Source organism: Mya arenaria, chromosome 10 (assembly GCF_026914265.1).
Source record: "Mya arenaria isolate MELC-2E11 chromosome 10, ASM2691426v1".
Taxonomy (NCBI): domain Eukaryota; kingdom Metazoa; phylum Mollusca; class Bivalvia; order Myida; family Myidae; genus Mya; species Mya arenaria.
The window spans coordinates 25,209,334-25,281,422 of NC_069131.1; the positions used below are offsets into that span (position 1 = coordinate 25,209,334).

The 72,089-nt window shown below is 33.6% G+C and overlaps 5 protein-coding genes across 8 annotated transcripts in view; all 5 read left to right on the forward strand.

Annotated features, from left to right (window-relative positions):
* The window catches only part of LOC128206199 (multiple epidermal growth factor-like domains protein 10), an 18,039-nt gene extending 5,463 nt beyond the window's left edge, over positions 1 to 12,576 (forward strand). Inside the window, exons 3-21 of one of the 4 annotated variants that reach the window (XM_052908505.1) lie at positions 1 to 1,328; positions 1,553 to 1,685; positions 2,406 to 2,455; positions 2,675 to 2,806; positions 3,086 to 3,396; positions 4,019 to 4,106; positions 4,302 to 4,366; positions 4,610 to 4,646; positions 5,232 to 5,335; positions 5,523 to 5,648; positions 6,821 to 6,969; positions 7,425 to 7,560; positions 8,619 to 8,750; positions 9,057 to 9,156; positions 9,441 to 9,514; positions 9,800 to 10,045; positions 10,206 to 10,354; positions 11,188 to 11,323; positions 11,585 to 12,576. The exon at positions 1 to 1,328 is cut by the window's left edge and continues 520 nt beyond it. In XM_052908505.1, the coding sequence (XP_052764465.1) occupies positions 1 to 1,328; positions 1,553 to 1,685; positions 2,406 to 2,455; positions 2,675 to 2,806; positions 3,086 to 3,396; positions 4,019 to 4,106; positions 4,302 to 4,366; positions 4,610 to 4,646; positions 5,232 to 5,335; positions 5,523 to 5,648; positions 6,821 to 6,969; positions 7,425 to 7,560; positions 8,619 to 8,750; positions 9,057 to 9,156; positions 9,441 to 9,514; positions 9,800 to 10,045; positions 10,206 to 10,354; positions 11,188 to 11,323; positions 11,585 to 11,659 (3,571 nt within the window). In that variant the 3' untranslated portion in view covers positions 11,660 to 12,576. The remainder of the gene's footprint in view (positions 1,329 to 1,552; positions 1,686 to 2,405; positions 2,456 to 2,674; positions 2,807 to 3,085; positions 3,397 to 4,018; positions 4,107 to 4,301; positions 4,367 to 4,609; positions 4,647 to 5,231; positions 5,336 to 5,522; positions 5,649 to 6,820; positions 6,970 to 7,424; positions 7,561 to 8,618; positions 8,751 to 9,056; positions 9,157 to 9,440; positions 9,515 to 9,799; positions 10,046 to 10,205; positions 10,355 to 11,187; positions 11,324 to 11,584) is intronic. The other 3 variants (XM_052908509.1, XM_052908506.1, XM_052908508.1) reach the window with 3 other exon arrangements.
* Positions 12,577 to 26,816: 14,240 nt separating this feature from the next.
* LOC128204510 (receptor-type tyrosine-protein phosphatase kappa-like) lies at positions 26,817 to 31,330 on the forward strand. Its single transcript, XM_052905924.1, has 8 exons — positions 26,817 to 27,149; positions 27,768 to 27,855; positions 28,051 to 28,115; positions 28,359 to 28,395; positions 28,981 to 29,084; positions 29,272 to 29,397; positions 30,567 to 30,715; positions 31,171 to 31,330. The coding sequence occupies exons 1-8, from the start codon at positions 26,817 to 26,819 to the stop codon at positions 31,328 to 31,330; spliced, it is 1,062 nt and encodes a 353-aa protein (XP_052761884.1).
* Positions 31,331 to 31,427: 97 nt separating this feature from the next.
* LOC128205738 (receptor-type tyrosine-protein phosphatase alpha-like) lies at positions 31,428 to 34,916 on the forward strand. The gene is made up of 6 exons (XM_052907652.1): positions 31,428 to 31,497; positions 31,781 to 31,854; positions 32,140 to 32,385; positions 32,546 to 32,694; positions 33,527 to 33,662; positions 33,925 to 34,916. The coding sequence occupies exons 2-6, from the start codon at positions 31,843 to 31,845 to the stop codon at positions 33,997 to 33,999; spliced, it is 618 nt and encodes a 205-aa protein (XP_052763612.1). The 5' UTR covers positions 31,428 to 31,497; positions 31,781 to 31,842; the 3' UTR covers positions 34,000 to 34,916.
* Positions 34,917 to 46,659: 11,743 nt separating this feature from the next.
* On the forward strand, positions 46,660 to 54,565 carry LOC128204511 (receptor-type tyrosine-protein phosphatase mu-like). The gene is made up of 11 exons (XM_052905925.1): positions 46,660 to 46,705; positions 47,219 to 47,493; positions 47,720 to 47,807; positions 48,627 to 48,730; positions 49,629 to 49,777; positions 50,341 to 50,476; positions 52,060 to 52,191; positions 53,199 to 53,444; positions 53,605 to 53,753; positions 54,029 to 54,164; positions 54,491 to 54,565. The coding sequence occupies exons 1-11, from the start codon at positions 46,660 to 46,662 to the stop codon at positions 54,563 to 54,565; spliced, it is 1,536 nt and encodes a 511-aa protein (XP_052761885.1).
* Positions 54,566 to 71,913: 17,348 nt separating this feature from the next.
* LOC128205737 (uncharacterized) overlaps positions 71,914 to 72,089 on the forward strand; it is a 4,422-nt gene continuing 4,246 nt past the window's right edge. The window contains exon 1 of the mRNA XM_052907651.1: positions 71,914 to 72,089. This exon is cut by the window's right edge and continues 219 nt beyond it. The gene's annotated coding sequence lies outside the window, so the exon portion shown is untranslated.

The following is a 72,089-nucleotide window of genomic DNA, read 5'->3' on the forward strand; positions in this document are numbered from 1 at the left end:
TAGATGTATTGACGGCAAATATGGAAGTCAGTGTAAGAATGATTGTCCTGTAAATTGTCTATCGTGCGAATCTGCCACTAATTGTACTTCATGTACAGACGGATTTAAGGGTATCACGTGCTCGACGAAGACGGAATGCCCAGAGTATTGTTTCAATAATACAGTTTGTTTAAGCACTGGAAAATGTGAATCATGTAAAGACGGATTATATGGCGAATATTGCAATATGACCTGTTCACAAAACTGCAGGAATGGGTACTGCTATCAAGACGGATCTTGTAAAGCAGGTTGTGTTAATGGCTCAGGGTGTGAACAAAGGATTTGCCCACCGAACTGTAACTGTGATACCAGCAACAACTGTATAGAATGTTATAGTAATTATTTTGGGCCTTCATGTTCTCTTACCTGTAGTTCATGTAAAGATAATATTTGTCCTGTACATCGTTTAAATGCAGGAAAATGTGACGAATGTGCTGCCGGGACGTATGGTAATCTCTGTAATGAAACTTGTCCGGAAAATTGTTTACATGATAGCTGCGACCAAGAGAGAGGGACTTGTAACTGCGAAAACGATTACAAGTTTCAAAATGGTACATGTGTGCATAGTATATGCCCAGCTAACTGTTCCACATGTACTTCGTTACATAATTGTAATTCCTGTGTTGCTGAGTATTATCATGGAAATACCTGTGAGTACGAATGTAACAACTGCAGGTCAGGAACAACCTGTAGGAAGAGTGATGGATACTGTCAGGGTGAATGTGCAGACGGTTTAGGTGGTAATAATTGTGGTACTCCTTGCAATGATGGATGTTCTAACTGTACACGTAACCAAACTTCTGAATGTTTGTCATGTCAAACTGGACATCATGGCTATGATGGATCATACTTCACATGCAGTAACACTTGCAATAATACATGTGCGAATAATTCTTGTCACGCTTTGAACGGTCAATGTGACCAAGGATGTGTAGATGGATATTCGGGACCGTTTTGTAACGTTTCGTGTCCAACTAATTGCAAATCGTGCCACCAATACAACGGCAAATGTAATTTATGTTCATATGAGTATTGGGGCGAATACTGCTTGAAAAATTGCAGCGAAAACTGTATGCATATAAACGAGTCCTTGTCAACCTGTGACATTACATCTGGTGAATGCAAATACGGATGCCAATATGGGACTCACGGCTCACACTGCAATATTAAATGTGACCAAAAGTGTATCGCTTCTGAAACTGGGGTTCGTGAGTGCAGCCATACAGACGGTCAGTGTACACAAGGATGCATTACTGGGTATAAGCAGGGAAATACAGGATGCATTGATGGTACAAATACATACACATATCAGCATATTAATATGTATGTACGTAAATTCATACGCTTTATAAAAGTGATGCAAAAACTAATTTATTAATTTTTTTCTTTCGTAATGGTATGCCAGAAAGGGTTATATTTTACCAGCATATAAATTCATATGCATTCAGACGAACTTCTGCTTGTGTAATCTTTTAAGAAATGGTCGCATTTGTTTAGACAATATCTGTTTTAGTTATCAAATGTTCCGTAGCATCCGTCAGTGCTGGCACATCTGGAGCAGTTATAGGTGGCGCTGTTGGTGGAGTTGTCGCTCTTCTTTCAATTGCACTTGTCATCGGAGCTTTCATCTTAATAAGGCGGTCAAGGTATGCTAATAAAACATTCGTCAAATTTATTTAACTTGTGACTCTCTTATTCAAAATCAATACATACACATGTTTAACAAACATAAATTTGAGTTATAAACCTTTAACTACTTACTAAGTTATACATTTATGAAAATATAATAACTAATAACCATACATTTCATAGCTTTAAACGCAAAATATTAAATGATTGGTGAGTGCTTAAAGATTTACTGTGATCTACTACTGTTCCATCAGGTAGAAATACCGTATTTTCTGCACCTTTCTTTAAAATTCAACTTGGTATCCTCCATTGTTTTCAACATTTATTCATCCTTTTTTATATATCAAAACAATTGTATTACTTGTGGTAAATATTACTCGGGAGTAAGAGTGCATCTTCAAGTAGCCTCTTTTAATGATAGTGATATAACGCAATCTTAACATTAATTTATAATTGGAATTGCTACCTTATTGCAAGTCTATATAACACGTAATTAGATATTCAAACTATGCATTACTTCGTTGATTTTCCTCCACACTGAATTTGATTAATGTGGTTTCAGCTACACCCCGTATATATATATATATATATATATATATATATATATATATATATATATATATATATATAGATAGATATATAGATAGATAGATATATATATATTTATTTCTAAAACTATTGAACTATAAAGTTTCGCATTAAGTATGTTTTAACTATTTGTACACAACTTTTTCTAGAAGAAGAAAAGACAGCACCGATAATCCAAAGACAGACGGCTATGAAGCAGGTATTTTCTTTGATTTTATATTTAAACTATTTATACAATTATAGTTATTTTATGAGATATCGTTTATGTATATATTTATAATCCGACTTTGGTTTTATACAGAAATGAACAAACGATACGGAATTACAAATTGTATATTGCATTAAAATGATTTGTTTTACATTTATTTTACTCAAGTAAAAGATTAAAACCCATGTATTTAATCATTCTTATATTCAGATTTGGTTATTTCCAAAGAGGAAAATGAGGCAGTCTTTCAAAACGCAACTGCTTCTACCAGTATTTATCATGTAATTAACGATACGACCGAAAACGGTAAACCTGGAAATGGTTTTGAAAACAATCCTACAGGTCAGTAAGCAAATTGGATAAGTTTTTAATAATTTTATATTAAACATTGATTTAAGGGGAAAAGTGTGGGTATATTCAATCAGTTTTGTTTACATTAAACTTTGATTTAAGGGAAAGATTGTGCGTTTTGAAACTTTTGACCATTTAAAAACGTAGATAACTTGTCTCAATGAAAATGAATTCACAATTATGACCAACAAAAGTTGATAAAACAAAACTTAACGGCTGAGTTATATGTGTTTGTTCCGTCTCAAGCAATGATAATAACCATTTTATTAGAATCGAATCCATTGAAAGCTGCTAGGGATGAAAACAACGCAGATCGTTCATCGGACTGCCAAGACAAAATTGTGATAACAAAGGCGTCAACAGGGCAATCAAAGACAAAAAAGCTAAGAAACTCAGCAGGAAGATCAGAACAGTTGGAAAACAGCGTGGAAGGTCAAACACCTATTAAAGATGCGTCGAATGACATAACACATAACAAAGACACCGGTGATGTGTACTACAATATGAATAAGGTTGCCGTCAAACACTTGGGATTATTCGTGGCTACAAAGGACAAAGCATATTTTCTCGAAGAGTTTAAGGTATAACACTGTGCTTCACACATTCAAATTTACATATAGATGGTGATTCAAAAACTTCGATATTCTTTGTTTTATGCATGTTCAGATTTAAAAAAAACCCACCACACATCCCCGACTAATTTATTATCTTAAATTAAACTGACACTCTTATTCAAAAATCAATACATACACAAGTATAACGAACATACATTTTGAGTGATAAACCTTTAACTACTTACTAAATAATGCATTTATGGAAAATATTTATTACTGATAACGAGATTGTAACAGTGTATTTAATAGCTGAAAACGCAAAAATATTAAATGATTGGTGAATGCTTAAATATTTACTGTGATCTACTATAGTCACATAAGGTAGAAATACCGTGTTTTCTGAACCTTTCTTTCAAATTAAACTCGATATCCTACATCAGAATCACTGTTTTCAACTTTTATTAATCTTTTATTCATCTTTTTGGAATATTAAAACAAAAGTTTTAATTGTGGTAAATCTTACGTGGGAATAAGAGTGCATCTTTAACTATTTTCAAGCACAAAATTTAGCATCATTATAACTTGCTTCGGCAGATTTGATATTGAGTATTATACATTATCATTTACAAGCGATTGAACCTAATTTCAGAAACTTCCTGAAGGTTTGGTAAAACCCCATCAAGATGCAATGAGGCCAGAAAATCGTCCCAGAAATAGATATCAAGGCATTTACCCATGTGAGCTTTATGTAGAATGTGCTATATAAACCGTTTAATGGGTACGAGGCTATCTTGTCCCTAAGAAATAACGTTACGTGTCTTTTACATTTACATTATCATTTTCATAAATATATGCAACGTTCGCTGCTGAAATATTTGGCTTATTTATTGAATAACCTTAATTGATTTATACAAATATGTCCAAAAATGCAGATGACGACACCAGAGTGAAATTGACGGGTGGAGATACAGATTTTATCAACGCAAGTTTTGTAGACGTAAGTGACATACTTGATATGCTTTTCGTAAGTATCGCTGAAAGTCGTATCATTTTAAAATAATAAAAAGGAAAGAAAGCTTAAAGATGTAAAGGAGTTTCGTGCCAAGCAAACTGATTATAATAATAACATTGTTTTGATAGTGTTGTGACATTTTGAACTTAGCTTGTTGCCTAAAGTACATATTATGATTGTTAAAACTTTGTCTTGTTTTACTAAAATTATTCGCGCATTTGTTCACAGGGATACAGGCAGGAAAATGCATACATTGCATCACAAGGTGAGTTTACCGACTAGTTATTTGTTTTTAAAGATGCACTATTACTCCCAAATGAGATTTAACACATGTAATTCAATTGTTTTAATATACCAAAAAGGATGAACAAATGTCGAAAACAATTGTGCTTATGAAGGATACCGGGTTTACTTTGAAAGAAATGTGCAGAACACACGGTATTGCTACCTTATAAAACGATAGTAGATCGCTGTAAATCTTTTAGCATTCACCAATCATTTAATTTTTTTTTGCATTTTCAGCTATTAAATACACTGTTATAATATTGTTATCAGTAATAAATATTTTTCATCAATGCATTAGTTAGTAAGTAGTTACAGGTTTATCACTCAAAATTGTGATATGTATTGATTTTTAATAAAAGTGTCACTTTAAACGTGCACAATTTAATTTTAAAAATATTTTGCATTCATACACAATGTAATTTTTTGATACTACATTTTGACATGATAATTACTTACTGCACAAAACGTAAATTAATTTTAGTTTAATGGCATTCTCAGATTATTAATTACATGTGATTGTAGTTCTGCATTGCTTTATCTTAACATATCCATGGTTTAATATCAGGTCCAACAGAGAAGACAATGCAGGACTACTCGGTGTTTTGGCGGATGATCTGGCAACAAAAAGTTGGCAAGATCGTTATGCTCACAAATTTAGTTGAAGACGGGGTATGTTTTTGAATTTTATATATTGTTGCTGTTGGTGCGATTTTCTTGTTTCCGAGAAACAACACTTGATATCTGAAACATATGAAACAAGTTGAAGGCGAATGGAATTAGAGTGCACACTATGAGTTTTAACTTAATTGTATCTTGATTTATTTCATGTTATATGTTTTGTATGGTTTATTCAAAGAAACCAAAATGCGACCAATATTGGCCGGATCATGGAACCACCAAACAGTATGGAGAGATACACGTGACGTGTTTAACTGAAGACATGTACGCCGACTTCTTGATGTTAACTTTTTCAGTGAAAATGGTACGTGCCACGTCATGTTTGTTTACATATTGTTAAACATAAGCGATTAGAGTTAAATCTTTAACAATCCCTTCATTTTCTAATATTTATGGGAAAAGGTACAGAAACAAGCTCAGTACCAAAAAGTTTAAATATAAATATTTATGCAAAAAGCTACAGAAACAAGCTCAGTAGCAAAAAAGTTTAAACATAAACCCGGTTTGATGGCACTGCGTAAACGCCAAAGACATAAAACATAGAATCACAAACAAGAAACATGGAAGAACAGCACAAAACTCCACAAGCAGCACAGTGCATACATACTATATATAAAAAAACTAGGTATGTTTATCAAGGAATGTTAGGTTCCGCCTTGGAACGGTCAGTAAAATGTAAATTTACTGGGGGTTTAAACCAGTTTGTGTTCACAACCTCACTCTTATCCCAACAATCCCGAATAAAGTAATAAAGGAGATGGTTGAAAGTCATCAAATTCAATGTGCTTTTTAAACATTTGCCTTTCTAGTTTTTGCCAAAGTCTTGTGCAAAATAGGACTTCTTTAGTTTTCTATGCATATTTAAAAATATAGGTGTGTTTATCAAGATTTGTTAGGTACCGCCTTGGAACGGTCAGTAAAATGTAAATTTACGGGGGGGGGGGTTTAAACCAGTTAAGTGCACAAACCTCACTCACTCTTATCCCAACAATCCTAAATAAAGATAAAACGCAAAAGGTAAATCTTATCAAAGTACAACATGTACGCTTTAACTTGAGGAAACTTAACAATAAATCAAATATTAATAAACTTATAGGTCAACCCCAAGTATTTCTATGATTAGAGATCCCAATTCTATCTGGAGATGGAGGATTACAATTCAGAGCACCCAATGCAAAAACGTTTCAAAGATACGATGCAGTCATTGTTTGGAACTATGAACCTCAAACGCAGTCTGCCTTATAAACCGACTGAAAAAGAAACACAAACATTTATTGATAATCGATATTTTGATATTTAAGTGTTTTAAATATCTTTGTCTTGTCTTTAAGGACTAACTTTTGATTAAGCTGTTACTTAATAAAGAACATTTTTATTGTACCTAGAGTTTTTATTGCACAATTAACACAAGATAAAATGCTATATATGTGTTTTTGAATTCATTATCATCGATAAAACGTTCCTATTTGTTCCTAGGATAAAGAGGACAGGGCGGTACAACATCTTCATTTCACCAGCTGGCCAGACAAAGGGGTTCCCGATGATGTAACTTCCCTGGTAGATTTCCGTCACAGGGTTCTACAAACAAAATCTCCACTTGATGGACCTACTCTCGTTCACTGCAGGTATGGCTCTTTTAACACTGAAACATCGAAGACACACCAACATGCATCTAGCGCAGGGTATGGGGAGTAAAAATATGTTTAATAACTAGCATTCATAGATCTGAATAGCGATACTCTATCAAGTATATACTAAACATAAACTAAGCATTTCTTTAAGTGTTAGTTTGCCAATATTTCGTAACCTCTTGAAAAACCCAAAGCAAATAATTCGCTGGTGTTTTCTCTCGTGAAAAATAGAATTGTGTGCGTGATCAGTGAAATTATTCCGATCCTAATCACAAACAAGCAAGAACCCTTTATACAATAAAAATACTTGCTTTACTGCAGACCGCCATGCTGATTCCTCTAACGGAATCAATATTCGCAATCCTTTTGATTGCAACATTGTCGCCCACTTAATCAATGATATATTGTTTGACGAATGGTAAAGATAGCAAAGTCATGTTTGATTACAGTGCTGGCGTTGGCAGGACGGGAACTTACATAGCGATGGACGTGCTGACAAGAGAGGGTGAAGCGGAAGGATCCGTTGACATTCATGGCTGTGTCAACACCCTAAGACATCGTCGTACGCGTATGGTCCAAACCGCTGTAAGACCGCCAACGTTTCTCTAATAATAATATAGAATATCGTTTTCTGAAGATACAAAATCTTAACATATGAAGCTTTATATCAGAAACGCTAGAATTGTATATACATTTACATACTTACATAAATAGCAAATATCAGAAATAAGCTTAATTAATATTCATCACCAACTTTACCTTGTTTCCGGTGAATATCTTGTCTTAATACGCCTAAAAAGATATTAAAAGGATATACAAATACGTGATTATTATTACATATAACCATTACATATTTTTCTGTATAACACAATCATGGGTTATTAATACTATGTTTTATTACGGGTAGTTGTCATCGACTCCAGTGGATTTATGCAGATTCGGATTCACGTGGCTATTTCCCTTTTATTACATACATTACTGATAAAACCACTTGAAAGACACATGTTTTGTATTAAGTGTTATTTTAATGACGCAATATTCTAATGACTTAATTCTAATATCGTACAAAGATACTTGTAATGACATGACGTCAGCAGAGTAGAATACGACTGCACTACACTGGAGTGCATGGAGGACAGACTACCGTATTTTGCGTTTTGATATTTGTGTGGATTAATAAATTGTATATAATAAAACTATCTATCCGCTCTATTTTATGCTTAATTGACAATGTTCCAGCACGTATCACGTTTTTTTTCTCATGTGTTTTCTAAATGACATCGTCACAGTATTTATTTTACTTATAAATGCTATTAAAACGATTTGGATCATTTCTTGCCGTAACTTTGTCGGGTTATATGTACATTTCTGCAATGGGAAATGGCATTGCAATTTCACTTAGTGGTATTCCAGTCATCTTAAGTGCAGGTTAAACAGGTAGATGTTTCCTTATTACCTGAAAAAGCATGTGATAAAAGGTATCTTACAATTGCCATCATGCAATACACTCGTCAATGGTTCGGTTTTAAACACCTTTCTAAAACTCGTTAATAAAAATAATAATTATTACATAACGACAGATCGTTTATATACAAAACAGACCAAACATTAATTTTATTGTATTATAACTCCGTGTACTTCAGGACCAGTATGCTTTTCTGCACCATGCAATTGTCCACACGTTGACGTTAGACAGTACTCCCGTGACAACGGAGGGGTTTACAGCCTACTTGTCGGATTCGGAGAACGAACAGAGGCAAATCAAACAGTTCAAGGTTGAGTGAATTTGACATTGTAGAAATCGTAACAACTTAACGTCAATCAGATCATCATCAAAACGTTCCTGAACCTCACTATGTTTAGTCCTAAGGGTATCTACCTACAACCCGTTATTTCCTGAAAAGAAGACGTTATTAACGTTTTGACTTTGACAATATTTGTCTTAATGAAATTAGTATTATATTTCATGTTTGAAAATGTCAATTCATGCTAAAAAAGTATATATAGAAGAACGTCAATTGTATAATAAGAAATTAGATATACAGAAATTCATTATCCGAAACTAATTTTATTTTGAAAAGCAACTTGAAGATATCACGGAAAGATCTGAACAGGAGCGACTAGCATCTGAGAGAAACGCAGCCTTAACTAATTCCAACAGGAAGGGCACTGACATTCCAGGTTATACTTATTCGGGGCCCTCTATAATTTTCATTTTTTAGCGAAACTTTCCTACCTTGTGTAACTTTCCTTAACAGAAAACGATTATATCAACTACCTTCTACGTTTATCGCATATGCATTTCCGAACATTTTCCACTAAGTTACAGTGTAACTTAAGCTGCTATGTAAATACGTTTTAAGCACTGTTGAATTGTTTGCAAATGTTCTTTAAGCACTTTTACTTTCTGATTTGCTAGAATACATAGATAAAAATGCATATTTATGAGTGCCTCTTTTTCGTAGGTAACTTATACAGACCGAGACTGCATTTAGGTAAAGAACCGGGGCAGGATTATATCAACGCCATGTATGTAAATGTAAGTTGGACAGAAAAACTATATTAAACGTAACTTATATCATACATGAATTTTTCATACAATAGCAATTTGATGATTTTGCTGAGCGCTTAACATTAAAAAGGAAGTGAACTAAGATATTAAGGAACTATGAACCAAGGAATACATAATATTTTGTAATTTTTTGATCATGTGTCCAAATAAAACATAGTTTATATCCGATATAAAATTTATCAATAGGCTTTATATATTATATCTGTTATAGACTAATTTTTCACTTTTGTGTATTACAATACGTCGTTTCAGAGCTACAAACAAAGGAAAAAATTTGTTCTCGCTATGACCCCGCTTGATGAGACTGTGGCTGACTTTCTTTGCCTCACAATACAAGAAACAGCCGCCTGCATTGTCGATATGGAGAATGACAGTTCCCTGTACATTCCCGATGTTGGCACGCAAGCAAAATTCGGTTCATACACAGTAGACAATCTTCGAGAGAAGTCAACATCGTACAGTGTCAACCGGGTACTTAGAATAAGCTACAACGGCCGGGTAAGAGCTATCTTCCAAAGAACATAATGCCATATAATTGAAAAGCAGCAGTAAATACCTGAATCACTTTTAGATTCATTGTTTTGACATTTTCAAAGGGCTTCGTAAAGGCACTAGTAAACCAAAGTCAACTAAATACCCTGCATTATTATGCTTGCAGGGAGGACCTAAGGAGCATACGGTGTCACACTACGAATATACGGGATGGCCAGACAATGCAGAAGTTCCCGAGTCTGCTAAAAACTTCTTGCATCTTGTTAAGGAAGTAGAAACAAAGTCCGCATCTGGATCTGTCATTGCGCACTGCAAGTAAGTATTTGAAACCATATTTTAAATGTTCACATCCATTTCTTATTTTGTCGCTAACATGTTCAATACAAAGGAGAAACCTGTTAAAAACTGTTAAGGAATTCTTAATCATCCAAGATGAAGGTAGGGAACGAGTTTTATTAGCATCCCTATTTTCCCCGGATATTGCAAAGGATGGGTTAGGAAAGCGTCAGCGTGTACCGGTCGGTACCTTACATACTCTTTTAAAGTAGGCCATCATATAACCGGAGTGCAATGCAGGGCCATTCGAAACTCCTCGGCCATTTTTTTCCAAAACAACCTCGGACATATGCCGGTACATCTGTTGAAGTAGTTCGTATATGTTTTAATTATATCATAAATTAAATGTAGTGTTTTAAAGTTGTATTTATTGATCTAAGTTTAAATTGATTGCCAGTAAAGAGTATTATTGCAAACATAATTAAGATTCCCAACAGTTAAGTCATTAAGTTTATCTCCTAAATAAGATTACTACGCGATCTATTTGCAACGGACTTAAACGTACCACTTTTTGAGTATGTAAACCGCCAAATACATCCGAGGTTGTTATCGATAAAAATGGCCGAGGAGCTCCGAATGATGCAGGGCCAGTATCTAAGTAATTTATTGAATACGACACCAGGCCTAGAAGGCTAAATAAAATAGTATATCAAAGACAAACATAAAATTATATTGAAACGGTGGAAGACAAAGTAATTATTTGTTTCTTTGAAGCATTCATTCATATATGAGGAGGTTATTGTAGAGGTCTAAACGACTTTTGCGTTACACAAATTCACAGTGAGTTCATTGAAGGTTTACCTATTTTGTAGGACTGGAGGCGGACGCTGCGGCATGTTTGCAGCTGTTTGGACTATTCTGGAGAAGACTGGCATTGAACATGAAGTATCGATATTTAATACAGTTCGCCAGCTGCGGGCAAGGCGACCAAATGCCTTATGCACTAGTGTGAGTGATATTTGATAATTAATGTATCTATCTGTATTTGTAATCTATAGTAGTACGAGCTATAAGCCTTTATATATTTGTAAGAATCTCATGTGCCACTTTATAGGGATTGATATATATTCTTTTCTTCGCCTTGAAATAAAAAAAAGATATTATCTTATGATTTCTTTCAATTTTATAATAGGTTTAAACATAACTTAGTTCGATCTTAGTGTTAGCTATATATGCTGAACTCGTGTTTCTTTGTACTCTTATTTGCAGGAGCAGTACTCATTTTGTTACGAATGTGTTCGCGAGTATCTTCAAACATTCGACATCTACTCCAACTTCTCGTAGCAACTTGAAATCACAAAACTTGTATAAAAATACCTATAATCATTCTACATATACGTACATAAAGCTGAATGACTCTATAAGTGATTTTGTATTGATTGTGTTCATGAATATCTACATCAATTCTACATATACTTACATGAATCTGGGTGACACCATATGTGCTCTTGCCTCGGGTGCGTCTATAGCTATATACAGTCATTCTACATATAAGTACATGAATCTGTTGACTCCACATGTGCTCTTGTATCGGACGCCTTCATGATTATCTACAGTCATTTTACATATCCATACATGAAGCTAGATAACTTCACACGTGCTCTTGTTTTTAGTGTTTATGAATATCAACAGTCTATCTACATATACGTACATGAACATGGATGACGCTTCGCGCGCTCTTGTATCGAGTGTACTCATGAATATCTGCAATAATTTGGCCCTTCTAGCAATTTTGTTACACAAACACGAACTCTAACCTTGTGCGATTTTTTTATATGGCTGAGTGTTATTATATTATAATATGTATATACAAATAATGGATGTAGTGTGAACAAGTAAAGCAAAATATTGTATTGTCATCATTTTATCTTTGCATATTTATTGCAATGCTTTTACACATGTATATCCGTTGTTGATACATTTCTTCATGCTGTGGTACAACCTATTTATTGATTATTTATAAAGGTTAACAATATAATGTTTGTTGAGCAGTATATAATGGTAAAGCCATGAATTTGATATTTTTTGATAACTGTTATTTACATCTTAAATATTGTAATCTTCGTTTCTTCTGATATCGTCTGAAAGCTTAAAGCACAATAATGCAGTAAAAAGGCGTATACATATATATTACCTAATGTTTTGTACACCTTAGTACTATACACCTATGTATACAATATGTAATAAAATGTTGAAAAAAACAACAAAGAGTTTGTTTTTTCTGGAGAGCAAGGGTCATGAGTTGGATCTCAACAATATGTTAACAGCTGTTATGAAATAGAGAGTGCAGGCGTATATGGAATACAATTGTCTGAAATTGCTTGATTTGTGTATTTTATAATGTTTGTATCTTTGCTTAAGGTATAAGTCGTGTAATACGCACTTTTATAAAAGCTTAAACCATGCATATAGTTATAATCATGGTACACAATTGGGTTTTAATCCAATTTTAAAGAATATTTACCATAAATTAAAACAGTTATTTGTGTTTTGTATTTTCCCCCTCTCCCTAACCAGTTAACAGAAAAATAAATTTAAATGTAAAATATTAAAAAAGAAATGGGGAAAACATAATCTCGATTGAACTTGTGACTTTTCGAAACACGACATTTTTTCCAATGTTTAAAAATATAAACCGGTTTGATCAAACTCATAAAAAATGTTAAGTCTACTGAAAATTGGTGCTGTTGTAACAACGCAAAATACATAAGGACCAAAAGTCGATTATCACGTCGTCATGCATAGGAAAAGTAGACTGAGATACATTAATTGTATTAATTTAAATAGTATACAAACGGTTCGTGTATACAATATTATATATTATTTTAAATGTTTTGATAAATAGTTTTTTTTCTTGAACAATATGTAATTTTAAGCTTATTTAGCTACGTTCACCATTTCCTATTTATGAAAAGTTTATCAATTATGTACATGAAACGTTGATTAACACGCTTGATAGGTTCATGTTTTTCCCGACATCACACGTTTTGTTGTACGAGTATACTGTCCGAAAATAGCGTTAGATAATATCCCTCGTGCGTCCCCGTATCAATTGGAGCCACGGCATTGCCGTCCTGAATCTCTATTCCCGGAATGGTATGTTGCAGATTTTGCCGTCAATGGATTTAAAGAAGAGTTATCCTTCTCTCGTTCAAACGTTTTATTTGTCTCCCTGCATAGCAAATACCAGTCTGTTTAGACTAGTTATGTCCTCATTAACGAAGATGTTTGTACCCTTTAGCTCTTTTCTACTCCTTAGTTAAAGTAACACATATAGCAACCATACATTATGAGTGAGTACTACATAATGCATTTATGAAAAATATTTATTACCGATAACAAGATTGTAACCGATTGTTTGATAGCAAAGAATGCAAAAAGATAAAATAATTGGTGAATGCTGTGATTTACCATTGTCTCATAAGGTAGAAATACTGAATTTTCTGAATCTTTCTTTCAAATAAACTCAGTATCCTTTATAAGAACCATTGTTTTCGACATTTATTTATCCTTTTTGGTATATTAAAACAATTGTTTGCATTGTGGTAAATCTTACTTGGGAGTAATAGTGCATTTTTAAGTACATCTGTCCACCCTCGATCTATCAATGTCTTATATTGTCATGTCCAGATGCTTTCATCCTTTCATCGAGTACTGTAATTACGTTTTCTGTCGTTTTTTGCCGTTTCATATTTTAGTCCGGTTTCTTATTTAATCTCAGATATAATGTTCTAGCGCACCAGATAGGCATTTCCTGTAAATTCAGCCCTGCTGGAAAACTGTTTCTGGCATCATTGTTAGGTGAGTCACGTGCACTGACGCAATACTTTTTACATCTTTTATTATGCACACTATGTAAGATAATTATGATATTTCAACAGATGATTTCCATAAACATTAACTTTACAAAAATATATGATATTTCAAAACAAAAACAAAATAACTTTTAAAAGACGTTAAATTGAAGGAACTTCTTGACGTATGCAGTAAAGACAATAACTGCGCGAATTGATGTCAGTAAACATTATCGCACGCGCTCTGTCCGTGAAATATACAAAATGCGTTTGTCAATTTTTCTCACATAAAAAGTAATTAAAGGTATGCTAGAAAAAAATATATCAATTATGTGTGTCCAGTCCAGATAGAAAACGTCGACCTTCGGGCACTCTGCGAAGCTGCTAACTTGACAAGTCAGGTAAGCTTGCAACGAAAATGCCTCTGGTCGGATATTTATTTCCAGACTGGAAACACATGACTCATATTATTAACATTGCTCCTTCTTCTGTAGTTTTCGATATGATTTATATAACCACTCTGTGTTACCACTGTTGTTTCAAGATCAACTTCGGCCTGTCTTGCATTATCTACCTTTTCTTCTCCCATTTTTCAAGTTCTTTTAATTTCCATTAAAAAATATCGTTTTCCTTTTCTGTTTCAGATACTCGTGATTCAAGTTTGTCGATTTTTACTTCAAACGCGATTGTGACATCTTCTTTGACTGTTTTCATTATTTCTGGAACGATATTTTGAAAGAAGTCATCTTTCTGTTTTTTTTTGCATTGTTATTTTTTTATTTATTTATAGAAGGACCTTCTGTATTTCGTACATTATGCAATTGTCGGTATTGATAACATTTATATTCTCATTTCATCCTTATATGAGCTTCATCTGATATAGGAGTGCTTATACGAGTGATATCTTTCCGTCCAATTTTCTTCGTCTGTTTGGTTACCTTGCGTTTTCCCATCATCTGTATCGCATACACTGCTAAAGCTACGTTCAATCCACCTTGTTTTTTTGCATTTTCACTTGTTTTTCATTTTGTTTTATGTTGTTTTGTGCGACAAACCAATATTGTAATATCGATACATTACTACAGGATAGTGTAGCTGGTTTAAGCACTCATGCACGAATTAATGATCTAAGCATGCCGATGAAAAGTATTTTCAAAGCCATTTTATTCTACTTTTCAAATGCAAAATGTAATTCAGCTTGCTTTACTTCACTGTCCAAAAATTGCTTTTTTCCAGTTTTAATGATTTTGAACACTATTTTTTTATTAATTTTCTAAACAAATAAAGACATAAACACGCCATAAAAGGGACATTACTCCAATTGAACCTACTTGGTATAATACTACTAGCTAATGTCAAACAGCCATCATCTATAAATCATAACAATTTGGATACAATATCAGTGTGTAATTTTCGTAAGGCACATTATGACATTTTCAAGAAAAGAACCATTTTAACAATATTGAGAGGTCAATGAAAAGTGGCTCCGTTAAACGAGTTGAAGAAATTGGCCAAATGGCTCTAGCTCTTTATAAGACAGATTATTTAAAGAAGTTAGTCACTTTGGATGCCGCACTCAAGTTAAAAAATATGTATATCATACAACAGCTCAATGTGAACAAAATGTGTTTTCTACTATAACCAACACGATGATCACCATGCAAGAAAGTTCAATTGCTGTTATCAGGAATTTTATTGGAAATGCCATAACTTGAAATTTCTTATAAACAGAGATATATGGCACATTTTATGTGACCTTTAATTTCACAATTCAATATCAAAACCTCATAAACAAGACTATTAATATGCTAAAAAATTAGTATGAAAAGGAAGCACGATAAACCATCATACGGGTGTTTCTCAATTATTATTTGCAAACCACTGTTTATGGTTTTCTACAACTATCATGAACAATTAGATTTACACAAGTCGTCATATTGATTCATCAAATGTCGTCGTCACTTTTATCCCTGTTAATTATGCGTTCTTGAATGGCGATGTTCAAAACGATGTTAACCTTGAGTCACGTGTGTAGTCGTGAGTGGTTTAAAGTTGACAAACATAATCAATCTGAGGCTAAGAATCGAAAACAAAACGATAATTTCGTGACCAAGCAAATCAAGGTTATTTAATCTTTCATCATTACAATTAGTTAATTTTGATAACAACCATATAACCTACAAATGCCAATGTCTATATTAGTTGATGGGTAGAATGTATTAGGTAAGATCTGATTTATTAAGAAAAGGCGGGGCTCACTGACTTTCGCAATAACCTACATAACCTACATTTTCAGTTGTCGCCGTTAATGGCCACAACCTTGATTATGAATCGTGCGTGTGATGTGACTTGCATGTGTGTGTTTGATTAATGGTGTTTTTTTTTTCATTTCTGTTGCACAATAAACAGCCGTTTCAATGACAGGGTGCCCAATTCTATCGAAGGTGATTCTGAAAAAGATTGGCAAAATGATAGGGGTTGAATTTAAATGGGTGCTCTTTAGCTTGATCACTGTCAATATTCAAATATTCATTATTAATTTTCCACAAATAAACACAATGCAAAACACTTTAAATTGTAACGTGAACGTAAGCAAGTCGAAACTCTGACTTCCAGGTATGTCCAATGACGACAGTGTTTACATCGCTAAGGAAAATATGATTTATTGATGTTTCCCTAGATTTTTGGAGGACTTGAGTATATCGGTGCTTTGTACAAGTGTGTGCTTTAACTATGTGTTAGTCTACTTTTGATAATGGACAGGGAGTTGTTGAATAGAAACACTTTAACTGTGTAAACTGTGTAAGGTTGGTCTATCCACATGTATAGTTGTACTGTAGTTGTACAGTATATTGACTTCTATTGACAGGTCATTTGTATATGACACGTTAACACTGGCCTCGCTCGAATACTTCGGATCTTTAAAAGCGTGGATATGTAAAATATTCAATATCCAACATGAATATATATTCTTCTCTGTTATAATGAGTTTGTCTACTTCTACGCCGATCAGCACGGTTAAATCAACTTAAAGAGATTTTTCAGTTTTATCATCTCCCGAAGATTTTTTAGAAATAATCGTATTGTAGCGGAACAAGTGAATCGGGAGACTTATATTACTATACGATTGTCGACCTGGCCGAGGCACGACTTGATACTGCTATCACTTCAATGATAACTAAAGTTGTACAGGACTCAATTGCTTCAAATATTAAGCCTTTGGTTAAATCTATTGTCACAGGAGTTAAATCTGGCTTATCAGCAAAAATATCTCAACTGACTGACAAAAATGAGGAATTAAGAGCCCGCGTTAATAAGTTGGAAAACAAAGCTATACAGCAGACGTAACAATTTGTGATTCTCTGGAGCGTCGGAGGAGAGAGGCGAGGAAATTGCCAATATCGTAATGTCGATTTGTAATGACATCGGCGCTCAGGTCACAAAAGTGAAAATTGACCGCTTTCATAGAACCGGCAGATTTGTTTCAAATGCTAGCCCCCGGTCAATTTTAGTCAAGTTTGCGACCTATCGAGCGAGGCAAAATGCATTCAAGTTGAAATCAAAACTAAAGGAGTGTGGCCATAATAAAGTATTCTTCAATGAGGACTTGACAAAAATACGTGCAAATCTGCCCTTCCATGCTCGTGGTTTAGCCAAGTCTGATCTCGTCAAGCATGGTGATTCCTTCGCTGTCAAACGGATTGACTGTATCGACGACTTAAACCAGTTTAAATCTTACGCAGATATTGCGAGGTCGCCTACACCAGTGGGTACTTAACTTTCTACCTGAAGTATACTGTCTGAACATCCATACGGCTAAGTGACTCGATTCAATAAAATTTATTTCTCTCCCCTGTTTTATAAGAGCCTTTGTATCATGACTAGTTAATACTTTAAAAGGTAACTGTTACATATATTATATATATACGTTCCTTAAACTAAAACATTATCTGAAAAATCTATTGAAGCCTTTTCAAATTTACTTCCATAATTGAAATTTTATCTTTGCGGCTCCTTAAGCAGAAATGATTGATAAACTATAATACAAATTGTTTTTGTAAGATATTTTCCATGATTTAACAATTTATGCTAGATTAAAGAATGTTAAAATTTCAACAAAATAGAAAAATTATTATAAGAATGTGTTATCTGTTAATATGATACTTTACATGCTGGCATATTTGTTGCATGAATATGATCATTTACATAGACTGATGTCCTTACTTTTCGTAGTAATCTTGAACTAATTTTTTTCTTGTGTCTTCCTAAACTCATAAAATTAATTCGTAGCGAAGTTATTTGATTTGTTAATATTTACCATGTTTAATTAAGAAGTGAAGTTCAGTATATTTTTTTTCTCTAAAATATGTACACATAAATTGTAAAATGTTAAGCATTAGTATTGAAATTCAGTCAACAAGGTAATGTCGTATGTTTTTGTTAATATGCATGCTAAAGAGCAATACTCATTTGTAATTAATTATTGTCTGTACATGGATTTCTTTTCTTAAATTGTTGTCATTAACATGAAACACACATTTAATGTCTACTATGTAATGTCATTGCTATCCCTAGGCATTCTTATTCTTCTTTCTTACATAATATATTTGATTACGCTTTCAACATCCTATAGGTTTTCCGTCTGTTTATTTGTACTTCAGACTATACGCCTTCTTTATATTTTGTCAAAAGTCATCTTATAGATATATGGCCATAGACAACTTTCTTCATAACTGGTACAAAAAAATCAGATATACTATGTCCTCCATACACACTATCATATGATTACTCATATACATGCTCATTGCTTTCTTTGTACTCTTTCTCTCACCTTCAGTGTTGTCGTGATGTGGTTCTGGATATTTTATGTTTTATTGAAGCAATATCTTGGTCGTAACGTGTTTATAGTATTGTGTCGCCGATAGTATTAGCATATCTCTTTTTGTTAGTTCAATTACGAAAATAAACGACGTCCAAAATGCTAAATATATGGACAACGGCCAATTCCATCTTACTGTGAATCTTTTCTTTCTTCTGAACTTAGCAAGCGACGCAGGTAATATTTACTCTTTAAGGTTGAATCTCATAACTACAATCAACTTCGGTATTCTTGCACGTCAAATATTTCAAATTAAATTTGATTAATGTATGCGATCGAAGTGCAATTGGACATTAAAGTCACACAGCAATTGAAACGGTTAGTACAAATGCAAAATTTACAAAACAATGCTTGTGCTTTATGTTTTCCATGGTAGTTTTAACTTGGTTGCATATTTTTCTATTACTGTCAGGTGATATTCACACTAATCATGGTCCCAGTTCAAGACTCGACACTTCCCCTGGTAGTTCACATAGCGATATGTCCACTTATCATTAAACTTTTCTATGTCGTCCCAACTACCTTTCTATTATGCACTATAATATTCAAAGTCTTCTACCGAAGATTTATTTATTGTTGATCTTTCGATATTCTTACCTTTTCTGAAACTTAACCCTGTTCGATGCAGTTCACCTTTTTTTAAAAATGACAAAAACATTTGATAGCCAGTGACAACCACCTCCTATTACTATTAAATAACCCCACTCAGGATTGTCTCCTTTCTGTAAACATGTGATATTAAACACAACCAACCAGGGCTCACTGGAAGTAATTCATTAAAACCAACCACCCTACCTTCTTTTTTCTCGCTTCTCTTTTATACTCTTTTAACTTCTTATTCTGTTCTCAAACAGAGTTTACGACTTTTTATTCGATAAGTGAAAAAAACTAAGCTTACTATAGCATTGTTAATCACATAAAATGTTTCACTTGTAGCTACTATCTTGTCTCTGTACGTTGTCTGTAAAACAAATATTTAATAACATTAAAAAAGCCGAGTTACGCTAAACACTATCACTTGATTCAATTCAACATTATCAATATCATTGTGTCATCTACATTGTAAGCTTTACAATTGCCCGTCATTAAATATGTACTTTTGCTAAGGTTTGGAGAAGAACTTTTAAGATATATTTATCTTTCGTTCTTATCCTTTTCTAGATTGTACATGTGTTTTCTGTTTGTCTTTATGTTATGTGTGTATAAGCTGATGAATAAAATTAGTGTAAACTAAATAAGTCGACAGGGTTTTGTAACATATTTTTTTTTTAAGTTACACAGTTGAAGTAATTTAAAGTTTAATTTTGGGGCATTGTGTTAATAATAATAATAATAATAATAATAATAATAATAATAATAATAATAATAATAATAATAATAACAATAATAATAATAAAAATAATAATAATAATAATAAGTCAATAACTACAACCACCACCACTACTACAACTACTACTTCTACTACTACTACTACTAATAGTAATAATAATATAAGCAGCAGCAGCAGCAGCAGTAGCAGTAGCAGTAGCAGTAATAGTAGTACCCTCCGTGTTCAATCATCAGTTTATAATTCACAGCACAATAACTGTTATAAATTATTGTAAGTAATCATAATCAATAATAGGGTTGTCAATGTTTATCATTGTTTTACTAAGACAGCCAATGTAAATAGTTTTATTCAAACAAAATCGGTTTTAAATGATAATACAAATAATTAGTACAATCAAACTCAGCTTCTGTGTGTGGTATTTATCTGAGTAAGAAAAATACAAATTGACATAGCGTTCTAAACAAAGCCTATCTTTCATTGTGCTTAAATTGACACTCTTATTCAAAATCAATACATACACATGCAAAACGAACATAAATTTTAAATGATAAACCTTTAACTACTTACTAAATAATGCATTTATGGAAAATATTAAATAATGACAACAAGATAGTAAACTTGTAATTAATAGCTGAAAACGCTATTTTTTTTAAATGAATGGTGAATGCTAATTGATTTACTGTGATATAAGGTAGAAATATCATGTTTTCTGCACCTTTCTGACTTGGTATCCATCATAAGAACCATTGTTTTCGACGTTTATTCATCCTTTTTGGTAAATTAATTGTTTAATTGTGGTTAATCTTATTTGGGAGTACGAGCGCATCTTTAATTAGGTTTATTCATTGATTAACAATATATTATCGATTATAAGGAAGATAATGGTTTGCGGTCAATACTTTAAAACATCTGCCACTTTTGTTCAATATCTTTAAACAATGGTTTTCACTTTCTAGTCACAATTGATATATCAGTCAGACTTATAGAGTACTCCCTTGTGTGGTAATACACACACTCTTCCTCCTTGTCATAGCGGTGCCATTTTTAATATAAAAATGGACATAGGCGGCATCATGATTCACCAGCATTGTTTTTTCACAGTCAAGGTCATCAATGTCATTTAGTGAATTTAAATATTTCTAACACCAACAACATGGACTTAAATAGTTACTTGTGTTTTATCTTGTACCAGTAAATATTATTGGTATATTTTCTATTTAAGCCTGAAACAAAAAAATCTATACATTAAGTAGGGAATTATAACACTTACACGACAAAGTATACAAAATTAACTGGTTTGTACATAAACTGTCCTACTTTTCAAGAAATTAAAACACATTTGAAAAAAAAAACAACAGTGACCAAGGAAATTACATAAAGAAATAATGTCACATATCATTTAGATGGAGATGACAGGCGAATCAACCAATATTGCTTTTTTAGCAGTTAGTCTTACATTTGGTAAGTATGATTCATTTTAAGCATTCCTATACTACATTTTAAAGCTGTTTTCAGCCTTTGATATATTCTGTAAGTTAATCCATTAACCTAATGTTATTATTGTTTACCGTTTAGCTTAACCTTTGAAAAGGGTTTATGGTATAGTTGGATTTATTTTTAACGTTGCAATTCGTTACTTCAGTACATAAACGACATGAAATACATTATATGTTGTCTACAAATGACTTTTCTTTTTAACAGAAACATTTATGAACATGTCATATGTATAGATATCTGCTTTTCATTTTACAAATATATATATATAAATTCGGAACAAGGTACGAATAAATATACCTATAAATAACTTCAATGATATTATTATTAGAAGGATTAACACACAAAAGCTTATATAAACATAATGTATTCATTATCTAAGGCCAGTTTCAATATAAATAATAGTCAATCTAAGTCGTTAATATAATTTTTCTTAGTGTATTTGTTCGTTACTTTGTTAAATATGTATGTATGCGAATTAAGGTATGTACATCAAACGGCTCAGATCCTTTAAAGTAATGATACGAGCCTAACATGCATTCAAGTTCAGCCTCAGGCAATATTTATAGCAAACTCGACACAAAATAAGGCGTGGCCAAATACCATTGATAGGTTAAAATTGTTTAAATAAAGTATATATCTGCAAATTACATAAAATGTAATAATATGGTTTAGCTATTCGTTCATCTTAGCATTTTAATTTTCGCCGACGCAGGGTGACAATGCATATTCGTCTTTAATTGAGATTTAATTCACAACTCCATTTTTGTTATACAATATAAGTCATAAGATGTTCTGCAAATGAAAATCCTATATAAAGAATGTACAACGGAAAGGTGCAACTCAGTCGTTTTACTTTATTCTGAAACTTAATGTCTTCTCAGCTTGTACCTGCGAAAACGAATACAAGTTTCAAGATGGTTCATGTGTGCATAGTATATGCCCAGCTAACTGTTCCACGTGTACTTCGTCTGATAACTGTACTTTCTGTGTTGATGAGTATTATTATGGAGATACCTGTGAACACGAATGTAGCAACTGCAGGTCAGGAACAACCTGCATGAAGAGTGATGGGTACTGTCGGGATGAATGTGCAGACGGTTTTAGTGGTGATTATTGTGGGACTCCTTGCAATAATGGATGTGCTACATGTACACGTTACCAAACTTATGAATGTTTGTCATGTCAAACTGGAAGACATGGCCATGATGGATCTTACTACACATGCAGGAACACTTGCAATAATACATGTGTGAACATGTCTTGTGACGTGTTGAACGGTCAATGTGACCAAGGCTGTGTAGATGGATATTCGGGGCCATTTTGTAACATTTCGTGTCCAACAAATTGCAAATCGTGCCACCAATACAACGGCGAATGTGATTTTTGTTCAAAAGATTTTTGGGGCAAAAAGTGCTTGAACAATTGCAGCGAAAACTGTACGCATATAAACGAGTCCTTGTCAAGCTGTGACATTACATCTGGTGAATGCAAACATGGATGCCAAAATGGAACCCACGGCTCATTCTGCAATATTAAATGTGACCAAAAGTGTCTCGCTTCTGGGGATGGCGTTCGTGAGTGCAGACAGACGGACGGTCAGTGTACACAAGGATGCATTACTGGGTATAAGCAGGGAAAAACAGGATGCATTGATGGTACAAATACATACACATATCAGCATATTAATATATATGTACACAAATTCATACGCTTTATAAAAGGGAACCTGGTCAAATAGCCCCCAAGTCAAAAAGCCCCCATTTTGGTCAAATAGCCCCCACACTTTTGGTCAAATAGCCCCCACTTGGAAAAAATGGTCAAAACGCCCCCATTTTGGTCAAATAGCCCCCACTCCTTTTTTATTTGAAAAGATATTTGAATGTTAGTTGTTATATTTTTAAGATATTTTAATGTAAGTTGTAATATTTTTAAGATATTTAATGTATATTTGAAGGTAAGTTGTAATATTTTTAAGATATATGTATTTATATTTGAAGGTAAGTTGTAATATTTCGTAGATATATTGGATTTACATAATTGCTAAAGTCTACAGGTTGTATAAAAAAAGTTGATTTGAAAATTAGTATACATACACCATAGAAAATGAGAAATATTTATCAAGTAAAATTGAAACTAGGAAAATGATATTTTAACATAAATAGGAAATTTAGAAAAAAAAATGGATAAAAATAAGGAATTAAGTACATTAAGAGCAGAGAAAATAAGAGGATATATTATCTGATCAAGAGCAGAATGTATACATTGATAATGGTGAAAAGCCAACAGTTCTTTTCTGTCGGTTCGAAATATTTTATTAAGGCTTTTTGGTCTCGTATTGGACATTTTGTGGTTAGAACTGTGAATTTTGCTTTAGAAAATGAATCAATGTCTATTACACAAAAACAAGGTATCATTACATGTATACCAAAAGATAATAAACCAAGGAAGTTTCTTAAATATATAATTATATTTTTATGTATAAAATCAACATTTCCGTTAAAACTATAATTTTCGGCCGTGTACGGCTGCTAAGCATTGAGGCCGATTCGATCGACAATCAGATCCGCCTGGTCTCAGAACAATGCTTGCAGCGTAAACAGAAGGCAGCGTACAGGTCCATGCAGGGACGTGTGTTCGCTGCATGGGACCTGTACAGATCTGGCGATCTGACCGACACCGGCCTGCTAAAAAAGATTTCCAATTTATATGTGTACACCGTCCCAAAAACAAATGAAACAAACGATAAGTGACCGCTGCATAAGAACCTCATTATTATGTATTGACATATAATATACATATAATATACATTCTCCATCTGTGTTAATGTATATTGTATTGTACAATGAGAATAAATTTTACCACACATTGTAAATGTGTATTTGAAAGATGTGAATGTGTAAATTATTTCAAAATTTAAAAAAAAGTTTAATTATATGATCTTGTTGTTCCTTTATTTTGATGCATAATCAATATTAAATAAAGAAAAAAACACAAACAAACGTATGGCTTAGAAACATTTAAAATGTAGAAATGATGTAATAATATATTATTTATAAGTAATATTTTAAACCGTTTGTTATTCTTACATCATAAATTTTCAGATTTATTAATATACAAATAATGTTAATTGCACTTCATTTTGTAAATATAAAGGTTTAAAAATGTTTTTGAATAACATAAGTATGCATACAAACATATAACAAATAAAAAAGTGGGGGCATTTTTGGGGGGCACTTTGACCAATTTTAAAATGTGAGTCCTGGGGCCTATTTGACCAAAATGGGGGCTATTTGACTTGGGGGCTATCTGACTTGGGGGCTATTTGACTTGGAAGCTTATGAAAGTGATGCAAAAACTTAAAATATTTTTTATTTTGTAAAGTTATGCCAGAAAATGGTAAACTTTTCCTGCATTACAATTCATATTCATTGAGACGAACTTCTGCTTGTATAATCTTTTAAGAAATGGTCGCATCGGTTTAGACAATATCTGTTTTATTTCTCACATTTTCCGAAGCATCCGTCGGTGCTGGTACTTCTGGAGCAGTTATAGGTGGCGCTGTTGGTGGAGCTGTCGCTCTTTTTGCAATTGCACTTGTCATCGGAGCTATCATCTTAATAAGGCGGTCAAGGTATGCTAATCAAATATTAGTCAACTTTATTTCACTTTAAAGTGACACTCTTATTCAAAATCAATACATACACATGTTTAACAAACATGAATTTGAGTGATAAACCTTTAACTACTTACTAAGTTATACATTTATGGATAATATTATAACTAATAACCATATATTTAATACCTTAAAACGCAAAAATATTAAACGATTGATGAGTGCTAAAATATTTACTGTGATCTACTATCGTTCCATCAGGTAGAAATACCGTGTTTTCTGCACCTCTCTTTATAATTTTACCTTGGTATCCTTCATAAGAACCATTATTTTCAACATTTATTCATCCTTGTTTATATATTAAAACAATTGTATTAACTGTGGTAAATCTTACTCGGGAGTAAGAGTGCATCTTTAAGTAGCTTCTTGTTAATGAGATTGATATAACGTAATCTTAACATGAATGTATAAATGGAATTGCTACCTAATTGCAAGTCGGTATAACACGTAATTAAATATTCAAACTATGCCTCACTTCGTTGATTTTCCTCTACACTGAATTCGATTAATGTGGTTTCAGCTACACCCCATATATATATATATATATATATATATATATATAAAACCATTGAAACATAAAGTTTTGCATTAAGTGTGTTTTACCCATTTGTACACAACTTTTTCTAGAAGAAGAAAAGACAGCACCGATAATCCAAAGACAGGCGGCTATGAAGCAGGTATTTTCTTTGATTTTATGTTCAGATTAATTATAAAATATCGTTATGCATATATAATTATAATCCTACTTTGTTTTTATACAGAAATGAACAAATAATACGGAATTGCAAAATGAATATTGCATTTAAAATGATTTGTTTTACATTTATTTTACTCAAGTAAAAGATTAAAACCCATGTATTTAATAATTCTTATATTTAGATTTGGTTATTTCCAAAGAGGAGAATGGCGCAGTCTTTCAAAACGCAACTGCTTCTACCAGTATTTATCATGTTATTAACGATACGACCGAAAACGTTAAACCTGGAAATGGTTTTGAAAACAATCCTATAGGTCAGTAAGCAAATTGGATAAATTTTGTTTACATTAAACTTTGATTTTAGGGAAACATTGTACGTTAAATGATAAGAATAAGTTTTGTTTAGATTATACTTTGATTTTAGGGAAAAAAATGTGCGTTTTGAATACTTTTGACCATTTAAAAACGTTGATAACTTGTCTCAATAGAAATGTATTCACAATTATGACCACAAAAATTAATAAAACAAAACTTAACGACTGAGTTATATGTGTGTGTTCCGTCTCAAGCAATGATAATAAGCATTTTATTCGAATCGAATCCATTGAAAGCTGCTAGGGATGAAAACAACGCAGATCGTTCATCGGACTGCCAAGACAAAATTGTGATAACAAAGGCGTCAACAGGGCAATCAAAGACAAAAAAGCTAAGAAACTCAGCAGGAAGATCAGAACAGTTGGAAAACAGCGTGGAAGGTCAAACACCTATTAAAGATGCGTCGAATGACATAACACATAACAAAGACACCGGTGATGTGTACTACAATATGAATAAGGTTGCCGTCAAAGACTTGGGATTATTCGTGGCTACAAAGGACAACGCTTATTTTCTCGAAGAGTTTAAGGTATAACACTGTGCTTCACACATTCAAATTTACATATAGATGGTGGTTCAACAACTTCGATATTCTTTGTTTTATGCATGTTCAGATTTTAAAAAAACCCACACATCCCGGACTAGTTTATTATCTTAAATTAAACTGACACTCTTATTCAAAATCAATACATACACAAGTATAACGAACATACATTTTGAGTGATAAACCTTTAACTACTTACTAAATAATGCATTTATGGAAAATATTTATTACTGATAACGAGATTGTAACAGTGTATTTAATAGCTGAAAACGCAAAAATATTAAATGATTGGTGAATGCTTAAATATTTACTGTGATCTACTATAGTCACATAAGGTAGAAATACCGTGTTTTCTGAACCTTTCTTTCAAATTAAACTCGGTATCCTACATCAGAATCACTGTTTTCAACTTTTATTAATCTTTTATTCATCTTTTTGGAATATTAAAACAAAAGTTTTAATTGTGGTAAATCTTACGTGGGAATAAGAGTGCATCTTTAACTATTTTCAAGCACAAAATTTAGCATCATTATAACTTGCTTCGGCAGATTTGATATTGAGTATTATACATTATCATTTACAAGCGATTGAACCTAATTTCAGAAACTTCCTGAAGGTTTGGTAAAACCCCATCAAGATGCAATGAGGCCAGAAAATCGTCCCAGAAATAGATATCAAGGCATTTACCCATGTGAGCTTTATGTAGAATGTGCTATATAAACCGTTTAATGGGTACGAGGCTATCTTGTCCCTAAGAAATAACGTTACGTGTCTTTTACATTTACATTATCATTTTCATAAATATATGCAACGTTCGCTGCTGAAATATTTGGCTTATTTATTGAATAACCTTAATTGATTTATACAAATATGTCCAAAAATGCAGATGACGACACCAGAGTGAAATTGACGGGTGGAGATACAGATTTTATCAACGCAAGTTTTGTAGACGTAAGTGACATACTTGATATGCTTTTCGTAAGTATCGCTGAAAGTCGTATCATTTTAAAATAATAAAAAGGAAAGAAAGCTTAAAGATGTAAAGGAGTTTCGTGCCAAGCAAACTGATTATAATAATAACATTGTTTTGATAGTGTTGTGACATTTTGAACTTAGCTTGTTGCCTAAAGTACATATTATGATTGTTAAAACTTTGTCTTGTTTTACTAAAATTATTCGCGCATTTGTTCACAGGGATACAGGCAGGAAAATGCATACATTGCATCACAAGGTGAGTTTACCGACTAGTTATTTGTTTTTAAAGATGCACTATTACTCCCAAATGAGATTTAACACATGTAATTCAATTGTTTTAATATACCAAAAAGGATGAACAAATGTCGAAAACAATTGTGCTTATGAAGGATACCGGGTTTACTTTGAAAGAAATGTGCAGAACACACGGTATTGCTACCTTATAAAACGATAGTAGATCGCTGTAAATCTTTTAGCATTCACCAATCATTTATTTTTTTTTTGCATTTTCAGCTATTAAATACACTGTTATAATATTGTTATCAGTAATAAATATTTTTCATCAATGCATTAGTTAGTAAGTAGTTACAGGTTTATCACTCAAAATTGTGATATGTATTGATTTTTAATAAAAGTGTCACTTTAAACGTGCACAATTTAATTTTAAAAATATTTTGCATTCATACACAATGTAATTTTTTGATACTACATTTTGACATGATAATTACTTACTGCACAAAACGTAAATTAATTTTAGTTTAATGGCATTCTCAGATTATTAATTACATGTGATTGTAGTTCTGCATTGCTTTATCTTAACATATCCATGGTTTAATATCAGGTCCAACAGAGAAGACAATGCAGGACTACTCGGTGTTTTGGCGGATGATCTGGCAACAAAAAGTTGGCAAGATCGTTATGCTCACAAATTTAGTTGAAGACGGGGTATGTTTTTGAATTTTATATATTGTTGCTGTTGGTGCGATTTTCTTGTTTCCGAGAAACAACACTTGATATCTGAAACATATGAAACAAGTTGAAGGCGAATGGAATTAGAGTGCACACTATGAGTTTTAACTTAATTGTATCTTGATTTATTTCATGTTATATGTTTTGTATGGTTTATTCAAAGAAACCAAAATGCGACCAATATTGGCCGGATCATGGAACCACCAAACAGTATGGAGAGATACACGTGACGTGTTTAACTGAAGACATGTACGCCGACTTCTTGATGTTAACTTTTTCAGTGAAAATGGTACGTGCCACGTCATGTTTGTTTACATATTGTTAAACATAAGCGATAAGAGTTAAATCTTTAACAATCCCTTCATTTTCTAATATTTATGGGAAAAGGTACAGAAACAAGCTCAGTACCAAAAAGTTTAAATATAAATATTTATGCAAAAAGCTACAGAAACAAGCTCAGTAGCAAAAAAGTTTAAACATAAACCCGGTTTGATGGCACTGCGTAAACGCCAAAGACATAAAACATAGAATCACAAACAAGAAACATGGAAGAACAGCACAAAACTCCACAAGCAGCACAGTGCATACATACTATATATAAAAAAAACTAGGTATGTTTATCAAGGAATGTTAGGTTCCGCCTTGGAACGGTCAGTAAAATGTAAATTTACTGGGGGTTTAAACCAGTTTGTGTTCACAACCTCACTCTTATCCCAACAATCCCGAATAAAGTAATAAAGGAGATGGTTGAAAGTCATCAAATTCAATGTGCTTTTTAAACATTTGCCTTTCTAGTTTTTGCCAAAGTCTTGTGCAAAATAGGACTTCTTTAGTTTTCTATGCATATTTAAAAATATAGGTGTGTTTATCAAGATTTGTTAGGTACCGCCTTGGAACGGTCAGTAAAATGTAAATTTACGGGGGGGTTTAAACCAGTTAAGTGCACAAACCTCACTCACTCTTATCCCAACAATCCTAAATAAAGATAAAACGCAAAAGGTAAATCTTATCAAAGTACAACATGTACGCTTTAACTTGAGGAAACTTAACAATAAATCAAATATTAATAAACTTATAGGTCAACCCCAAGTATTTCTATGATTAGAGATCCCAATTCTATCTGGAGATGGAGGATTACAATTCAGAGCACCCAATGCAAAAACGTTTCAAAGATACGATGCAGTCATTGTTTGGAACTATGAACCTCAAACGCAGTCTGCCTTATAAACCGACTGAAAAAGAAACACAAACATTTATTGATAATCGATATTTTGATATTTAAGTGTTTTAAATATCTTTGTCTTGTCTTTAAGGACTAACTTTTGATTAAGCTGTTACTTAATAAAGAACATTTTTATTGTACCTAGAGTTTTTATTGCACAATTAACACAAGATAAAATGCTATATATGTGTTTTTGAATTCATTATCATCGATAAAACGTTCCTATTTGTTCCTAGGATAAAGAGGACAGGGCGGTACAACATCTTCATTTCACCAGCTGGCCAGACAAAGGGGTTCCCGATGATGTAACTTCCCTGGTAGATTTCCGTCACAGGGTTCTACAAACAAAATCTCCACTTGATGGACCTACTCTCGTTCACTGCAGGTATGGCTCTTTTAACACTGAAACATCGAAGACACACCAACATGCATCTAGCGCAGGGTATGGGGAGTAAAAATATGTTTAATAACAAGCATTCATAGATCTGAATAGCGATACTCTATCAAGTATATACTAAACATAAACTAAGCATTTCTTTAAGTGTTAGTTTGCCAATATTTCGTAACCTCTTGAAAAACCCAAAGCAAATAATTCGCTGGTGTTTTCTCTCGTGAAAAATAGAATTGTGTGCGTGATCAGTGAAATTATTCCGATCCTAATCACAAACAAGCAAGAACCCTTTATACAATAAAAATACTTGCGTTACTGCAGACCGCCATGCTGATTCCTCTAACGGAATCAATATTCGCAATCCTTTTGATTGCAACATTGTCGCCCACTTAATCAATGATATATTGTTTGACGAATGGTAAAGATAGCAAAGTCATGTTTGATTACAGTGCTGGCGTTGGCAGGACGGGAACTTACATAGCGATGGACGTGCTGACAAGAGAGGGTGAAGCGGAAGGATCCGTTGACATTCATGGCTGTGTCAACACCCTAAGACATCGTCGTACGCGTATGGTCCAAACCGCTGTAAGACCGCCAACGTTTCTCTAATAATAATATAGAATATCGTTTTCTGAAGATACAAAATCTTAACATATGAAGCTTTATATCAGAAACGCTAGAATTGTATATACATTTACATTCTGAACAGGAGCGACTAGCATCTGAGAGAAACGCAGCCTTAACTAATTCCAACAGGAAGGGCACTGACATTCCAGGTTATACTTATTCGGGGCCCTCTATAATTTTCATTTTTAGCGAAACTTTCCTACCTTGTGTAACTTTCCTTAACAGAAAACGATTATATCAACTACCTTCTACGTTTATCGCATATGCATTTCCGAACATTTTCCACTAAGTTACAGTGTAACTTAAGCTGCTATGTAAATACGTTTTAAGCACTGTTGAATTGTTTGCAAATGTTCTTTAAGCACTTTTACTTTCTGATTTGCTAGAATACATAGATAAAAATGCATATTTATGAGTGCCTCTTTTTCGTAGGTAACTTATACAGACCGAGACTGCATTTAGGTAAAGAACCGGGGCAGGATTATATCAACGCCATGTATGTAAATGTAAGTTGGACAGAAAAACTATATTAAACGTAATTTATATCATACATGAATTTTTCATACAATAGCAATTTGATGATTTTGCTGAGCGCTTAACATTAAAAAGGAAGTGAACTAAGATATTAAGGAACTATGAACCAAGGAATACATAATATTTTGTAATTTTTTGATCATGTGTCCAAATAAAACATAGTTTATATCCGATATAAAATTTATCAATAGGCTTTATATATTATATCTGTTATAGACTAATTTTTCACTTTTGTGTATTACAATACGTCGTTTCAGAGCTACACACAAAGGAAAAAATTTGTTCTCGCTATGACCCCGCTTGATGAGACTGTGGCTGACTTTCTTTGCCTCACAATACAAGAAACAGCCGCCTGCATTGTCGATATGGAGAATGACAGTTCCCTGTACATTCCCGATGTTGGCACGCAAGCAAAATTCGGTTCATACACAGTAGACAATCTTCGAGAGAAGTCAACATCGTACAGTGTCAACCGGGTACTTAGAATAAGCTACAACGGCCGGGTAAGAGCTATCTTCCAAAGAACATAATGCCATATAATTGAAAAGCAGCAGTAAATACCTGAATCACTTTTAGATTCATTGTTTTGACATTTTCAAAGGGCTTCGTAAAGGCACTAGTAAACCAAAGTCAACTAAATACCCTGCATTATTATGCTTGCAGGGAGGACCTAAGGAGCATACGGTGTCACACTACGAATATACGGGATGGCCAGACAATGCAGAAGTTCCCGAGTCTGCTAAAAACTTCTTGCATCTTGTTAAGGAAGTAGAAACAAAGTCCGCATCTGGATCTGTCATTGCGCACTGCAAGTAAGTATTTGAAACCATATTTTGAATGTTCACATCCATTTCTTATTTTGTCGCTAACATGTTCAATACAAAGGAGAAACCTGTTAAAAACTGTTAAGGAATTCTTAATCATCCAAGATGAAGGTAGGGAACGAGTTTTATTAGCATCCCTATTTTCCCCGGATATTGCAAAGGATGGGTTAGGAAAGCGTCAGCGTGTACCGGTCGGTACCTTACATACTCTTTTAAAGTAGGCCATCATATAACCGGAGTGCAATGCAGGGCCATTCGAAACTCCTCGGCCATTTTTTTCCAAAACAACCTCGGACATATGCCGGTACATCTGTTGAAGTAGTTCGTATATGTTTTAATTATATCATAAATTAAATGTAGTGTTTTAAAGTTGTATTTATTGATCTAAGTTTAAATTGATTGCCAGTAAAGAGTATTATTGCAAACATAATTAAGATTCCCAACAGTTAAGTCATTAAGTTTATCTCCTAAATAAGATTACTACGCGATCTATTTGCAACGGACTTAAACGTACCACTTTTTGAGTATGTAAACCGCCAAATACATCCGAGGTTGTTATCGATAAAAATGGCCGAGGAGCTCCGAATGATGCAGGGCCAGTATCTAAGTAATTTATTGAATACGACACCAGGCCTAGAAGGCTAAATAAAATAGTATATCAAAGACAAACATAAATTATATTGAAACGGTGGAAGACAAAGTAATTATTTGTTTCTTTGAAGCATTCATTCATATATGAGGAGGTTATTGTAGAGGTCTAAACGACTTTTGCGTTACACAAATTCACAGTGAGTTCATTGAAGGTTTACCTATTTTGTAGGACTGGAGGCGGACGCTGCGGCATGTTTGCAGCTGTTTGGACTATTCTGGAGAAGACTGGCATTGAACATGAAGTATCGATATTTAATACAGTTCGCCAGCTGCGGGCAAGGCGACCAAATGCCTTATGCACTAGTGTGAGTGATATTTGATAATTAATGTATCTATCTGTATTTGTAATCTATAGTAGTACGAGCTATAAGCCTTTATATATTTGTAAGAATCTCATGTGCCACTTTATAGGGATTGATATATATTCTTTTCTTCGCCTTGAAATAAAAAAAAAGATATTATCTTATGATTTCTTTCAATTTTATAATAGGTTTAAACATAACTTAGTTCGATCTTAGTGTTAGCTATATATGCTGAACTCGTGTTTCTTTGTACTCTTATTTGCAGGAGCAGTACGCATTTTGTTACGAATGTGTTCGCGAGTATCTTCAAACATTCGACATCTACTCCAACTTCTCGTAGCAACTTGAAATCACAAAACTTGTATAAAAATACCTATAATCATTCTACATATACGTACATAAAGCTGAATGACTCTATAAGTGATTTTGTATTGATTGTGTTCATGAATATCTACATCAATTCTACATATACTTACATGAATCTGGGTGACACCATATGTGCTCTTGCCTCGGGTGCGTCTATAGCTATATACAGTCATTCTACATATAAGTACATGAATCTGTTGACTCCACATGTGCTCTTGTATCGGACGCCTTCATGATTATCTACAGTCATTTTAAATATCCATACATGAAGCTAGATAACTTCACACGTGCTCTTGTTTTTAGTGTTTATGAATATCAACAGTCTATCTACATATACGTACATGAACATGGATGACGCTTCGCGCGCTCTTGTATCGAGTGTACTCATGAATATCTGCAATAATTTGGCCCTTCTAGCAATTTTGTTACACAAACACGAACTCTAACCTTGTGCGATTTTTTTATATGGCTGAGTGTTATTATATTATAATATGTATATACAAATAATGGATGTAGTGTGAACAAGTAAAGCAAAATATTGTATTGTCATCATTTTATCTTTGCATATTTATTGCAATGCTTTTACACATGTATATCCGTTGTTGATACATTTCTTCATGCTGTGGTACAACCTATTTATTGATTATTTATAAAGGTTAACAATATAATGTTTGTTGAGCAGTATATAATGGTAAAGCCATGAATTTGATATTTTTTGATAACTGTTATTTACATCTTAAATATTGTAATCTTCGTTTCTTCTGATATCGTCTGAAAGCTTAAAGCACAATAATGCAGTAAAAAGGCGTATACATATATATTACCTAATGTTTTGTACACCTTAGTACTATACACCTATGTATACAATATGTAATAAAATGTTGAAAAAAACAACAAAGAGTTTGTTTTTTCTGGAGAGCAAGGGTCATGAGTTGGATCTCAACAATATGTTAACAGCTGTTATGAAATAGAGAGTGCAGGCGTATATGGAATACAATTGTCTGAAATTGCTTGATTTGTGTATTTTATAATGTTTGTATCTTTGCTTAAGGTATAAGTCGTGTAATACGCACTTTTATAAAAGCTTAAACCATGCATATAGTTATAATCATGGTACACAATTGGGTTTTAATCCAATTTTAAAGAATATTTACCATAAATTAAAACAGTTATTTGTGTTTTGTATTTTCCCCCTCTCCCTAACCAGTTAACAGAAAAATAAATTTAAATGTAAAATATTGAAAATGAAATGGGGAAAACATAATCTCGATTGAACTTGTGACTTTTCGAAACACGACATTTTTTCCAATGTTTAAAAATATAAACCGGTTTGATCAAACTCATAAAAAATGTTAAGTCTACTGAAAATTGGTGCTGTTGTAACAACGCAAAATACATAAGGACCAAAAGTCGATTATCACGTCGTCATGCATAGGAAAAGTAGACTGAGATACATTAATTGTATTATTTTAAATAGTATACAAACGGTTCGTGTATACAATATTATATATTATTTTAAATGTTTTGATAAATAGTTTTTTTTCTTGAACAATATGTAATTTTAAGCTTATTTAGCTACGTTCACCATTTCCTATTTATGAAAAGTTTATCAATTATGTACATGAAACGTTGATTAACACGCTTGATAGGTTCATGTTTTTCCCGACATCACACGTTTTGTTGTACGAGTATACTGTCCGAAAATAGCGTTAGATAATATCCCTCGTGCGTCCCCGTATCAATTGGAGCCACGGCATTGCCGTCCTGAATCTCTATTCCCGGAATGGTATGTTGCAGATTTTGCCGTCAATGGATTTAAAGAAGAGTTATCCTTCTCTCGTTCAAACGTTTTATTTGTCTCCCTGCATAGCAAATACCAGTCTGTTTAGACTAGTTATGTCCTCATTAACGAAGATGTTTGTACCCTGTACTACATAATGCATTTATGAAAAATATTTATTACCGATAACAAGATTGTAACCGATTGTTTGATAGCAAAGAATGCAAAAAGATAAAATAATTGGTGAATGCTGTGATTTACCATTGTCTCATAAGGTAGAAATACTGAATTTTCTGAATCTTTCTTTCAAATAAACTCAGTATCCTTTATAAGAACCATTGTTTTCGACATTTATTTATCCTTTTTGGTATATTAAAACAATTGTTTGCATTGTGGTAAATCTTACTTGGGAGTAATAGTGCATTTTTAAGTACATCTGTCCACCCTCGATCTATCAATGTCTTATATTGTCATGTCCAGATGCTTTCATCCTTTCATCGAGTACTGTAATTACGTTTTCTGTCGTTTTTTGCCGTTTCATATTTTAGTCCGGTTTCTTATTTAATCTCAGATATAATGTTCTAGCGCACCAGATAGGCATTTCCTGTAAATTCAGCCCTGCTGGAAAACTGTTTCTGGCATCATTGTTAGGTGAGTCACGTGCACTGACGCAATACTTTTTACATCTTTTATTATGCACACTATGTAAGATAATTATGATATTTCAACAGATGATTTCCATAAACATTAACTTTACAAAAATATATGATATTTCAAAACAAAAACAAAATAACTTTTAAAAGACGTTAAATTGAAGGAACTTCTTGACGTATGCAGTAAAGACAATAACTGCGCGAATTGATGTCAGTAAACATTATCGCACGCGCTCTGTCCGTGAAATATACAAAATGCGTTTGTCAATTTTTCTCACATAAAAAGTAATTAAAGGTATGCTAGAAAAAAAAATATCAATTATGTGTGTCCAGTCCAGATAGAAAACGTCGACCTTCGGGCACTCTGCGAAGCTGCTAACTTGACAAGTCAGGTAAGCTTGCAACGAAAATGCCTCTGGTCGGATATTTATTTCCAGACTGGAAACACATGACTCATATTATTAACATTGCTCCTTCTTCTGTAGTTTTCGATATGATTTATATAACCACTCTGTGTTACCACTGTTGTTTCAAGATCAACTTCGGCCTGTCTTGCATTATCTACCTTTTCTTCTCCCATTTTTCAAGTTCTTTTAATTTCCATTAAAAAATATCGTTTTCCTTTTCTGTTTCAGATACTCGTGATTCAAGTTTGTCGATTTTTACTTCAAACGCGATTGTGACATCTTCTTTGACTGTTTTCATTATTTCTGGAACGATATTTTGAAAGAAGTCATCTTTCTGTTTTTTTTTTTGCATTGTTATTTTTTTATTTATTTATAGAAGGACCTTCTGTATTTCGTACATTATGCAATTGTCGGTATTGATAACATTTATATTCTCATTTCATCCTTATATGAGCTTCATCTGATATAGGAGTGCTTATACGAGTGATATCTTTCCGTCCAATTTTCTTCGTCTGTTTGGTTACCTTGCGTTTTCCCATCATCTGTATCTCATACACTGCTAAAGCTACGTTTACTCCACCTTGTTTTTTGAATTTTCACTTGTTTTCACCTTGTTTTATATTGTTTTGTGCGACAAACCAATATTGTAATATCGATACATTACTACATGATAGTGTAGCTGGTTTAAGCACTTATGCACGAATTAATGATCTAAGCATGCCGATGAAAAATATTTTCAAAGCCATTTTATTCTACTTTTCAAATGCAAAATGCAATTCAGCTTGCTTTACTTCACTGTCCAAACATTGCTTTTTTCTAGTTTTTATGATTTTGAACACTATTTTTTGATTAATTTTCTAAACAAATAAAGAGATAAACACGCCATAAAAGGGACACTACTCCAATTGAACCTACTTGGTATAATACTACTAGCTAATGTCAAACAGCCATCGTCTATAAATCATAACAATTTGGATACAATATCAGTGTGTAATTTTCGTAAGGCACATTATGACATTTTCAAGAAAAGAACCATTTTAACAATATTGAGAGGTCAATGAAAAGTGGTTCCGTTAAACGAGTTGAAGAAATTGGCCAAATGGCTCTAGCTCTTTATAAGACAGATTATTTAAAGTAGTTAGTCACTTTGGATGCCGCACTCAAGTTAAAAAATATGTATATCATACAACAGCTCAATGTGAACAAAATGTGTTTTCTACTATAACCAACACGATGATCACCATGCAAGAAAGTGCTGTTATCAGGAATTTTATTGGAAATGCCATAATTTGAAACTTCTAATAACAGAGCTATATGACAAATTTTACGTGACATTTAAATTCAAAATTCAATATCAAAACCTAAAAAACAAGACTATTAATAGGCTAAAAATAGTATGAAAAGCAAGCACGATAAACCATCATACGGGTGTTTCTCAATTATTATTTCCAAACCACTGTTTATGGGTTTCTACAACAATCATGAACAATTAGATTTACACAAGTCTTCATTAAAAGTCGTCGTCACTATTTTCCCTGTTAATAATACGTTCTCGAATGGCAATGTTCAAAACGATGTTAACCTTGAGTCACGTGTGTAGTCGTGAGTGGTTTAAAGTTGACAAACACCATCAACCTGAGGCTAAGAATCGAAAACCAGGACGATAATTTCGTGACCAAGCAATTCAAGGTTAAATATTAGTATTAAAATTTAGTCAACAAGGTAATGTCATATGTTTTTGTTAATATGCATGCTAAAGAGTAATACTCATTTGTAATTAATTATTGTCTGTACATGGATTTCTTTTTTTAAAATCTTGTCATTAACATGAAACACACATTTAATGTCTACTATGGAATGTCATTGCTATTCCTAGGCATTGTTATTCTTCTTTTTTACTCTCTCTTTCTTTCACCTTCAGTGTAGTGGTGATAAGGTTCTGGATATTTTATGTTTTAATGAAGAAATATCCTGGTCGTAACGTGTTTATAACATTGTGTCGCCGATAGTATTAGCATATCTCTTTTTGTTAGTTCAATTACGAAAATAAACGTCGTCCAAAATGCTAAATATATGGACAACGTCCAATTCCATCTTACTGTGAATCTTTTCTTCCTACTGAACTTAGCAAGCGACGCAGGTAATGTTTACTCTTAAAGGTTAAATCTCACAACTACCTTTAACTTCGGTATTCTTGCACGTCAAATATTTCAAATTAAATTTGATTAATGTATGCGATCGAAGTGCAATTGGACATTATAGTCTCACAGCAAGTGAAACGGTTAGTACAAATGCAAAATTTACAAAACAATGTTTGTGCTTTATGTTTTTCATGGTAGTTTTAACTTGGTTGCATATGTTTCTATCACTGTCAGGTGATATTCACACTAATCATGGTCCAATTTCAAGACTCGACATTCCCCTGGTAGTTCACATAGCGATATGTCCACTTATCATCAAACTTTTCTATGTCGTCCCAACTACCCTTCTATTATGCACTATAATATTCAAAGTCTTCTACCGAAACTTGATTTATTGTTAACTGAACTTAGTTCTTTCGATATTCTTACCTTTTCTGAAACTTTACCCAGTTCGATGCGGTTCACGTTTTTTAAAGTGACAATCACCTCCTATTACTATTAAATAACCCCACCCAGGATTGTCTCCTTTCTGTAAACATGTGATATTAAACACAACCAACCAGGGCTCACTGGAAGTAATTCATTAAAACCAACTTCTCTTTTATACTCTTAACTTCTTATTCTGTTCTCAAACAGAGTTTACGACTTTTGTATTCTATAAGAGAAAATAAATTAAGCTTACTATAGCATTGTTAATCACATAAAATGTTTCACTTTTAGCTACTATCTTGTCTCTGTATGTTGTCTGTAAAACAAATCATTAAATATTTAATAACATTAAAAAAGCCGAGCTACGCTAACACTTTCACTTGATTCAATTCAACATTATCAATATCATTGTGTCATCTACATTGTAAGCTGTACAATTGCCCGTCATTAAATATGTACTTTTGCTACGGTTTGGAGAAGAACTTTTTAAGATATATTTATCTTTGGTTCTAATCCTTTTCTAGATTGTACATGTGTTTTCTGTTTGTCTTTATGTTATGTGTGTATAAGCTGATGAATAAAATAAGTGTAAACTAAATAAGTCGACAGGGTTTTGTAACATTTTTTTTTTAAGTTACACAGTTGTAGTAATTTAAAGTTTAATTTTGGGGCATTGTGTTAAGTCAATAACTACAACCACCACCACTACTCAACTACTACTTCTTCTTCTACTACTACTACTACTACTAATAGTAATAATAATATAAGCAGCAGCAGCAGCAGCAGCAGCAGCAGCAGCAGCAGCAGCAGCAGTAGCAGTAGCAGTAGCAGTAATAGTAGTGTTCAATCATCAGTTTATAATTCACAGCACAATAACTGTTATAAATTATTGTTAGTAATCATAATCAATAATAGGGTTGTCAATGTTTATCATTGTTTTACTAAGACAGCCAATGTAAATAGTTTTATTCAAACAAAATCGGTTTTAAATGATAATACAAATAATTAGTACAATCAAACTCAGCTTCTGTGTGTGGTATTTATCTGAGTAAGAAAAATACAAATTGACATAGCGTTTTAAACAAAGCCTATCTTTCATTGTGCTTAAATTGACACTCTTATTCAAAATCAATACATACATATGCAAAACAAACATAAATTTTAAATGATAAACCTTTAACTACGTACAAAATAATGCATTTATGGAAAATATTAAATAATGACAACAAGATAGTAAACTTGTAATTAATAGCTGAAAACGCTAATTTTTTAAATGAATGGTGAATGCTAATTGATTTACTGTGATATAAGGTAGAAATATCATGTTTTCTGCACCTTTCTGACTTGGTATCCATCATAAGAACCATTGTTTTCGACGTTTATTCATCCTTTTTGGTTAATTAATTGTTTAATTGTGGTTAATCTTATTTGGGAGTACGAGTGCATCTTTAATTAGGTTTATTCATTGATTAACAATATATTATCGATTATAAGGAAGATAATGGTTTGCGGTCAATACTTTAAAACATCCGCCACTTTTGTTCAATATCTTTAAACAATGGTTTTCACTTATAGAGTACTCCCTTGTGTGGTAATACACACACTCTTCCTCCTTGTCATAGCGGTGCCATTTTAATATAAAAATGGACATAGGCGGCATCATGATTCACCAGCATTGTGTTTTTTCACAGTCAAGGTCATCAATGTCATTTAGTGAATTTAAATATTTCTAACACCAACAACATGGACTTAAATAGTTACTTGTGTTTTATCTTGTACCAGTAAATATTATTGGTATATTTTCTATTTAAGCCTGAAACAAAAAAATCTATACATTAAGTAGGGAATTATAACACTTACACGACAAAGTATACGAAATTAACTGGTTTGTACATAAACTGTCCTACTTTTCAAGAAATTAAAACACATTTGAAAAAAAACAACAACAGTGACCAAGCAAATTAAATAAAAAATAATGTCACATATCATTTAGATGGAGATGACAGGCGAATCAACCAATATTGCTTTTTTAGCAGTTAGTCTTACATTTGGTAAGTATGATTCATTTTAAGCATTCCTATACTACATTTTAAAGCTGTTTTCAGCCTTTGATATATTTTGTAAGTTAATCCATTAACCTAATGTTATTATTGTTTACAGTTTAACTTAATCTTTGAAAAGGGTTTATGGTATAGTTGGATTTATTTTTAACGTTGCAATTCGTTATTTCATTACATAAATGACATGAAATACATTATATGTTGTCTACAAATGACTTTTCTTTTTAACAGAAACATTTATGAACATGTCATATGTATAGATATCTGCTTTTCATTTTACAAATATAAATATAAATATATATATATATATATATATATATATATATATATATATATATATATATATATATATATATATATATATATATATATATATATATATATATATGTGTGTATATATATATATAAATTCGGAACAAGGTACGAATAAATATACCTATAAATGACTTCAATGATATTATTATTAGAAGTATTAACACACAAAAGCTTATATAAACATAATATTTTCATTATCTAAGGCCAGTTTCAATATAAATAATAGTCAATCTAAGTCGTTAATAGAATTTTTCTTAGTGTATTTGTTCGTTACTTTGTTAAATATGTATGTATGCGAATTAAGGTATGTACATCAAACGGCTCAGATCCTTTAAAGTAATGATACGAGCCTAACATGCATTCAAGTTCAACCTCAGGCAATATTTATAGCAAACTCGACACAAAATAAGGCGTGGCCAAATACCATTGATAGGTTAATATTGTTTAAATAAAGTATATATCTGCAAATTACATAAAATGTAATAATATGGTTTAGCTATTCGTTCATCTTAGCATTTTAATTTTCGCCGACGCAGGGTGACAATGCATATTCGTCTTTAATTGAGATTTAATTCACAACTCCATTTTTGTTATACAATATAAGTCATAAGATGTTCTGCTAATGAAAATCCTATATAAAGAATGTACAACGGAAAGGTGCAACTCAGTCGTTTTACTTTATTCTGAAACTTAATGTCTTCTCAGCTTTTGATTAAACATGTTGCGTACCTACGGTATACCTTTATTCTTGTTAGCGTTTGAGTGATCCCCGTTACCTCGATTTTGACTGACCCGTTAGCAAATGGAAACGCTGCTAACTGAGCTAACTGTTTTGTTTATTTTAAAAAATGAATTTTATTTAGTTCAGGTTTAAGCCAGACTTTTTTAAGGACATAGACTTGAGAATTAGGGCACCATGCCACAGGAAAAGGGCACATTTTATCGCGATGAAAAACCCCATGAAATATCATCATGTTAAAAATTGTGGTTAATTGCAATATAAGGTTTCAGCTGTTTTATATGACTACTTTTTATGTATTTACAATCGTACACTAAGAAACAAAACATATTTGATTATCGCAAGCATTCAATTACGTTAAGGTCAATGGGTGCATATGTTAATCGTATAAGATTGATATCAGATTCGCTATAGACTTTTTCCAGTTGTATTGCACAAGCAAATATGGTCAAAGGGGCGCACTAAAGGAATTGGTTAAGAACATAGATCAAATAATGTATCATGTACCATTTGAGACTAAAATAATATCAACGTTCTTGGTAGAAGACCCACAACATACGAGCAACAGTAAATACGCATTTATTTAGGTTCATAGGTTTTCGAGTAGCGCCCGCTTGACAATGAACTCTTTTACATTAAGACAACCCTTCGTTACACCAGTCATATGTCTTTTTGGGCTATGTGGCTCGTTTTCAATGTTCAGGTTTGATCCTTGCGCCTTTAAGGTTGCTCAAATGTTAAAGTCTTGACTGTTTGGCCAATTCATTTAGTATCCATTGGTGTAATGCAAGACTATTTCAGTTGTGAAAAACCAGAAACATCACCTGAAGCCCCACCGATTTAACTAGACTCAAGAAGTGTCGCAGGACTAGTTCATAATGTCATATATCGAGCCGGGGGAACACCAAACACATTTTAAAATAAATTATTAGGTCTCATGATCACTCCATCGGCATATCACCTATCCGTGACCAGTTAAAGTCCCTGTACATTGACCGCCAATGTAAAGCATGGCTTGGACTAGATTCAAGATAAGTCTCACGATGCACATATTGATGCACTATGTCCTATTTTCGAGGCATCTCCCGTGATACATATTGAAATAAGTTGTCGCACGAGATTTTCCCACCAACTCGTATGTGACTAGAAGGTCGATTCAGTGAGTCGCGACGAGAAACATGAGTGGTCCAGAGCGCCTATATGATGTAAACGTTGGGCTTTTAACAGAGCCTTCCCACTGGTGTCAGTCGAGGATGAACACCTCCCAACAATATAATTGTATTGGTTATATACGATTTTAATGGAGAAGAAAGTTCACGTTTCCTCTTCCGATCCCGACAAGCAAGCGGCTGCGGACAGCAAAGGGCCATTTTCCTGAAGTGTTACTAAGGCCATTGTAGCTGCTCTTTAAAATATGCCAATACGTCTCTGTGTATTTCGTTGTCTTTCTAATGTGTTTGTAAATCATACAGTCTATTTCGACAGAATGAACCGGTCGGTAAAATGCTCTGGAAGCGTTAATGAATACAGGTACATTGATCAAGATTAGTGGACGTTGATCACAAAACGCTTATTAATTTTATTTGTTTTAGAATCTAAGAATATAAGCTGTGATGGTTTAAGCTTAATTACGAGCATGAAAATGCTTATGCTTTGAAAATAAGCAATATCCATGGAAGACGAAAATAGCAAAACGTTGACTACTTGTGAGTGATAGGAAGCAAAATAAATAAAACATATCGCATTCTTAAATGTATGGATATCTGCATTTCGTTTACAAAATAAATCAACCTGCAAATCCAACCCGTTTATTGTTCTTTAATACGCTGTCTTTACTTCTAGTTATCCAGATTTGGTGTCAGGACTGTTCCCCTTGCTCATGCTGTTCAAAGAACGCCCTAGGCTCTAATTGTTCAAACAACACAGATCTAGGTATAGACAACTACTGCTGGGGAGGATGTTTAGACGGATTTATGAGTCCACAGTGCCAGGAACATTGTGTTAATAAACGTTGTAAGACATGTTCAACAAAAACTGTATGTGATACATGTTATGATGGCTATGACGGAGGAAATTGTACGATGACGTGCCCATCGAACTGTAGAACATGTACCTCAAATTCAAACTGCACAACCTGTGATGACGGATACCATGGCGAGTCGGGGACAACATGTTTATATGACTGTAAACCAGAGTGTTTATCTTGCACTGATGGTACATCCTGTACAGCATGCAAGGTCCGTGATAATGGTTTTGGATATTATGGAAGTAATTGCTCACATATATGCAATATAAAATGCAAAAGCAGCTGCGATATAAATGGAAACTGCTTGAAATGTAATGAGCCATATTTTACTGGTAGCAACTGCGATATATGTATCGATGGTAAATATGGAAGTCGGTGTAAGCAGGCATGTCATGAAAACTGTATATCATGCGTATCTGCTACTAACTGTATTGCGTGTAAATATATGTTTAAGGGTATCATGTGTTCAGTGAAGTCGGAATGCCCAGAAAATTGTAATAATCATAATTGTTACAGTTCTGGAGTATGCAAATCCTGTAGGGATGGGTTTTATGGCGTGTATTGTAATATGACCTGTCCTGAAAATTGCGGCATTTGTTATTTAGATAGTTCCCGGTCTGGATTTGGGGACGCGTTTAGTGGACCACGATGTGACAAAGAGATTTGCCCACTGAACTGCAACTGTGATACCAGAAATAAATGCATAGGATGCAAAGACAGTTATTTCGGGCCTTCATGCTCTCTTACCTGCAGCTCATGTAAGGACAACCAGTGCCCTGTTGATCGTTTAAACGCAAAGAAATGTGACGAATGTGCAAACGGGAAGTATGATAATCTATGTAATGAAAATTGTACGGAACAATGCTTAAATAATAAGTGCAACCAAGAAAGCGGTTTATGTACATGTGAAAATGAATATTATGGACATACATGTTCATTCAAATGTAAAAATGCAGACCCGAACTGCCTCGTCTGCACTTTGACTCAAGGCACAATCAGGTCCTGTATTAAATGCACAAACGGGTCATATCCAGAATCAAGCGGGATGTGTGTTCAATGTGATCCGAAATGTTCCGGAATGTGTGATTCTTCTACGGGAGTTTGTCATGCTTGTTCAGATGGATATAGAGGACCGTTCTGTAATATTTCTTGTACACCTAATTGTAAATCTTGTCTACAAGACAAGGATGAATGTGATGCATGCAGTCATGGGTTTTGGAGTTTGGATTGCTAAAAAAATTGCAGCGAAAACTGTAATCACGAAAATAATTCAAGCTGTGTTATTACTTCTGGTGAATGTAAATATGGATGCAAAAATGGGTTTTATGACTCAAAGTGTGATATTAATTGTGATAGAAATTGTATCGCTTCTGCGGATGGGATACGTGGATGCAGACAAGCGGATGGTCAATGTATTATAGGATGCGATAGTGGATACAGACAGACAGATACAGGATGTATTGCTGGTAAAAACCTATTCAGGATTGTAAGAAAACCAACGAATATTTAATGTGCATTGTTTTATCCAAGAATACGTGGTTATGAACTTTTTATTGCTAAACTTTTATGCAGAAAAATAGTGACCTTTTTCAGGCCAATGATTTTGAAATGTTGGAAGAAAGGGTTACACATTCGAACCAAATATCCATTGACTTACATTTTCAAAAAGATACGTCTTAAGTCCAAACAACAAAGATGGTGGGGACGGTACTGGCGCTGATGAAGTTGTTGTAGGCGGCGCTGTTGGTGGAATTGTCGCCCTTCTTATTATAACCCTTGTGATCGTTTTTTTTTTTATATTTATGAGGAGGTTAAGATTTTTTGCTATTAGTAAGTCAAAGAACAAGTACCTGTGAAAAAATAAATACGATCGCATTATCGTTTTTTTAGCAGAAGTGAACAAAAGATATATATATATATATATATATACAAAAGTGTATATGTTACTAAATCTTGTTTTTGAATTTTTTTTAAAAACCCACTAATACTGGATTGCAGACTTAGTTTTTTCAAAAGACGAAAGCGGCGCAGTCTACCAGAATGCGACTGCTTCTACTACTATTTACCATGAAAGAAACGATCAAATGGATGAACTTAAACCTGGCGAGCATTTTGATACAAATGCTGAAGGTCAGTTTACAACACGGAGTTTAATGGAATCCGACTTTACATTTGACTTTAATTTTGGGGTAACTGTACGTTTGTACAATTGTAATAACTTTGGTATTAAACGGGTTTTCTAACACTTAAAATATGGTTAAAACAAATGCGTACGTAAATGTCTTTATTTGGTGTTAAATTGGCCTAAAGAACCGCATGTTGTTTTTCTTTCGCGCAAGACACTGATCAACCTTTGGCATTTCTTCAAATGCCTAGTTAGTACAAAATACAATATCATATTTGTAAAACTAGTAAATACAATACTACTGTACATATGAATCAGATTATATTGATAATATATACATAATATATTTGTGTCATGTAGTAAAAAATGGGATTTAACAACACAAATATACTTGAACAATATTGACTAACATACGGTGGTAAAACATTACTGCTGAATTACATACGTATCTGCATGTTCTTCTTTGCATACAATGATTATATTAATTTTATTAAAATCATCTAAACCTTTTATTGCAGACCACACACCAGATCGTCCCGCCGATCCTAAAGACAAATTTCGAAAAGTTTCAACAGAACAACCAAAGACAAAGAAGTTAAGAAACACAGCGGGAAACTCAGAACATTTGGGAAACGGCGTGAACAGCAAACCATCTATCACAGATGCATCCAACAACAAATCACAGGAACAAAACACCGATGATGTGAACCACAATTTGAATAAGGTTGCTACTAAAAACTTTGGAGATTTTGTGGCTGCCAAGGACAGGTCATATTACCTTAAGCAGTTTAAGGTATGGTACTGAGCCTAACAAATTCAGAATTATTTTATGCTTGATGATAGAGCCTCTTCTATATTCGTTGTTTTTTCATTGTCCATTATTTCAGCAACAACTATTCTGTCACTGTATATAAACTATATCCACGCACAAAAGTCAAAATCAGGGAAATTTGTTCGAGAAGTTGATTTTGTATTTTTGTATTAAGATGAAAGCGTGATCATTATAAATCTGATTTCAGAAACTTCCAGATAGTATGCTAAAACCCCATCAAGATGCAATGAGGCCAGAAAACCATTTTAGAAATAGATATCAAGGCATCTACCCATGTGAGTTGTATGTCGTATGCTTTATATGAACAGTTTTATGTCTGATTGTCCCTACAAGTTCAGCTTAGACTTATTTTATATTTGCAGAAAAACTGAAATGTGATTCATGAATAGTTTGCTGATTAAATATTTGGCTTACTAAATGGATATTTTCTATTAGTTCATTATAAACTTCCCAACAATATCTCTACAAAATTGCAGATGACGACACCAGAGTGAAATTGACGGGCGGAGATACAGATTTTATCAACGCCAGTTTTGTAAACGTAAGTGATATACTTGATCATTCTAAATCTCATTGTAATTGATCTCTTATCGTATTATTTAAAAATTAGGCAGGCTATAGTGGGAAATAAAATGTACAGTATAACTGATATGATGGAAACGGAAGTTTAAAGAAGCAATGATGTTTCGTGCGAAGCAAAACTATATAAATTTATTGAACTGGTACTGTTGTGATATAAAAACTAATCTCGATGTTTAAGGTAAACGAAATTGTTATTGTAATTGATTTGGAAAATATTTTGTTTTATTAAAACGATTCGCACGTTCGTTTTCAAGGGATAAAGAAACAATGCATACATTGCATCTCAAGGTGAGTTTACTGACTGGTAATTTGTTTCCGAAATCCTGAAACATATAAAATTCATTTTCCCAGGTTTGTTCGAAATGAGAAGTATACTGTTTGTTATACTTCTGCGACACACGTTACAAATATGAGATGTATTTGAGGTTCCGTTGTATTGACATTCTGTTATATGAATTATGTTATTTCATTTCCGCAATTCTTAAGCTTAACATGTGCATGGTCTATATCAGGTCCAACATATAAGACAATGCAAGACTACTCGGTGTTTTGGCGGATAATCTGGCAGCAAAATGTGGGCAAGATCGTCATGCTCACCAATGTAGTGGAAGACGGGGTACAGTTTGGAATTTTCAGTTTGTTTGGTGTTGGTGTTATTTGTTTCATGTTTCAACTAAAAAATCAATGGTGTCTAAAATAATTGAAAACTATTGTTGCTAAAAAGATTGAAAGTACACATTATGGCTTTAAATTTTATATTTAAAATATGTAAATACTAACATGATTTATTCCATGTTTTCTTTTTTTGTATGGCTAATTAAAAGAAAACTAATTGTGACTATGGAATTATGAAGTTACGGAATTATTCTTTAGCTTATGATCAAAATGCCGATGTAATATTTTTTATCTTTATTAAGTATGTTAGTTAATGTTTATTTATTTTTATGCAAAGAAACCGAAATGTGACCAATACTGGCCTGACCATGGAATCACTAAACAGTACAGCGAGATAAACGTGACGTGTTTAACTGAAGACATGTACGCCGACTTCGTTATGAGAACGTTTTCAGTGCACGTGGTACGTGGCACGTCATGCTTTGTAATTATATTGTAATTCTTGCAGTGACTAAACATAAAACATCGAGGATAAGTTGATTATAATATAGCACGCCGATAAAATATTTTGAGTTTTTCAAAAATTTGGAAATATGTATCTGGACAAACATTATGTAAGCTAAACAATCCTTTGTTTCAACATATTGAGCCAAGGCGGTAGCCCCAGAATGTATTGATAAACAAAAGTCTTTTATGTATGTGGTTGTCCTCTTGGTCTTGTCAGTGTTGGTTTTACCATTGAATATTTTGTCATAAAACAGTAGTACAGTACATTTTAGGCAGCCACATGGTCTTGTAGACAGTGTAATAGTTTCCTGGGTTCTTTGTATACAAGTTAAAATGCTATATATGTGCTGCGAATTTACTACACTTGTTAAAACGTTACGGTTGTATTCTAGGATGAAGAGGACAGGACAGTACAACATCTTCATTTCACCAGCTGGCCAGACAACGGCGTTCCCGATGATGTAACTTCCCTGGTCGATTTCCGTCACAGGGTTCTACAAACGCAATCTCCACTTGATGGACCACCAATCGTTCACTGCAGGTATAAGCAGAACTTTTATTACATTGACACACCTTCTTACCCAACAATTCAAAACACCCTACCAAATTAAGGAAAAACATACATTTCAGGCAGGGTATGGTAAATAACTAGCAGTCATAGATTTCTATTGGGATACCACATCGCATCTATATATTCTACTATTTTAGAAAACTAGCAAATTACTTTTGAATAAAATGCCTCAATATTTTCTTGTGGGTTATAGCGGCATTTAACGATTTCAAACTTTTATTTGAACCCGTTACTTCCTTTTCAACAAAGCATAAGATTTGGGGCGTTTTCTCCGTTTAAGACATGTTATAAAAGGTGGTTTCAGTTTTAGATCGCAAATAATTTCATAACCCCCTGATTACCAAAAGTATATATTTCTTTCATGGCTTCACACGTGAATAATAGTATTTTGTGCTCACTTTGTGAAATTAATTGCGATCCTACACTGAAACAAAAATCTATATATTGAAATATTTGCGGTACTGCCGTTGCAATAATGTTGCCCTCTAGTACAAGTATATATTTTTATAAAGCAAAGCTATTTTTGATTACAGTGCTGGCGTTGGAAGGACGGGCACATACATAGCGATGGACTTGTTGACTAGAGAGGGCGAAGCGGAAGGATCCGTTGACATACATGGCTGTGTCACCAACCTAAGACATCGTCATACGCGTATGGTCCAAACGGCTGTAAGATCGCCACACGTATCTCTTAAGATAAAAAAGAATACAATGTCATTCAATTCTGCACAGTATCCGATGTGTTGGTATCCACAAATATAAATTACATAATTAATATGTTATAAAACCATCACGTATTTTTCTGTATTACACATTCAAATATAACTATATTACTCCGCATATTTGTTATCAAACGCTCGCACACACGCACGCACTCACGAAACACACGCACAGGCTCGCACGCGCGCACAAAAGATGAATTAAATAGATTCATATTGTAAAAATGATTATATCAAGGTTTATGTCATTAGTGGAGTAAAATGCATTTTGTCAATCAACGCATTATGTTTCCCGCACTCCAACTCTCTGTTGTGCTTACAAGCAATTTCTTGAAACTTCCTTCAGCGATACATTCAATGCCTATGATAAATACATACTAATCTTATTACGCAATTATAAGTAATAACATGGAACAACATTTAGCGAAACGTTCAATATCCATGATACACCAGCCCACATATCTACCTTATCCCGCACTCAAAGTCTCTTCTTTGCGTACAAGCAATTCCATGAATCAACGTTTTGCGAAACGTTCAATGTCTAATATAAACAAGCCCACTTACCCCCCACTCAAAGCCTCTTCTGTGCGTACAAGCAATTACATGAAACATCTTTTAGCGATACATTCAATGCCCATGACACGGAAGCAAACATTGCAGGCAGCGATTGCGGTCATATAACAATAGTTTCAAATATCAGAAAAAGTCTCAGGTTATTTCAAAGATCTATTCAAGGGGTTTACTTATAATCAGTGCAATTCTGATTGACTCATGACTGTATACTATTCCGACATCAACAGGAAAAGAAATGTTGAATTATTAATTTAACAAAAATATGCAATTGCTAAAAATATGATTTATCATAGTTTTATACAAAACTTGACTGTCTTAAGTTTCTAATCTTACCCTTTAATTAATATAAACAACATTTCGATTAACATCATGGTTAAATTTTAATACAATAAGTATTGGATAATAAACATACAAAAGAGCTATATATATAAAGTTAAGATGAATTTAAATTGCGCAAAAATCAAAGTCGGTAAGGTAAACTTTTTTTGATATCAGGCGATTTGTAATACAGTTTGGAATACATATAATTAAACAAATAAAAAAAATGAAGAGTTTTTAAAAATAAATAAAGATTGGCGCACTTTTTTCAGCGAAACACGACGACGTTTCCCCGCGAAAAGTTACGTTATAGACGCATTCAAAATAAAATACATAAAATGAGAGAAAGGCAAATATATGGGCGTGAATGTTTTCATAAGACGCATTGGGGTGGGGGGGATTTGCAATGCATATAGCGTGGAAGATGGCGTGTCTTTTCAGTTTGTGTAATACGGCTCATCTTAGGCGCAGTCGAAATAGGTAGAGTTTTTGTATTTCATAAATTACACTCGCCAAAGATTACTTAGATCTTACCTGAGCTCGTCGAATAAATTTTATATTAGACGACGCTTCCTGACAGATCTCCACACATCACAACAAACCAGAAATGAATTTCATTGTAATATTACTCCTGTTTTCCAGGACCAGTATGCTTTTCTGCACCACGCAATTGTTCACACGTTGACGCTTGACAGTAAACCCGTGCCAACGGAGGGATTTGAGGCCTTCATGTCGGACTCCGAAAACGAACAGAGGCAAATCAAACAATTTAAGGTTTAGTAAATTTAACATTATGAAAATCATAACAGCAAAACGTCAATCAAAACATCATCAACATCTTGAACCTTACTATTTAAAGTACTAACGTTTATCTTCTTACAAACAGTTATAGGTATTTTCTTCAAAAGACAACGCAATCAAAATTTTGCCCTAGACAATATCCGTATTAATAAAATTATTATTATTTGTCATGTTTGAAAATGACGTCGGTTGTTTTATCTGAAATCAGAAGTATCAGAAGTATACAATTCATTATCTTAAAACTGATTATATTTTGAAAAGCAACTGGAGGTTACCTCGGAAAGATCTGAAGAGGAGCTACTGGCATTTGGGAGGAACGCAGCTTTAACAAATTCCAAGGGAGGGCGCTGACATTCCAGGTTAAAATATTCAAGGGTCTTCCGTATTAATAAAGCATCTTAGTGAAGGTCCAGTTTGGTAAAACATCCCTTACTGTCAAAGATTATTTCAAATAGCCTTTACGTTTTATAAATTGTTGCATGTTCATTTTATAAGTTCGACAATTTTCCACTTAATAATAAATTTAATCTACGAGGGTCTGTGAATACTGCTCGAGAACTGTTCAAATCTTTGCAGATGTCTATTAAACATTATAACTTTTTGTTTGGCTAGAATGTATAGATATATATATGTATATTTATATGTGCGTCTTTTTCGTAGGTGACTTGTACAGACCCAGACTGTATTTAGGTAAAGAACCAGGGCAGGATTATATCAACGCCATGTATGTTAATGTAAGTTGGACAAATGACGATGAAAATGTTATTATACATGTAAACAAGTTATTAATCATGCTGAACGCTTAACATCTAGTAAAAATGACTACGATTTTGAAGAGCTATGAACACAGGAAAACATTTTTTAATATGTTTCTATACAAAACATATTTTATATCAGATATAAAGGAAATCAACAGTGTTAAAATATAATATAAGTTTGACTGATATCTTACTTTTGTATATTACATTACGTCGTTACAGAGCTACAAACAAAGGAATAAGTTCGTACTCGCGATGACTCCACTTGAAGAGACCGTGGCTGACTTTCTGTGCCTCACGATGCAAGAAACAGCGACATGCATAGTCGATATGGAGGAAGTTAATTCCATGTATATTCCCGATGTTGGCACACAGAGAACTTTTGAATCATACACAGAAGACAATCTACGACAAAAGTCAACACTGTACAGTGTCAACAGAGTGCTTCGAATAAGCTACAATGGCCGTGTAAGAACATTCTTCGAACGAATATTTTGCCGTTTAATTACAAAAAACGTCGTTAAATGCCATGTTGATATTATTAGGCAAACTAGGTTTTGACGTATTAAAATGGCCCTTAAAAGATAAGTCAGAATCTACCAAATAGTCAGACTTATATTGCTTCTAGGGAGGACCTAAGGAACAAACAGTATCACACTTCAAACTTACGGCCTGGCCAGACAAAGCGGAGGTTCCCGAGTCCGTTACACACTTCTTGCATCTTGTTAAGGCAGTAGAAACAACGGCAGCATCTGGATCCGTCATTTTGCATTGCAAGTAAGTATTTAAACACTATTTTACACATTCTCTCTTTGTTTGCAAATTCAGTTTGAATTCGAGAAAAACATTACAACACTGTTAATAATCGTTCGAAAGTTTGAATGCCATTTAAAATGCACGCACCATAATAATATCATATTGGGGGCGGAGGAAGCGTTTGTATCGACTTTGACGCTTCTTTTTATACTGGACAAAGTTATTGAAGGAGTAATGATCTATTGCGTTTACACACGCATATTCAGTGCTTTCATTCAAATATAACCTATTTAAAGTTCTGGTGGCGGACGCTCTGGCCTGTTTGCGGCGATCTGCACGCTTCTGGAGAAAACAGGCATAGGACACGAGGTTTCGGTGTTTAACACAGTTCGTCAGCTGCGGGCGAGACGGCCTAATGCAGTACGCACAAAAGTGAGTTTTAATTCCTAATTAATTAAATAATGTGGCTGAGTTTGTGAACAAAAAGTGTACAACCCATATGCGCAGATAATATTTTGCTGATCTATATACTTGATATTACTTGATATACTCGTGTGTAAATTATAAGGCTAAATATAGGATTATAGGCTCTTTTAATTCGCTTCAAAATCGTATCAAAAATATTATGTAATGATGGTTTTAAGTCCTTGACAATAGTAAGTTCGAGCTTAATTTCAACTAATGCCATAAGTGATTTAAATTTATAGGATATTGATATTAAAATATATATAGAAAATATTTTGTACTCTGATTTTTAGGAGCAGTACGCACTTTGTCACGAGTGTGTTTGCGAGTATCTGCAATCATTCGACATCTACTCCAATTTCTCGTAGCTATTGAATATCGCTATAGTTATGTTCATAAATACATATGATCGTTCGTAGCAAACGTACGTGAAACGACATACGGTACTGGTGTTCTTTTTACAAGTGTGTTTATGAATACCTGCAATAATTTCTACATGGACCTGGATGACTCCAAATGTGCTCTTGTTTCGAATGTTGTCATGCATATCTCAAGTCATTATACAAAAACGTACTAGAACCTGGATGACTCCAATTGTGCTCCTGTCTCGAATGCGGTTATAAATATTTCCAGTCATTATACATAAACGTACTCGAACATGGATGACTCCAAATGTACACTTGTCTCGAATGTGGTCATAAGTATTTCAAGTCATTCTACATAAACGTACTAGAACCTGGATGACTTCAAATTTGCTCTTGTCTCGAATGTGGTCATGGATATCTCCAGTCATTCTACAAAAATGTACTAGAGCCTGGGTTGCTCCAAATGTGCTCTTGTCTCGAATGTGGTCATGGATATCTCCAGTCATTCTAAAAAAAATGTACTAGAGCCTGGATTGCTCCAAATGTGCTATGTCACGAATGTGGTCATATATATTTCCAGTCTTTCTACAAAAATGTACTAGAGCCTGGATTGCTCCAAATGTGCTATTTTCTCGAATGTGGTCATAAATATCTCCAGTCATTATACAAGAACGTACTAGAACCTGGATAACTCCAATTGGGCTATTGTCTCGAATGTTGTCATGAATATTTGTAATCATTCGGCACTGACGTACACTTTTGTTAATGAAACACTAAATACAACCTTGTACGATGTTTGTATGGTTGAGTGTTTTTATGTCATCATATATATGTATATATATATTTATTTTGTTATGTTTTTTTCTTGAATTTGATGACACCAAAGTTATAAAGTCTTGTTCCAAAGGCCAATGGCAAAGAAAGGTTTAAAGTATTCCTTCCCTAAATTATAATAATTGGGACACACTAGAAGGAAATGATATTCATTTTCTATGAAATTCACAAAGGCAAAAACAGAACATTATATCTGTTCTGTGGTTATTATGGTGCCTTCCCTTTTCAATCAATAAAACGTGAGAGGAAACCCAAAATTATGTATGTCCAATTCTAAATTGACTCGTTTGTATTGCATCTAGATAATAGTCTTGCTTAAGTACTAACTGAATCCATTATTACTGATCTGTTTGAGTCATTCATTTCGGTATTCCAAGATTATTCATATATCAATCATCCCTTGCTTTATGCATTTGAATGGTAGTATGTGTACATCGTGAGAATACATAATAAATTATCAGTCATTAATTTCATCTAATAAATATGTTTTTACATGAGAAGACTAATGTATTCCGTTTTATGTATGACTGTTATCAACATCATTGTTTAACTTAATATGAAACAATATTGGCAATGCTAACTTTTGCAATTACTGCTTAAGCGAAGCAAATCTATATTGTTGAGGCAACAAAAGGACTATTAACTTTTTTTTCTGAAATCAAAATAGAATTACATGCTACTTTTCAAGGGAACTAAATTTGAATGACTTCTTTGATTTTACACCTTACACCATTTTTCACTCATTCTTTTCAAAATGTTAAAATTAATAAAGCATTCGAAAAAAACACACTGTAATTCATAACAAAAAAAATGTTGAAAACTGGGATAGCTCAAGAGACCCCAAACTATAAATATTTTCATCATAACAAGATAAGGTATCAGCTAATGGTTTGGATAGTTATGCAAATTAATGTTAAGAATGTTCTGTCTGAACAAGAATGGACATAATCTCATCGGAATGGAAACTCACACATGGTACTTTTGGTTTGCTTTGAGATAACAAATCCGTCTTTTTACGACATATTCTGCATTGCCTGTATATTTAGGTATATCGTGGACCAAGAGAGAAGAAAGTAATTAGAAGTCGGGCATAGTTAGATTAGGAACTCTCCGGTCTCAAATATTGATTACCAACTTGAATAGTTGCATAACAAGTGATAAGAAATATCGGCCAAAATTAAGGACCGACGGTTTGGCCAGTTAAAAATAATTCAGCAATACTTAACATATTTAGAAAAGCTTAAGGTGAAGGTCGTATGTCTTAAATATGTGAACAGATGAGAGCTCTACTGGTAAACTGCGAACTTAAAGGACATATTTAAATTAAAAAAAAAACAAGCTGATCGCACTGTTTAATGACGAACTGTCGTCAGCTTGAGAAGTATGGCGTAGGTATATCGGCGGATTTGCAGGTAGTTATTGTGGATAGGTATATAACAAAGAGTAATGCGTTTTTCGCTTTGCGGGGCTTCATTTGGGCATAATAACACTTATAAATTTAGTCAATGTGTATCGCTTACCCTCCCTTGTTAAACGGGTCATATTGTTTGTGTTTTGTTTTAAACATCGCACTATGTCTATCTCGACTATTCGAAAATAAGGAGAGCTATACTTCTCACCATAGCGTCGGCGTCACAACTTTGTTACGGTTGTGCATGTGAGCATCTTTAAGTCATTTTTTCAGCAAGTTCATAATTTATTGCTACTTAAGTTATGTAGTTAGATAACACAATTTTGTATATAATGCAAACTGTGAACCTTGTTATTCGACCGAAAAAAAATGTTATGAATTTCATGTAAGCAAACAAAGAATAATATCTCAAGAAGTACTCGCTGCATTCCATTGAGACATTTTATTACACGTAACGCAAATGACTGTCCTTTAAGTCTTAGCATGAAACCACATGTAAGTCAATATCTGAACAACATCATCAAGTTTCGCATTGAAACTTTTACAAGGACTCCTAACTATCCAACCTTCCTAACTAATCTCGTAAGATGCCTCTCTCTTGTATTTAATATAAATTTTGCCCCATTACTATTCGACTAAGACATTCTGGCTAAGGTTTTTCATGTAATTACAAAGAGTCAGCAACTTCTTTATGTACTGCATTGAAACTTTCACAATAAAGTGATGGCTCTATTTGCATAAAACAGTTTCGACTTAGAAATTCTGATTTAGGTTGTGCATGTACTCTGAATGTAGTGTTCCATTCATGTGTCACCAAACATTGCATCCTTAAAGTTGGAAACGGCGTTAAAGTCGAATGCGCTGTCTTTGTTACAGCTCTTGTGTTGTTCATATTACAGGATGAAAAGTGAATTGAAAACCACTGGGAGGACTTTGCACGTACGTCTCTAGGTATTTAGTGCCTAATTTGTTGAAGTATTTACGTTTTAGGTGAAACATTGAGAAATATTTCAGTTTTCCATATGGCCACGATCGGTTCCGATGCACATTGCTGTTTGGTTAAGAGTCGAAAGCCGTGGCCACAATCAGTTTTGAAAATGTCAGGCTGTCTCCGAGTTTTGATAACTTTACTGCAGCTTTATCTCTGGGTTTTCTCACTAGCTAAGCACGTCTTCTATAGCGAGTGTGAACTTTGGTTGTTATTTAACGTAATTTGTTTGTGCTTGTAGTGCTTTAATGAAATAGCTTAACCCAATAATAATAATAAAAAAAAATCACGATTACGAGAACTAATTAATTAACGGTTTTAAGAAAAATGCATAAAACATCAATTTTTGAACCCCGGCACATTTACTCTATCGAGACCGAAAAATGTGCATGTGTCTTATATACATTTTACCATTACTCGAATAATGCTCTGAAGCGTGTAAATACATTAATAATAAGAAACAAACAACGTCACGCAAAGTATAATGGCTGGTCTAATATTATCATTGCTTGCTTAATTTTGACAATGTTGTTGAGAGCTCTATAAAGTCATTTTTATTTCTCCATACACATGGTTTACCAGGGGTTTACCCTTGGGACAATTATAAATAAAACGTCATCATCCTAAACATAACAAAAATAATGAGTACGTGAATAAAATAAACAATTAATGCATTGAATAATAATATTTCAATTTAGCAATCCGCACAACGAACTTACAAGTTTTGTTTCGGCATTTAGCTATTCAACGATCTAGTGTAGTAAGTTATGGTCCGATTAAACATAGAATTTGTCCCAAAAATTACATAGCATAAAATGTCTTTAACATGATCTTACATGGCCAATTTTAAATGAATTCTAAAGTTGAACAGAAAAGTTGAAAGACATATTGTCCTTTATCGTAGCGAACATAAAATAACTTTAACTTAATATTTCTTTTAAGCCTGGCACCAATTTTATCTTAAAAAAAGATTGTACATCTTAATTTCATGCTAAAACAATGTTTTTCTGAGACACAAATACAATGCATATGATAAATGGAGACAAGGCTATAGCGAAACAACTCGGATAATATTTAAACAACTCCAAATAGAGTCATATAGAGTATTCACCAATTTTGTACGGGGCGAAGCCGAGGAACGAATTGGTGTTCGTCCCAGCGAAACGGTTTGTTACGTCTGTAAGAGGGCACTTTTGAATAAAACAGTAACTGTATCTAACTTATACGACGATAAGTATATTGCATACATTAGTGTGAAAATAAATGCTTTATTAAATAATGAAATACAGAATTAACAATAGAAATATTTTTTCCGAAAGATAAACATTCGATTATAATCATGGCCTTTTTAAATACAATGTATCGGCTAGTGAGATTAATCCAAATTATCGTGCAAGGTCCGCTTACAACCGTAAGAAAACACTTTTTCAATAGCTCTGCTGGGGGTTTCGTCGTTTAACAAATGTCGGCTCTCGTATAATAGAAATCATAGACTTGATATAGCATTTCTTACTTTCAAGAAATTTCAAGATTTATAACTACGCTTCGTAATGTTTTATATGATCTTTAAATATGTAATAGATTTTATTTAAACGTTATTACATATTCTCAGATTTTAACCGCATTGCAAAATATGTAGACTGACTAACTGTTTTTCGATCTCCAAAAAAGCGTTTAAAACTAGGCTAAACCCTTTTGACTTTTAAACAAGGCAATAACTGAACTTAATTCTGCCATTACGGGTTAACTCTCGTCGACGTGTTTAATAACAACAATGGCAGGACCTTTGATAATTCAATTCTTCGAGCCTGCTAAAGTGGTTGGCTGTTCCATCTATTCTTAGAATATCCAATTGTCATCTGCCGGCTACCGTAATGAAGCTCTTATGAAAATAATTGCCATTTCATGTTGACCTGTTGGTACCTGTTGGTAGCTAGATATAAATGAAACAATATTGGTGAGGGGCAATGGTGTTAATCATGGAACCCCAGTAATTTGTATATTTATTACAGGAATATACATGTGAAGCATAACATCAAACATGTACTATACGTACTACTTGTCAATCACCAAGTAAAATATATTTAAGGCCAGAATAAATACATTTTGGTCGACTTTATGCATTTACTTCGTACCATAGAAGAAAAGAAGAAGAAGAAGACAGTAAGCTTATGCTATGAATATAACAAACAATACATATTTAAAATAGGCTAAAATGAATATAACAAACGGATACACATTTGAAATATGCCATGAAGCATTATTCTATAAATATAACAAACAATACATATTTGAATAGGCCATGAAGCCCGTTATCCATTTCATGGAATATGTAACGGCTTATGTTTGCACTTTATTCGAAAATCTACAATTTATACCACATTCAGAAACAATTCACGTATTTTATACCGCCTTAGATAGATAATAACAAAATGATATATTAGAAGATCATACATCATTATAACATTTAGATCGATTTAAGACCTTTCATCCCTGATTGCATTTGGACCATCTCGGGGTCAAAAACTGACGGTATTTGGCATTAAATACCAGATAAATAAAGGGATTGATGACACTATAGAGGAACATTATGCGCAGGGCAACAATGAGCGAATAATCCAGTTCATCTGTTGATCCGTTGAAGCTAATGACTATTTTCAAAAAACAATATGGGAAAAAACATATAAGAAAGAAACCTGTCACTGTCATAACCATAAACACTACGCGTTTCTCTTTGGCGCTTTTGGTGGTTCTGTTTGTGTGATCTGTTTTCTCTTCTGATTGCGGCTTCGTTTCTATCGCTGGTTTGGATTTGCCAATTTGATCATTTGCCGGATGTACATCTACAGCTGTTCGTGATTGAACTTCATGGCTGATATTTGCGCTGTATGTATTCACTGCCGTTATGTTCTCAGCGTTACTCGGTTCATTAAGACTTAGTGCAGTTTCATTTCCAGTGTCAATTTGCCGTTTCATAAGAGTCTTCTTTAAGTTTGCTTGTTTCCTGATTATAAATATAATCATAGAATAACATACAGCAATGACAATACATTCCACTAATATGAATAACACGTTACAAACATTGTAAACTGTTGCCACAGTTCCTAACGTTTCATATGTTTTGCACGAGTTTATCGCGGCTAAAATGCCTCTCCTAACCTTTATCCCGCAACTACGGAACATGATATAACTGCACATTGCCCAAATACCACAAACAAATCCACCGCATATGCTGATAATCCGTGCAGATTTTATAGTTATTTGCCATCGGAATGGGGCCCATATCATTCTGTGTCTGTCTATAGCAATGATTGTCAATATGAATATTGAGAAGTACAACGCCCATATGGAAAAGAGAAGTGTCAGCTCGGACAACTGTAAAAACTCGTACAGAAATATCGGGAACCAAACACAAAAATCTGCAACAGCTTGTATACCAATTAAAATAAATGTTGATGTCCGCTTGCATTTGAAAATAAAGAACATGAAAACCGATGTGTTTCCTATAAGTCCAATTAATCCTAAGATACACATTATGATTAGTGGCATCTTTATTGCTTAAAAATTGCCAATTGTATTAATGTATCTTATAAATCACCATTTATTTCACCTCATCATTGTACAATTCTTTATCAGTCAATATAACACATATTTTCAATCACGATTTCTTTAAAAGCAACTGCAAGCACTCGATTTTGCTCCAAAATGAAGAATCACTTACTAGTTTATTCAAGCATACTTGATGCCGACTTCCTAAACAATATCCTGTAAATAGTATAATACTGATTCTGAGTTACGTAATATACATATATCCGGGTTAGTAAAATGATGGCTTAAAGTGTTCGTTTTTTTAATTAGTTACTAGGCTCACAAATTAGAAATATTTTGCATGTCCAGTTATTTAAAATGGAAGAGAAAAACAAAAGTCCATTAAGTTTGCAGTATTGTTAATGTCATAATAACCATGTTAAGCACTGTATTTAGAATTTTAACATATAACAAAAACATACGGCACTACGCTGAAATATGATCAACAAAGTATCCATACAATGTCAAAAAAGGAAAAGGAAACCAATTTGAAATCTCAGAGGTATTCAGTGGATCGCCTCGGGATGTAGGAGGGGGGGGGGTGGCTATGTGTATGTGTGTGGGGGGAGGTGGGGGCGTTAACAAATAATAGCCGTCACACTTCTCCCTACAGATAACAGCAAGGCGTTTACAAGTGCCATTGCGCTATTTAATCAGTGTATTCACCTATTTTTCATTGTTTTCAATGTTTGCATATGCATTTGTGTATTTCCTCGCAGTTGAAAGCAGTCATTTTTTCAACCACATACCATGACACTAGGCATTTAATAGTCGCTTCAATGTTATGGACATACAATCAGACTTTCTCTGTCAATACTACAACGCTAAAGCGCTCGAATGGTGTTTAAATAACTTTGCGTGCGATAATGACAAGACATTCCAATTATCTTGTTCTGTGTCAAATCAACAATTTTAGCTTATAGAGCCATTGTATCTTATTTATAACTTCTTGAAGAGAGATGGATTTTGAAAAATAATTTTGAAACAAAATAGTATTATTATTATTTTATTTATCTATTATTATTATTATTATTATTATTATTATTATTATTATTATTATTATTATTATTATAAGTCACATAAACAAAATCGCTGTTGGAACATTGGACAACTCATTGGTCAGCAACCTTTCGCATTAAAGTCACGTGAGCTCGCTTGAAGGCCGATCACTCTCGACTTGTGAAAATAAACTCTGTCTCAAAGACTGTATCACCAGCGCGTACAGCATTTCGTGTTTCAGCTTGTGTTCTGGGTCCGTAGTCACTTACGTCCTCAGTCTGAGTTAGAGACTAAGGCTAAGAAAAGCGAACAATTAATGTTCATGTTCGACTTCTAAATTACAGCTCTGCAATAATTTCCTTGAGGCCATCCATGCTGTCTATAATTCCACTTCGTCAGAAGTAAATTCTCGACAGTCAACCGAGGATCAACCCGTGTCATTTTGCAATGTTACAACTGGCAGTTGTTGACGACGACATGTCACAGGTTCTACAGAAGGTATTGAGTTCTAGGGTTAGGAAAGCGACATCGTGTACACCAAAGCTTTCTTCTCTACCCCCAAAACACGGGCATTAAATGTCAAGCGAGCACATTTTCAAACGTGTGTTTGGAATTGTGCAGTTAAATCGGACCAACCAAACCTGGACCCTTTTGAATATGGTTGGGAAAAAATGACACACGATCTTTGGTCCAAATTATGTTACCAGAACAAATTTCAGTGGCTTCATATGATGTGCTTAAAATGATAAAATGTTCATGTGAGTCGAATACTCAATGCAACACTCTGGTTGCCGTTGCAACAATGCGCTTATGTCATGTTCAACATTTAGATAATTGCAACAACAATGATCAAACAAAACGAATATATAAATCTTTGAATTAACAAACTAACTTATCTATTTAAGTTAAAACTGATTGAGTAATTGTTCTAAAGCTATAAATACATACCATAAACTACATTGTTATTATAAAAATAAAGAAAAATGCCATTGTTTTTATACATTTGTAAACGGTTGTGCCCGTTTTATTTAGTCTGTGTTAATTTATGCTTATTTTGGCGGCCATATTGGACTTTAATTCCAGCCAATACCGGGTAGAATACCCTCAAAATGTCCTCTGCCACTCGGGATACCTAGATAACGCCAATTTCCCGCTATTTTCGGCACGAAACCAAAACCATCGCATTCACTCGGCACTGCGGGGTCGCCTGGAAGGTAAAAACAGGCCCATTTCCCACGCTATCCACAGAATACCCCCGGAGCTAGGGGTGGGGCGTGGTTAAATTGACTGGTGCATTAGTATACCAAATTCCGTCTGATAGACCTCTCAAACAAAAGTTTATATACCAACGTGTCTAACATCTGACGTTACGAGTACTTAATACATTGGTAGCTTTTTGAAAAACATACGAACAGTTACCTCAGCTCCTTCTGTTGTGTGCTTTAGTACTAATCACTAAGCGAATTGACTTTTGTTTATGACGTTAAGTCAATACCGTAAATTTGAATAAATAAGGGGAACTTACCGTAATGATGAATGAGCAATGATTACCATATTTGACTAAAATAACCACATTCAGAAATATTAGGAGAGGTTTTCGAATATACAATGATACCAAACTGTTATTGAGACCGATATTTTATCCAGTCGACATTTTTGATCTCTCGCTGACACTAGCAGTATATTAATGTGCTGTTGATTGTTATAAGAACAATTCTTTTACGGAATATAGGCGAAATCAACAACATTAATTGAATCTGTGAACTATATATAATACGTTCGTCGTCTTAAAGAAATGAATTCATTTAGAGTTTTATCTTTTGATATACCTTGTTGTTTCATGCGTTTGATAAATTTGAAAAAAATGAATATTCCTAAGCAATGTCGCACATCCAGCGTGTCAATTTAAAATACTGATTTACAAGTCGGATAAATATTTCATACACATAATTTTATCTTTTTATTCGCAGTTAAAAGTCTTAGTCCTAAAATCACTACCGTAAGCCTCATTATACATCACCAGCAGCATTTACTTAAAAAGCGTTTCGTTCTCGTAAAAGCTTAAACATTATTTATTTTATCAGGGTGTGGAATCATGTGACTACAGAGAGGTTCTCATCGGGTCACCACGTGTCACAACCGATGTAAACGAACAAGCAAGTGATTTTAATGTTTAAATAATACTTTTTACAAAAAAGATATGATAATATTTCCTACCTTATAAAAGAAAATATCATTTTCTGCTTCTACACGCGTGAACTATTTCAGATTTGCTTGTATTTTAATAAATACATCCCTGGCTCAAATTCCAATTGACGGAATATTGTAGAACGATGCAACACATTTTGGCCAAGGATTCCATCATAAAAATAAAAGCAAATTTAAAAATGTGATTGTGTCAATCTCTGTTCCAAAAGATTTCAGTTCGTTGTTTGGGGTAAATTGCGTGATAAACTCATGTTGTTAAAGGTTTAGTCCCAATTAAGTTGAAAATTTATTTCATTCTACAACGATAGTGAAGGAATTTATATTAACTTATACTAGGTCACTCTCATTGGCACGATGTTGCGTGATAGTGTGGTATTGTAATTTTGTGGAAAAAAGAGAACCCGGAGAAAACCATTTTATCCGTCTTGATGTCCACCAACCCAATTCATATGCGTCCAGGCCGGTTTTCAAATGCGGATCGCTTTGGTGAGAAGCGAGTTCGCTGACGACTGCGCCAACCGGACAACCAAAATTCATAATCGAACTTATTTGTTAACTGAACGAATCATCCAAGGCGGTTACCCCATATTTATTAATAACGATACTTTAACATCAACGTATCATGGTTATATGAACTAGTTGCGTAGAGTGTATTTCTTCGAGTGTTCGTATTGCTTCTAACCAAGTTCAAAGATAACTATTTGGTTGTTTGACTCGTCTTGGTGGATATCATAACATTAGTGTGATGTGTTTGACTAACAAACGAGTTAATTGCAGTTCCCACATCAATTGTTACGTGAATATTCAAGTATTGACTTAACTATTAAACCCCATAGACTACAGTATAAAGTAAATAAGAAGCCATAATTTGATAAAAGATACTCTCCGTAAATATTTAAGTGCTGCGCGATTAACAAGAGCTGTCGAAGGACAGTGCGCTCGACTTTATGCCGCTTTGTCTTAGATATAAATGCGATAATGATGTAGTATGTGTCGGTCAAAAGCAATAAAAAAGAAAAATTAAAAAGGAAATATGAATCGCCGCAATGCGACGTAACCTTTTTCCCATTAATTGACAGAACTTCAGCTTTTTTTGTGATACGGTTTTAACTTTTTTTTATTCACAGTGACCTTGACATAGACTCCAGGGGGACCCCGAATGCAACCCCGTTAAAGTCCTCCATAAACACTTCCTACATACCAAGTTTGGTCACAATATGTCAACCCTTACTAAAGTCATTCCGTACCAAACGGTTATCTATTTTCAGTAAAAGTGACCTTCATCCTCGTGGCCCCAAATGAAATCCCATGAAAGATCTCCATAAACTCTTCCTATATACTAGTACATGGTTTTATTTTGGCTAAAAATATAAAATGTGCTTGTCAAAAGGAATAAAAAAGAAATAAAGAAAAACAGTCAATCAATTAATATTAAAGCTTACTATGGAGTGTAGGCTAATTGTGTGATGAGATGTATAAGGTCAATTGAATGAAGAGTATAGAAGTAATTCGAGAAAATCCTAACTTGTCCTTAAACTTTAACCAGACACACTTTATAACTTTATTATAAATTTGATATATTCACTTTTAATTGTCAGGTGGTAAATTGTTCTACAACGCCAAAAGTTAAAATAACTGAAATGTAGAGGCATACAGAACATACTATGAACAGACTATGATATAGCATTATGGTCCAAACCCAACATATAAATTAAATGCACTATGCTGGAACATTGACGGTTTAAATTCTAACCTTTGTAGTTTTGTTATATTTAGTTTTCTATCTGGATATGACGTGGTATGCCTCCAAAAAACCTGGGATACAGATATTTGTAGGTATAAAGTTCAATTGTATGCACTGTGCTGTTTGTGGAGTTTTGTGATGTTCTTTCAAGTTTCTTGTTTGTGATGTTTTGTTTTTGTGTTCTATGTCTCTGGCGTTTACCCAGTGCCATTAAACCGGGTTTATGTTTAAACATTTTGCTACTGAGCTTGTTTCTGTAGTTTTTCACATAATTATTCAAGAATATGAGGTGTTCTCCTCTTATTCTTAAGAGGGCGATCGGTGGGAGGTGTTGTTTCAATGGTTAAGCGTCAGTTGAATGATTAAGATAAACGGATACGTGATGAGTTTGAGTTTGGAGTGATGGTATTATTTGATGAATCGCTGTTTAATTGTGGTGGAGATGCCTTGTTAATATCAGTGAACTCGCCTCTTGAAAACTCTCTTTTTTATGTTAATAGTAACTATTCATGTTTTTTCAGAGGGTTGAAGATTAGATTGCAAACAAGAATTAAACATTTTATATTTACATCTCAACTTCTATTCCTGAAATGAATTGCCTTTCGGCAATTGCGTTTATTAATCGATGAACGCAACATCTTCGGATATGTTCGGATCGCAATTCATCGCATAACAATATAGATGAAAACTATTGATCTTGTTATTGTGTCAGCAGGTCCCGTAAAATATAAATCAACATTTAAGAAAGTGTTAAGTCATTAGATTTTAAACGTATTGTTGCCAAAAGAGTTTCAATTTTACTTTTAATAATGATTTCAAGTGGTTGATCTTTTCCCGCGTTATTGTGACATCATTTAAAAAATAAATGTTTCCGGTTACAGTCGGGTCGTTATATTTACAGAATGGGTAAGAAATGATTACTGAAAGGTTATCCTAAATGAAATGAAGTATTTTTTTTTAACAATTCTTGATAATAATAAACTACTGGTGTAAATATAAGGAATGAATTGCGGGATTGATGTCATTATCGGGGACATGAACGCAATGGGGCTGGTCAAAGTAGGCGTGGAATCCTTCGGACACATTTCACACATTTAGGCCTCCTTAACATATCCTGGAAATCAACACAAGACTCATGGTAATCTTCACTCTTCTGAAACCAAATAAACCTAAAGATGAACCCGTATCATATTGACCAAGATCACTTACGTCAACTTTCACTTAACTAATGCACACATTTTAAAACAAGAGGGCCATGCTGACCCTAAAACGCTCACCTAAGCAAAGGGCCACACCTCTGTGATAAAGCATTAATAAAAATGTTGCAATTTAAACATATCTTTACTGATGACGATGCATTGTTTTATATTTGTAAAGGGTCATGTAATGAAGCTACCTGTAAAGTTTCATTGAATTTGGCTTGTTAGTTTCAGAGTTTTTTTTAAAAAGCAAAACAGAGAGTCGGCCATTTTGTTTTTGTTGTTGTTGATCAATCTCAATACTTTTTGTATTTTCGTAGAGGGTCATGCAATGAAGCTTCCTGTAAAGTTTCAGTGAATTTTGCCTGGTAGTTTCAGAGGAGACGTTTTTTAAAGCAAAACAGGAAGTTGGTTAGATTGTTGTTGTTGTTGATCAATCGTGAAACCTTGTATTTTTGTAAAGGGTCACCCAAGGATGCTTCCTGTAAAGTTTAATTGAATTTGGACTGATAGTTTCAGCGGAAATGTTTTTTTTAAGCAAATAGGAGGTCAGCTATTTTGTTGTTGTTGTTGTTGATTAATCGTTACCCCTTGTTGTAATTTTAGATGGTCACCCAAGGAAAATTCCTGTGAAGTTTCATTGAATTTGGAGTGGTAGTTTCAGAGGAGATGTGTTTTTAAAGCAAAATCGGAAGTCAGCCATTTTGTTGTTGTTGTTGTTGATCAATCGTGACCCCTTGGTGTATCTTTGTAGAGGATCACACAAGGAAGCTTTCAGTGAAGTTTAATTTTACCAGGTAGTTTCAGAGAATATGTTTTTAAGCAATTGTTGACAGACGGACGGACGGAAGGACGACGGACAAAGACCGATCACAATAGCTGACCTTGAGCACTTCGTGCTCTGATGATCTAAAAACTAGGTTATGTTACTTGCTTGAAATTACCAAACCGAATTTCAATCGTTGCGAAGCCAATCTTTCATGTGTGGACAATCTAGTAAGACTGCAACATAGTTGTAAAAGGGCATAACTTGACAATAAATACCTAGTAACAGTATTATTCGACATCAGCTCAGCTTTTTACAACTGTGGGGGTCAAAGAGTTTTGATATACCGACAAAAATAGGAATAATAGGTAAAACGTTGATACATGTATTAATAAAGTCCAGGAAAATAAATAAATACTTAAAGGAGCACACTCAGAAAGCATAGAAACAGACAATAGCTGATCACAGGGCAGTGTCTTTCCACCAATCATATTTTCACTTTTCATGAATACAATCTATCAATAACTTATCAAATCAAAAATAACCTGTGGACGTATAGTTTATAATTTTTATTTAAATGACAAATTCAAAAAACTACAAATCATGCAAAATAAGGACTTAAAGATAGTAACTTAGGTGCTTATCGAAGTACAGGTACAAGCAGAATGTGGTGAACATCCCCTGAACAACCAAAGAGAAATAAATATGTTTCAAACTAACGACAAGGGGATGCTCTGACAATAAAATAACAAATGTAACATCGACCCTATATATGAACAGAAAGCCTCCGGACTAAAACACTTTAAAGTGCCATACAGCCAGTTAGTACTACCACTAGTGGAAGCATGTTCTCTCACAAAAATAAAATAGCAAAACGCCATTTGTTAATATATATATGCAAAAAGCTACAGAAACATGGTCAGTAGCAAAACGTTTAAACATAAACCAAAATATTGCCTTTATATCCACGGTTTAAATAAAATCCAAGTAATTCATTAAGTCTATCTGCCCAACTAATTAAACATAATTAATAAACAATAACTTAATATAGACTTATGCTCATCAAAACATACAGACAACAAATATGACCCTAATATAAACCGTCAAGTTAAACACTAGTACATGGACAAACAAATAACAAATATTACAATTCATGGCACGGCTGGAAGCAAGGACCCATGCTCTCCATTTGGCTGGGGCAAGGGTTGTTGGCTTTTCTTAAACTAAAACACCTTTTCGAATTTGTTTAAAATTTGACTTAAAGCTAACTATTTATTCAAATGAGCTTGCTGCAAAAGACTGCACAGGCTACTACAGCAAGCAGAAGCGACCAATGTACACAAAACTAACAATATCATAAGTGCCCTAATGTCAAGGAAAACAAGCTTTTCTAGATCATGCACAGACACTAAACCTATACGTAAAAACACTACACTGCTTATATATTAATAAGTGTCAATACCGTTTTTATGGATTTCTAGTAACAAAGGCATCATAGGCAATTCAATTGCTGATATTGTTTTTAAAATTAAGCATCAATGCAAGGTTCACACTAGACATCATATTAAGCGTCTCCGAAACAATCAGCTTGATAAAAGAATGCCTACTGAACAAACCATTGTAAGAGATTTTGAAATAAACAAACTCAAGCGCAATGGAGAACTACATTTTGTGATTAAAATAAACAGTACAAATACACTTAGATACAAAGTCTACACACGACTTCGTTAAGGAACCAGCAAGCTATCTGCTGAGAACTATAAAAATACTGACTCGTGTTACCCATGCGGTGACAAAGAACATTCAACCACATTTTTGTAATTGCCCATAAAGGAACAACAATGACATCTGAAAAAATAACTGCTGCACATAAATATGCCAGTCATTGGCAGGTATCATCTGCTGTTTCCCCTACCTGATATTGCAGAGAATGTAATTGGGACAGTATTTGCATACTTGTCGGAAATAACATACATAAAAACATTATAAACCACTCAAAAAAGGATGTTCTGCAACAAATGGGGTTTTGAGAAGGTGCATATCACTAATCAAACAACAAATCCAGAGCAAATAAAACAACACGCTTATTATATACACCAAGAACATGTTTTTTGGAATCTTTTCAAAACGGTGGTAATACAATTACTGCGTTTACAACCCGAGGAAGATTAAACACTAATATCCGATCAGTGAACTTTATCTTAGTGAGAGGCATCACAACATCTTTAGGCGTGTTACGTAGAGATACCTTCATTACTGACAATCAATAGGGTATGATTACTTTATAATTATAAACACTTTATATTATATTTAACAAAAAATATATAGCTATCTTAAACAACAACCATGCACACAAACAAACATACGAGTGTAAATGGAACAGAACACAATACGGTGACCGTAACCATAAGCGACATAAACGAGAGCGATTCACGCAGCGACCGAAATACACAGCGAACAGCCAAATGTATAAAACATATATTTAAAATATGTAAACTTTTTGAAATTATCGAGTCATACGAATGAACTTCATTTATGGATTTAAAATATCAGCTAAGTGCTAATGTTATTGTTAAATTATATTTGCCATATTCATACTAGGATGTATCATATCTTTAAACGTTCAGACGCAAGCAATTTATATATCTGTCAATTCAATCATGCATCCTATTCCGTTATTGCTTGAATTAACTGTACATATCCTGCATCCTTGTTACTTATTGCACGGTAAGAGCTTTGTTTACTGATAAGCGGTCCGATATGAACACATAAAAGGAAAACACAATTGAATATGGTACAAGTGTTTTTATTATCGCTTTAATTCAGAAATAATTTGATGTGTTAGTTTGTATAGTTTTGAAAACTTTAATCCGCCAAATAAAAATACCGTAACACGTTTTAATCAGAAATAAACACATGCTAATATAACTCCACATAACAACAAACCTTAGATTAGTATCAGGATGTCTCAAAACCATAAGTTCAAAGGAAAATGCTAAATCAATGCTCATACCGATCTCACGTTTACGAGTGACAGCAATTATGTGGTGCATAAACGAGATGTAAACAATTCCCATATCTATCTCGCACTCGGATGGAAGTAACCATGCATGCGAACATGCAACAATTGCGTTATTGAGACACCTACGTTTCACTTCGTGCAAATGGGGAAATATCATCCCAGGTCGAACGTAAATCTCTATCGAAATATGTGATAAATAGACGCGACTAAAACCATTCCCAAGTCTTCCTAGCACTAAAATGGTTGTTTCAATCGAGATGATTCAATCCCGGGTCAATATAGTATGTATTTCGAAGGTATGTGATGCCTAGATGAGATTCCAACCCTTCCCAAGTTTATCTCGCATTCCAATTGCTGTAGCAATTCATGCGACCATGCAAATGTCGCGTTAGGGATGTTTGACACTAACACTGTCAGTTAAAACAGGTTGAAGGGATTTTCTGATGTTGGGTTTTGGTGAATTAAGAATGATGCTCGTTGAAAAATATTTTTTCGGCTCGGTGTCTCAGTAAATTTCACCGAAGCAAAAATACGCGCCCCGAGAGTCATCAAAACATAGAAATGCATGCAATGATACACACATACTAACATAGCTTGTGTAAAGGAGTTTCGGTAATGAAAACATTTAATATTTAGTTCATTATTGTAATAAAATAAGTGTTTACATATAACTCACAAAACGTGTATAAGGCAAGATTGGACATAAGACGCTACATTTGCAATAAACAGCATTAACGGTGAAAATTGCACTAAAAGCTGCACTCTCAC

Coding starts and splice junctions, on each gene's coding strand:
- LOC128205738 (XM_052907652.1), top strand. Junction 32,386..32,545: donor GAATAAGCTACAACGGCCGG/GTAAGAGCTATC, acceptor TTATGCTTGCAG/GGAGGACCTAAGGAGCATAC. Junction 33,663..33,924: donor CAAATGCCTTATGCACTAGT/GTGAGTGATATT, acceptor TCTTATTTGCAG/GAGCAGTACGCATTTTGTTA.
- LOC128204511 (XM_052905925.1), top strand. CDS start 46,660: ATGGATGAACTTAAACCTGGCGAGCATTTTGATACAAATGCTGAAG. Junction 48,731..49,628: donor CCAATGTAGTGGAAGACGGG/GTACAGTTTGGA, acceptor GTTGTATTCTAG/GATGAAGAGGACAGGACAGT. Junction 53,445..53,604: donor GAATAAGCTACAATGGCCGT/GTAAGAACATTC, acceptor TATTGCTTCTAG/GGAGGACCTAAGGAACAAAC.
- LOC128204510 (XM_052905924.1), top strand. CDS start 26,817: ATGATAATAAGCATTTTATTCGAATCGAATCCATTGAAAGCTGCTAGG. Junction 28,116..28,358: donor TCAACGCAAGTTTTGTAGAC/GTAAGTGACATA, acceptor ATTTGTTCACAG/GGATACAGGCAGGAAAATGC. Junction 30,716..31,170: donor CCTACTCTCGTTCACTGCAG/GTATGGCTCTTT, acceptor GTTTGATTACAG/TGCTGGCGTTGGCAGGACGG.